Source organism: Pipistrellus kuhlii, unplaced genomic scaffold, assembly GCF_014108245.1.
Source record: "Pipistrellus kuhlii isolate mPipKuh1 unplaced genomic scaffold, mPipKuh1.p scaffold_m20_p_8, whole genome shotgun sequence".
Lineage (NCBI taxonomy): Eukaryota > Metazoa > Chordata > Mammalia > Chiroptera > Vespertilionidae > Pipistrellus > Pipistrellus kuhlii.
Genome location: NW_023425584.1, coordinates 51,782,241 through 51,852,808, shown reverse-complemented (window position 1 = coordinate 51,852,808; position 70,568 = coordinate 51,782,241). Strand labels below are relative to the sequence as shown.

Below are 70,568 nucleotides of genomic sequence, written 5' to 3'. Positions count from 1 at the left end.
AAAATGATAGAAAATGGAAAATGCATCATAATCCTGAGACTATAATAATGTTTTTAGTTAAAGAATTTTAAGAAAGCTCAGTGGGAAAAAAAATCTACCAATTAAGACATATAACATTGTTCAACCTCTAAAATGAAAATGACAGAGTAAAAAATATATAGAACTTATATGACAAAAGACTAAAGCTAAAATATATAAAGAGTTTATTTAATTTTTTTAAAAAGAACAGCTAGACCCTAACATAAATGGAGAAAACTATGACCAACTCTCACAATGGAAAATTCATTGAATAAGCATGTGACATCATAATAAAAATAGTTGCTTTTTATTGCATCAGGCTCTGTGTTAGATTCTTCAGAAACATTATCTCAAATCCTGACATCAATATACTACAAGGTTGGTGTTATTATCTCTATTTTATAGATAAATAAACTGAGGCCTGAAGATTATGGACAAAGCTTAGGGAATGAAATTTGAACCTAAGTCTGAGAAAATAATTATCATTGCAGGTAATGCTTTGCTTCTACTCTGTAGGACTAGGCATTGTGCTAGGATAGAAGATATAAAGAAGGACAAGATGCCTCACTTTTCTTTAGGGACCTGGAGACAGGGGAACAGGTAGTGAAATACCAACCAAAGGCTATAATAAGTTCTGTGATCAGAGCATCTAGAAAGAACCAAAGAAATACCTGTCAAAAGATGGAGGGATCTTCAGAGTGCCATGCTAAGTGACATAAGCCACACAGGAAAAGACCAGACTGGGTTATTTCATTCAAATACGGGATATAAAACAAAAGCAACACAACCAACAAAAAATAAAACAAGCTCATAGATACAGACAACAGAATGGTGGTTACCAGAGGGGAAGGGAATGGGGAAGGATAAGGAAGGTCATGTATGGTAATGGAAGGAGACTAGACTTGCCATGCTGTGGACAAGAGTGCACAGATGTTGTATTATGAAGATGTATACTTGGAATCTATATAATATTATTAACCAATGTTAGCTTAACAAATTTTAAAAAAGAAAGAAAAATCGTTTCATAAATTCTGATTCAAATTTGGGCTGATTTTCAGCACTAACATCCAATAGCAGTGTAGTACCAACTTTGGAAAAAGCAATTTTGCAATTCATGTCCTTTGACCCAATAATTCACTCCTGGGCATTTATCTTAATAAAATCATTCAACAGAAGAAGAGAACTATGACACTAGGTTTAGCATAGCATTTTTAAAATAACAACAGGAATCGAAGAGAAAGCAAGAGTCATTTTGAGACATCCTGAGACATGCATGCATGTCTCAGGGTAAATAGGAGCTGAGATGCAAGTTCAGCAGGGCTGATCAAACAGATCGTGACTGAACCTCTTGGGGCCCTGGTGCCCTGGACATGCCCATTGCCTCTGCCTCTGAGTCACAGATTTAGTCCCCACATGTATCTCTGTGGCCAGCTTGGTCCTGACCCTGTCTGTACACACAGCCAAGATGGGGAGTGTGTGTTCATAGAACATGGTGGATAAACACCATGAAATATCATTTAGCTGCTTGAAAAATTGAGGAAGTCTATGTCAAAATATGGAAAATTGTTTCATAGCAGAAACAGCCTAGATGGCCATAAGGGAAAAGATTTAATGGGCTGTGACAGGTTAACACAATGGAACATTATAGTAGCTATTTTTTTTTTAAAAAAGAATAATTATGAAGACCATGTAGGAACATGGAAAAAATGTTGGATATGATGATAAGTAAAAATAGCTAATACAGAAAATTAAATATGTGAACAGACTATATAAAAGGTTTCTCTATTTCTTATTTCTATAATGTTATATAATTTTTTATCATGAGAAAAGGGGATTGCATACAAATAGAAAGTAATATGCAAAATTTTTTTTAGTTATGGTAGGGTGAATCATTAAAACTTCATTTTTCATTAGCATTACCTTAGTGTTTTTACACCAAGATGAACAAAGCTTTTAAATGATACATTTCAAAATTAAGAGAACTAACTCTTCCAACCAGCAGAGGAAGAACTATTTCTTGACCATCTTCAAAAACATTGGTCTGGGTTCTGGTAGTGAAGGATGAAGGAGCCACACTGGGCACCTGCCTCAAGCTGTCCACACGATCTGTCTCCATCCTCATGGTAGATTGCCTGCAAAGATGACCCTCTCCTGTTCCTCCCCTCCTGTGCACGCTCCCCGCCATCAAGACACAGAGACGACTTTACCTCCCCTTAAGTCTGGGCTGGCCCTGTGACTTGCTTTGGCAATAGAATGTGGTCACACAATATGATTTCTGAGCTTGGGCCTGAAGAGCCTTCCTGCCCCTGTATTTTTTTGCCTTAATGGAAGCGTGCTGCCATGTAAACAAAGCCAACTGTCCTGCTCGAGAGAGGCCATGTGAGGAAAGAGGAGCTGGAGGAGAGAGGGTCAGCTAAGCCCGCCCCTGGCTGTTCCAGCTGCCCCAGCTGAGGTGCCAGACATGTGAGAGAACTATCCTGTAGCCTCCAGCTCTGACAGAGCCATCCAGCCAAGACTATGGGGAGCAGAGATGAACCCTCTACACTGAACCTGCTCAAATGGCAGAACTACACGCAAATGGATGCTTCTTCTTGTTTTCAATTACTAAGTTTTGGGGGGTGTTGCTACGTAGTAGTAGCTAACAAAAAACAACTCTAATCTTGACTAGACCGAAGGACTCTAGGATCGGGACTGGGTCACTTTCCATCCCCCTCCCAGGACAGAGCCTGGCTCTTCAGAAACATTGGATGGGTGGATTCAAGTGCGAGAGAGGAGAGAAGCAGAACCTATAGTGAGTACATTGTTAATTCCTTCTACACAATGACTCAGTTATCCCGCATCAACACAGTTAAGGAAATGTGGCACAGAGAAGATGGCTCTCAGCCAAGGTCACGCCCGGGGATACAGTTGGGTTTCCCATCCAGGCAGTCCAGAGCCCATGCACTCAACTGTTTTTACATGAACTCTCAGAATACTGTAATGATAAGGGGTCTAGATGCTGGCCCTCGACAAGCCTTTTCTGCGTAAGATAGGGAGAACCAGGACAGGATCTTCACCAAGCGAGTGGCTGTGGCTGAGGGATTCCTGTGCCAGGGGAGCCTGTGACCTGCTTTCAGTGAGCTGATTCCAAGGCAATTCTGCAGGCTGACTTCACCTGCACCTGCCGCCGCCCGAACACAGATTTCCCGCATTCCTAGAAATGGGGTTCTCAGAGGCTCACTCCTGTAGATGGACATAGAGGAAGTTACACAGAGAAACCAACTTCGCCTTGGTTTCAGTTTTTGTGGTCACTATGCTGGGAGATGGTGAATCTGGAGAAGCCAGAACCACGTGGCTCAGGGCTTGGCCAAGTATAGTTGGTGAATCACCCTATGCAGCTTGTTATAACTTTGTATGACTTGCAAGCTAACGCTGTTTTTTAATATACATGGTGTTTTTTTTTTTAATGACTATTTTCCAATATTTAACAGCTAAAACAAAAACCAAAATAATAATTCTATTTTGTGCCACACCGAGCGACAAGGCTGAGTGGAAAGATCTGATCAACCTGGTTGTCTGGTGAACTGAATTGATTATAACACAGCCGGTTCCCCAGAATCCTCTCAGCATCTCCGGGCAACTCCAAGTTAATGCATCTTCCAGAATGTGCTTGCCTTCACCACAAGGATTCCCATAGGAACAGGAGCAAAAAGAGAGGAAAGTGGTCTCATGAACATGGGGCATGGCCAGCTGCAGCCTGCCAGACCTGGGCACATCCCCACCTTGAACCTGATCAACACATTCAACCAAGCAGAACTGGATACAGCCAGTGGATTCTCCCCTACAAATCAAAGCTGCTCAGAAAGGCTCTTTATATTTGCCTCTCCTGGGGACTCAATTCCCATTTGTTTGCATGCAAATAAGCCCCTTTCCTAAGACAGGTGTCCTAGAAACGCGCTGTTTTCAGGAAGTGAGATGAACCACTTCCACTGCTGTTGTAACTCTCCTGGGTGGAAGGGGCCATAAGCAGCCAGGATTCCTGGGTTCAAAACCAGCTTCTGACACTTCAGCTGGGTAACGTGCCCATCTGTAGAACAGGGTTAATGTTTATCTAGCAACCACACGGGCTTAAATGAAATAAAGCGAGTAAAAGGTCCTGCAAACATACAGCATTTGTCTTTCAGATCATCTCTCTTAGGTTGTTCATTTGGCTCCTTGGGAAGTGAGAGATGGTAAGGAAAAGTAGGAAGGGAAGATATGGCTACCCATCTCCCAGTCCCTCCTAAATGACCCAAATTCAGAGCTCTGGTTAAGGTCCAGAAGCCCCTGACACCTCTCAGGGGCTTTAAGGGTGGGGAGCAGGGAGAGGAGGAGAGGCAGGGAATTGGTTGTTAACCTAAGTTCTACACTTATCTCATTGCCATAGTGGCTGCCAAATGCTGCCACCCACCCTCTCCTCCTCCGCTGGGTGTGCACTGTTATAAATCGGTTTCACGACTGTGAGGTGAACTCAGGGGCCCCCCCAGTAGAGTTGGGTGCTTTTGGAGGCGGGGTATCTGCAGCACAACAATTGGAGTCCCTCACCCCTCTGCCCTCCCATGTCCTGCTCTTCCCACTTATCTGCTAGACCCATCCTGAGGTAGGAATTAGGAAGTGACACTCCCTGGCTGTATGTGTGTGTTATTTTCAGCCACCATTTTCCATGGCGCCTGCCCCGGCCCCTTCCTCTAGCTCCCACTGGCCAAGGTCTCTGTCTGAAGCTGTGGACAGTGTAGATAATGGGGACCCCTACATGAAAAGGGAGCAGTTCGGGTGGCTAGGACACAGTGAAGGAGGCTGACCTCCCTCAGGACCCTGGGACTCCAGCCTCTGGAAACTCCTGTCTCAGACTGTCCTCGAGGCCTCTCTGAAAGGGGTCTGGCTCACACTGCTGTTATTGAAGTTAAGCCGGGCTGCTTCTCCTGCCCTCCCTCCCACCCCTCACCTCACCCCTCCTTGTGTTCCAGGACCCCAGCTCCACCATTCCCTACACCTCAGCATCACTTACAGTGTTTGAAAACAGCACTGGAGGGGGCCCCTGAGCCCTGAGGAGCACCTGGAGCATGCCAGGCCCAGGCCAGGCTCCATGCAGACGCCTCCTCTGGCTGCACACGGATGGAAAGGGAGCCACAGAGAGAAGGTCAGGGATGTGGGTGCCAAAACCCAGGACCTAAATCTCAGGTGGTGGTTTTGAAACAATACCTTCTTTTTCTAATGTAGTAGGTTTGATGAATCCAGACCAGACTCATAATAAGGACTGTTTCCCAGAGTGTGTTTCTATAAACACTGTCCCCAGGTGCCCAATGGAAGAACACAAGATGTGTCCTAAGGCCAAATTCAGAAATTTAATACATTTAATTTATAAATTTAATTTACATTAAAGGCTCTGAGAAAATCTGAAGTCAAGAAAATGGTCTAACCCAGGTGCATTCTTTTGCTTCCAAGTACACAAACTGGGCGGCTTCTGGAGGCCAGAAGTGGGAGAGCAGTGTCAGGGGTTGGCTCTTTCTGAGGGCCTGAGGGAGGATCTGGTCCAGGACGCTCCCCTAGCAACTGGTGTTTGGAGGGTTAGGACTTCCATGTGTGCATTGGGGAGGGATGTGTGCACAGTTCACGCCATACCACCAGGTTTCCCCACATTAACTCTGGCCTTGTTCGTTCTGGAAAGGACCAGGATGGATGGCATAGCTCAGAGAAGCGGAACAGACCTCCCAGGAAAAATCAGCCCCTACCTTTGACCTTCCCCAAACTCAGTGTCACTGGAGAATCTGTCAACCTCCCACTTTGCACCCCTGCTGAGAACAGATTGAGGTTTCTGGGGCTCCATGAGGGCAGCCCAAGGCCCAGCCCAGAGGAGGAACAGAATCATTCTTCTCAGGCTTGTCTCTCATCCCATCACTGGGCTTTTGCAGGAGTTCCTGCCCTCCACATTGAGGGAAGAAAGATCAGTTCTCTCTTGGCAATCAGCAGCCTCTGGGCAATCACAGTTGCCAGTATTCAAGCTCTGAGGCATGAACAAATGTGCCATTTGTTGGGGGGGGGGGGGGGTTTGACATGATTGAGGGGACTGAGCAGAAGTCACTGAGCAGTGACCCAGGCTGAGCATCTCAGCACAGCCTCCCTTCCTCTGCCCACGCACTCTGGGGGAAGGGTTCAAGGCTTTCTTGGGGAAGATCGGCCCGTCAGAGATCTCCATGCTGATTATCCCAAGGAACAGAGGAGGAGTAGAAAGCTTTTTATTAAAATTGTATGCCCAGCAGGCCCTCAACAAATCACCAAAGTTAACATGAGCATCTTATTAAATGTCACAGACACAAAATGTCACATTGAAGGACAGTAGATGGGTGGCACTAGATGAGCCCAGAGAATCAGCTAGGCCAGACAAAGAGGGAACCTCTGGTTTGGAAGATGAAAGTCTAAAAGCTTGAAACTTAAAGGATCATGGACATCTCAGGGGAGAACAGTTTAGAATACTTGAATGAGCAAACATGTCCTTGAAACCTAAAAAGCAGTTATAGGACAAATAAAAGAGATGACTGCTTTTAGAGTAAGTGCTAGACACAGGATTTATTAGCCCAAATATAATAGAGGCCGAGGATATTATAAGTAGGTGTGAAGAGTTTGCATCGATACACTCAATCATGGACTATAAGTTTAGCTACCTGAGGAATCTCTCTCCAAGGTGACCATTTGAATAAAAGGGGGTGGAGGGTGAGGGGAGAAGAAGTGTCCAGAGCAGGCCACCTCACTCATCTCTTCCAAAGCAGCCCCTTGAGAGGGCCACCAGCCTTTTAGGGCCCTGATGGCAGTGGGTTCACATTTGCTCTTTTAAATGCCAGAAGGAACCATGTTTTCTTATCCTAGGGAGTGACTGACCCTGCTTAGGGCAAGTCCTCTGGTGTCCCCTCAAGATGAAAGCTGAAAGAGTGACCACCTGGTCCAGTTTGCTGGGGACCGTCCTGTTTTGAGCATCAAAAGTTACACAACCCAGGAACCTCCTCAGTCCTAGGTCATCCTAAAGCTACTTCAGGGCCCCTCCAGATTTGAGGTTTTCTGTGGGCTCCTCTAGGCTCTGAGGGACATCTAGCTCTCATACTGAATCCACCTCCCAGGACTTATCCTGGCCCCTTCTCCATTTCAGAGATCTCCTGGGGACAGGTGCAAACCGCCCCCCCCCTCCCCCCCCCCCCCCCCCCCCCCGCCCTCCAGCCAGCCAGCTCTCTGTCATCCTGGCCTGGGGGCCTTCACTGCAGCTGTTATACACCAGACCACATATTATCTCACCTGCTCCTCCGACAGGCCTGCAGAGGTCAGCCGGTGAGGACAATGAGCAGCAAGCAGGTGGCGAATCTAAATGAAACCCAGGTCTGCAAACTCCAGAGCCCATTCTGAAAAATAAGAAATAGTGTGGGTTAGGGGGGTAGTGGCAAGTCATTAGATAGTTGGAAATTCAGTCCCGAGAATCTGCCTCTACTACTCCCCTCCACCCCCATGGAATTGGGGTAGTGGTGGAGGTGGCCCTGACAAGTCCCCAGGCCCATCGCCTCTGGAGGACCACAGGAAAGACCTGGCTCTTCAAACAGGAAGGGTGGGAAAAGATCATACTGAGCATTTACAAATGCATTTAAACCTCAAGATCTACAAATCCCCCTCAAGATCTACAAATCCCCCAGGAACATGGCACTAGCTCTTTTAGGGTTGCAACTCCTCATCTCATATCCCTCCTCCCTAGGGACAGCTGGCTGTGACCTTCTCAGAAGCATGATGCTGAGCTTTCCTTTAAGCACAGCTGGAAGGGGTCACCCTGAAAAACAAACCAAGTCAAGGCCCATAAGGAATCCCCATGAGCTTTTGAAAGTTGGAATAAAAGCCTTAGAATCCCCAACAAAGTGGTATTTTTCTCAGCCTCCTTGTGAAGATATCAACGCTTGACAGACACAGAGATTTTCAGGGGAGTTTGGGATACATTTACTACCAGCAAAGGCTGAGGACATTGCTAGATGGTTCAGGGTCTCAGGCCAAAGTTTCCCAAGAATATCTCAACCTCCTATAGCTACAAAACGAGCACCTCTCCAGTCCTTTCTAGAAATCCAGGAAATATTTCTTTAATGTTGAACTGTTTCTTTTAGTTGTCAAATGGAGAAGTTTCTAGTCATTTCTGTAATGCCTAGAAAGTACTTCCTCGGGCTATTGAGAAAAGAAAAAGGCAATCTCTACATGTCACTACCAACCCTCACCAGCCATTAGTTCCCATTGGGTCAGCTTTGGCCTCCAGACCCCAGGCCTTTACCTCTATAAGTGAACATGGTTCTTTTTACCTGCGAGGGGACTTCCATTTAAGTGTGTTTCTTGAGATCCATTCTTTTATGTGATATTTGATTCTTCTGGAAAGAGCGTCTGTCATGTGGTCAGCATTCAATCATAGTGCTTTATTATTGTACTTAACATGATTTCACTTCACTTTCATCATAAGCCTGAGATGGGTGTTTCTCTACCTAACAGGTGAGGCTCTGGAAGGTTCATTGACTCTCCAGGGCCACGCCACCAGAAAGTGACTCTGCAGGATCTGGCTCTCAGCCAGCACTTCTTCCACTATGACCCTTGTTTTCACAGGTGAGCAAATTTCTGCACACTGAGTGCCCATTGACCTAAGTACCAGGGACAAACAGAGGCACAAGGGACCTATAAAGGGATCGTCTAATCTCTGAGTAACAGCGAGCATGGAGGTGTGTTCTGCCACTGGGAGGGGCAGCACCAAAGGGCAAAGGAACCTTGAAATGGGTCCTAAAGGGTGACCTCTAAGCAACTGGGGAGATAGGGAGGCAGTTAGCCAGCCCAGACCAGGGCGGCTGGTTTGCCTGGAGACGGGGCTCATAGAGGTGGGAGTAGTTAATGATGGAAAGGAATGGTACTCTCTGCTTCAGTCACTCATTCTCCTGCAGGTATCTCTCCCTCACCAGCTTTAGGAAAAGGTTTTGCCAAATTTGCTACAAGTAGCACAAAGGTAAGACTGGGGTGCATGGGCAGAGCTTGAGGGCAGAATCAGGAGAGAACTGAATTTTCCAGCTTTTCATCATGTGTGACTTTGTCCTGGCATCCCAGGGCCCACCACCCATCCCTCTGAGATCCCTCCCACCTCTGGTCACAGGGTGAGTCTACAGACGGTTGAGGTATGTCCCTGGGACTACAGCCCTGAGCAGTACCGACCATTCATCCTCCCACAGAAACTAGGAAAAGACTGCAGGGGTGGCAGGAAGGAGGCCGGTGTGAGGAGGCCTGACCCTCTTGCAGGTCTCAGTCGAGCTCTGCGATGACAATCGCATCTGTTGGTACCGCTCATCCTCTCTCCCTGCCATCGGATTAGCCAACGGCTCTGGCCGGAAAGCAGAGACCAAGAAATGCAGGCCCGCGTGCATATCTGGCAGCTGGGAAGGTTTGGCTGAGCATTTGGAGCTCTGCCATTGGTGGGCCAGACAAATTCCCAAGATTCCTGGCCTGGCGGGAACATTTCAGCGGTTTGGAGGTCACTGCTTTCCCTTTCCCCCTTTCCCCATCTGCCCCTCCTTAGAATAACACAGAACGGGAAGTGTCACCCACGGCTGCTGAGCCAGAGCCCAGCTCTTTGTGGGTAGATATCTCTGATCCGGAATGTTCCTGCAACGGCACGCCCCAAGTTCAGAGCCTGAAGGTGGTGCTGTCTGGCACTTTCGACCTTTTTGTCTGTGTCAGCCCACTCCCAAGCGGCCTCTGGTTTTGGCCATTCCGGCTCCGGCAGAGGGAGAAGCCTCTCTCGCGTGAACTTGTGTGTCATGGGAGCAGGGATGTATGAGCCTTTGTCCGACTCACTTTCTTGCCCTGTGTGCCATTCACGGTTCCTCAGCCTGTTGCACTATGAATGAGCATGAGTCAGAACGGAGAGATTTCCAGGGAGCCCTCCTGTATTCCCCTAAAGCAAAGCCACTACCAAGGCTGTCTTCCCAGGTGTGTCCTTCCTGTCTGGCTGACATGGGAAAACCTGGGCATGGAAATCCTACCCTGTTGGAGTCCAAAACGCCCAGATCCCAGACCCCCAGGCACTGTGCACACTTTCTAAGTGACACGTGAACCTGTAAATGCAAAAAAAAAAATTAAAAAAAAAATGGTATGAGTCACTGCACTTTGAGGGAGGGAAGGAGAGAGATCCACTCCACACCTTCCTCCCACTCCTTCCTCCCACTCCTGGTTCTCAAGGGCCAACCTGGTCCTCTCTGCAGAGCAGGCTTTTCTTGGTGCCTGAACTCAGGTCCCCTCCTGGGCTGGTCCTGAGAGCACTCAGCAAACCAGTTGGCAATGGAGCCACGCCCTGGGGGACTTACTTGGTGGGGCTGGGATGTGACAAGTGGACTGGGAGCCTCTTCAGCCAGAGGGTGTGATCTCTGGTCCACTGGGGCCTCTAGCTTCCAAGGGCTGCCCTCCCCACGTGGCTCCGCTCTGCCCTGCCCCTGGTTTATGGCTGTGTGAACCCAGTGCTCTTCCACCCCCCTGGGCGCCCAGCAGAGGCCCAGAGGGCACAGAGCCACATTGAACTGGTACAGAACGTATTGGTTTCGGGGCTGGGTTCCTCTTCCTGCTGTTCCGTGTTCTCCAAAAATTTGGTCACTGTTTGATTAGGGATTTTTATCAATGATCTTCCCTCCTAGAGGCTGCAGCCACAGAAAAGGGACTCGGGGACTAGTCACAGAACATCATCTTGAGCCTTCTGTGTGCTTTCTGCGTGGCTAGAGGGAGACAGGGGCTGACCCGTCCTGCTGTCCTCGTGCAATAGAGGAGAGCAAAGTCCATGCCTTGTCCCATGAGCTTCTAAAAAACATAGCTGAATGCATTTATTTTTAAATTTAAAAAATGAGCTCCCAGTCACACAGAAGCTCCTGGCTGGACCGGGGCTGCTCCAAGCCCTCTGTCACCTTTTGTCAAGGCCCCGTCAGCCCTCCCTCTGGTATTTTCTGTATGGCAGTAGCTAGTGTCTAAAATACCTCCATATTTCCATGATGTCTCCTGTCTCTCCTCCACCTGCACACCCACCAGCTCATGAGTTCCTTGGAGCTTTGTTTCTCTTGTTTCTACCTCACCCCTGTGCCTGGACAGTGATGTGCAGTGGGACCTCGATGAACAGTTGTGGATGGACTGATGATCCCAGCGCGCAGGGCCCTTTCCATGCCTCTGATCTGCCTTTAGTAGCGTTTAAGGTGAAACCTCAACGGTGGGGAAAAAAAACATGGCTTGTCCTTACTAGACCCTTCACTGAAGCGGACTGGGCTGGTCGCACACTGGACCAGGCAGGAGAATAGGGTTGTGAATCACTCCCTTGGCTCCTGCTTTGGCACCAGTGAGGTGACCTCACCCACCGCAAGGCAGGAAGAGATCCTGGATGACTCACCTGGTGGAGCTCGGAACCAGCAGCAAGCCCTGCCTGAGTGTGCGTGCACCAGGCAGTGCCGCAGGGGCGGGGGATAGGGGGGAGGGAGGGGCAGAGGTGGAGGCAGAACAGTCTGCGGGACAGGACCCCGTGCACGATGCACACCTGCTCAGTCTGCATGCATGTGAGGGGGAAAAGGGCCCGAAACATACATGTTCCCATGGGCACTGTGAACAGTGGGTGCTCTGAGGAGGGGAGTGGCTTAGGGGTTGGTCATCAGGGAGGGCAACTCTGACTTTGTACTGCATATGTTTATATAGCATTACGTGTTTCAATAACTGCTATGAATAATTAAAAATAAGCACATTCCCCCTGAGAATCCAAAATAGCCAGGCTGTCTGTCACTTCCTCCCTCGCTCCTTCTCTTCTACCTGGGCTGTAGGCAGAACGAGAAAAACCTGGCCGAACCAGAGCAAAATAGTTGAATGCAAAGACACCAAAGAAAGCCTAGGCTTTAAATGTTTAGACCCCCGAGGAATGAGGTCAAAGATTTCATTGACCAATAGGGTCACATAGCTCGCTGGGTTCCATGGACACAAATTGCCCCTCCAACCCCAGGCAGCGGCCTCCTATTTTCCTACCCACTTTCCCAGGCCCGGAGACACCGGCTGAGATTTAACATCGAAATGACCCGGAACTCGCCTAGTGCAAACATCGCACTAAAAACATACGAAATGGCAGCACTCTCCACATGTTGGGCTGCACCGGATGCCCAGGGAACTTTGCTAGGACTTGCACCCTACTGCCACTTCCTGAGGTCTCCTTACAGCCCAGGTAGGGGAGGAAGTGGGAGAGAGGAGATGGTGAGGAAAGCGGTGGGCCAGCACAGCTGTTACAGGTTGAACTACTTTTCTTTTAAAAAAAACATACCTGAATGCATTTATTTTTTAATTTAAAAAATTAGCTCCCTGGTGATTCGACATCTCCCTAGGACAGTGGTCAGCAAACTCATTAGTCAATGGAGTCAAATATCAACAGTACAATGATTGGAATTTCTTTTGAGAGCCAAATTTTTTAAACTTAAACTTCTTCTATCATCATTTCTCCCAGGCTGTGGTATTTTGTGGAAGAGCCCAAATGCAATTACCATAAGGAGTGACTCAAGGGGCCAAAGAGCCTCATGTGGCTCGCCAGCCACAGTTTGTCGACCATGACTCTAACCAAGCTGGGCTGGAGCCTGTTCCCCGGTCTTATTTCCACTGAGACTGAGAAAGCTGGGGCTTCCTTTGAGGCGGGCGTGCAGGTGCTGGAGGCTGCAGGTGGGAGTGAGTGTCCCCAACATTGAAATGTCGTCTGCGGCCAACTTTCAGCACCAGGTCTAAGCGTCGGGAGCTCACTTCTGCCAGGAAGCTGGAAACAGCTGCGGGTCTTCCTGGTGGGACAGGGCTGTGCCGACAGCCTTCGGGGGGCCTGGCCAGGCATTGGCTATGGCTGCTGCTCCTGGCAGCTGAGGGCCGAGGGGAAGTTGGACAGCGGAGGTTTTCAACGTGGTCACCTGGCATGGGATCTGAGGACAGGGGACAAAGGAGAGATTCAAAAGGAAGAAACCCACTGGTCTGTTGTGGGGTGGGGAGAGGCTGGGAGGAGGAGCATAAAGACCTGACGGCGATGGTAACCCCCAAACACTTTCTCAGAGAGCGGCCGAGCCTGAAAGTCCAGTTGGGTAAATGGGTGGAGAGGAAATGAAAGTTTCTCCTGGGCAGAGCCAGCGTGGCAGTAAGCAGAAAGATAATGATTTCTCCCTCAGGGAAGGAGGCTTCCTCTGTGTGGTGTGGTCAGAATGGCCCTACGAACTCAAAGGCGGCTTTTTAGGTTTTTGTTTCGGGAACAAGGAAAGGAAAGGTCCCCCCATCGTGGCCTTCGAGCACAGGTGCAAAGCGAAGGCGCCCTGCCCAGGGCTGTGCCCGCGGCCCCTCCCTCCTGAGGATGGGGACAGCCTTTCCCAGGGTCTATGTGGGGCAGGTCCCTCATCTTCCAGTCCACGTCCTTCATCTTCTGGTCCAGTGGTCTTTCTCGCTTCTGGAAAACACCTTTGCCTATGGTTGTTTGCTTTCCAAAGCTGGAGGGCCCCTATTTTATAGGATGGGTGTCTGTCTGGTTCCCTTTCCACTGACCCCAGTGAGACCCCACCCGCTGGTTTCCAGCATCTCAGTATTTCTCTGGGTACCCAGGGCCATGACTCTACACCCATTGGCACACACGCCCCATCCTGTTCAGGCAGGCTGCTCCAGCCCTGCTGGCAGTTCTTTAATAATGCCTCAGCTCATGTGGCCCCTCTGCGCTGTACGCCATTTGTACCCCTTTGGTCTCCCCTGCAGCCTCACCTCCTTGCTCCCCAGATACGTTACCTCCGCCCAGCCTCAGACCTCACACTCCAGGAGCACACTCTCAGACCACGCTGTGTTGTTCTGACTCAGGCCGTTGTACTGGCTGCCCTGCTCAAACGCCCTTCACCCATTGCTTTCTTGATAAAATTCAATCTGAGCCATCACCTCCTCCATGCTGCCAGGGCTAATCGCCCACACTTTTCTGCCTCCGGCGTCCTGGGTGACAGCTTCCTCCTCTTTCGTTCTTTAAACTCACCTCTGTGCACTACAGTGGTCATTTCCATGTCCGCCTCCCCTACCGGACAGGGACGATGAGAGTTTCTCGGGCCAGGTCCTAACACAAGACCCCGCCATGGTGCTGCTCAGGGAGAGGGGAAGGAAGGGAGGAAAGGACGGAGGAAGGTGCTAGGTTAGATGCTGAACTCGAGGTCAAAAGCTTTCTAAGGCGAATGTTCCTGAGATGAGAGCAGGGTCTCGGATAAGGCCAGAGACTCTGACCTCAGGTTGTGCTGTGCAAGGCAGCCCCTGAGAGCGAGGCCTCGTTAAATGCCGGGCCCCAGCACCTTCCCTTCTCCACCTTAGTGCTGGCCCTGCGGAGGCTTTGTCCTGCTCCTCTCAGCCCAGGCTCACTCACTGATGGGTGACTCCAATGGCTGATGGCCGGGCACCCACCGGATCAGCTCTGTCTCAGGCCTGCAGCATAACACACTATGGGGGAGAGATGCCCCGGGCCTGTCCTTGGAGAGAAGGTATCAGATAATAAATCAAGTCACCTTTAATTAGAAACCATTGTGTAGCCTGTAGGGAGAGGATACGTGTCTCTCAGATTCTGAGCTGATCAATGAAAGATGTGCCTTCCCCAAAGAAAAGAATCTACAGCAGGCGCCAGACAACCTGGCAAACAACGTTCCTGTTCAGCAGGCCCTTCTCCAGGCCACGCCTTCCCCGCTGCCTCCCCCACCCCCACCCTTCCTCTCCCTACAGCAATCTGGCTGTACCTGGTGACCACAGTGACTATACATGCATTGGCTGTGGTGGCAGCTCCAGAGAAACTCTCTCTGCGGTCCTTAAGGGGGAGTGTGTGGGAATGTTCACTGTGGTGCCATGTGTGTGTCATGTATGACCAGCCTAGATGTCCATCAATAGGGGAATGGTTGTGAGCACTGTGGTAGCCACATACTAAGGAATGTTGTGCATCAGTGAGAATTCACAAGCTAGATGCACACAGAGAAACATGAGAGGATCATAAGATATAGTATAGAGTGAAGAAACTGAATGGGATTCATAGAATGCGGTCATTTATATAAATTAAAAAATACACTTTAAAACTAGGCTACATATCTTAAAAGAATATATATTTACATGTAGACACACGCATACCTAGAATAGTTATCAAATACGTTATGGTGGATGCCTACTGAGGACAGGGGGAGTAGAAATGGAGATTAGAGATGGGGGGGAGGGGGAATAAAATAATATCAGACCTGAAGGGGCTTCAGCCAGACTAATAATAATACTGTGACAAAAACTGGGCACCGTCAGCTTTCTTCTCTGCTCCTGTGGTCCAACACAGACAAGACAGTAAAATCCAACCCACCAGTAAAAACCCTGACTGAGGATGCTTCCCATGGGCACGGTGGTTTCATTCTGTTTTTTCAGGGGCCACCTGAGTTATTCCAACCCAACTCCCCACTTTACGGTCGAGAAGCCCAAGGCCCCGAGAGGGCATGTAAATGGCTCCAGCCGCACAGCTCCTTGGTGGCAAGGTGCCGGTTCTAGCCCCCAGCTGGTACTCTGTCATCCACTCTCTATCTGGTTCTATTTTTCGACGGCTCAACCCACCCACCTCCCGGTGTTTGCTTAAAGGGCTTGGCCATGTCTATGCTAGCACATGGGCGCCCAGTCTGAAACAATGCACTGACGTCAGCTGGCCTTTCCTTCACAGAGTTCAAGGCGAAAACCTCAGCACGAGCCAGCATGCTGAGGTACTACTTTCTTTGCTGTTCGGTGTTTTTTCTCTTTCCAGGACAACAGTCTCGAAGCTCTGATGAGCTCATCGACTCGCGTGGGTAGGTAAGTGCCAGGCCTGGACCCGGCTTTAATGGGAGCGAATCACATTTTGAGGAAGGACCGGAGGAGTGTCATCCCATGTGTTGATGTCAACAGTTTTGCCAGATCCCAAAGACATATAAAACTACGGTACTGCTGAAACCGGTTTGGCTCAGCGGTAGAGCGTCTGTCTGCGGACTGAAAGGTCCCAGGTTCGATTCCTGTCAAGGGCATGTACATTGGTTGCGGGCACATCCCCGGTAGGGGGTGTGCAAGAGGCAGCTGGTCAATGTTTCTCTCTCATCGACGTTTCTAGCTCTCTATCCCTCTCTCCTCCTCTCTGTAAAAAAATCAATAAAATATATTTTTTTTAAAAAAGTTCAATACTGTACACTTTGAAAAAAAAAAACCTACCGTACTGACAAGAAAGTTGAACAGGGCGTTAATGTGGGCGGTGGGTGGAGGTTTATGGCAGCAATGCTGAGACAGGGATGAACAATAAGCGTGAACCTCTTACAGGAGCAGCCTTAGAGATGGACTTACTTCACTAGTGCCCCTTATATCCCAAGCGGCCAGCTTTTAGTAGTACAGGACAACACACATGCACAGGGCAAACTGCCTATACCATAAGGATTCCACCTACCCATGCAAGCAATACCCCGAGCAAATGACAGAACATTCCCAGACCCCAGAAACCTTTTCGGGTCACTGACCTCCCTCCAAGGGTCACCACTGTGCTGACTTCTGACAGCACAGATGAATCGTGTCCCCCCTGTTCTAACCCCATAAGCTACTGGGTCCATAGTTGATAAAAACCTTTTTAAAATATGAGTTCCCTCGACCCCACTGTTTTTTAGTGGGGCGGGCAGGTGACAGGCAGTACTCCCGTCCTGGGGCTGCTGACGCACAAGGAAACCTAAGCGACTTGCATAGTCTCAGGGTCTCCCAGGGCCAACAGAGACCCGGCTGCTTGGCCATTTTGCCCTGAGCCACCTGCCATCCGTGGGCCTCGTGCCACCGGCTGCAGCTGTCTGCTGGGCCACCTGAGTCTTGCTGGGAAGGCACAGGCTTGAGCCATGATATAGGCGCCCGGGACAAGCTTCTGGTATTTCCCTGCAAGAGGCCTCAATGGTGAGCAATCCCAGCACCTCAATGATGTATTGGCTTGTGGGAAACAGTCAAACATTGTAGCCACACGTGAGATGCAATGATCGGGCATGCCTACATCGCTCTAGAATTTCTCTTTTAGAAATTCTTTTGGAGCCATCTGATAAGCCATAGTTCTTTTATCGTGTGGCTTGTCACCTGATGATCGCATGGTGATGAAAGGCAGGCATAAACCTGTTTGACTGCCCATCATGTTTCTCACGTGTGCTCATCAGAAACAGAGTCCCAACCGATTGTCACAGGGAACAGTCACAGAACAGACTTTCCTCACAAATCCAATTACCATTCGTTGAGCACCTTCTATGCACCCACGTATATCTCCCATTTTAATAACAATCCCCAAAGGTAGGCATAATTTCCCCCACTTTACAGATGAGAAACTGAGACTCAGATAAGGAGTGACTTCCCAAGGTGACCCAGTTAGCAGAGCTGGGGTTTGAAACAAGTCTGCCTGGCTCCAAAGCCCACCACTCCCCCACCAGTTGCTCAGAAAGACCCTGAAGGGCAGCCCTGAAGTCCAGTGACGGGCAGGCTCCTTGAGCCCCTTCTGAGGAAATAGGTGAGGCCACTGATGTATGATGTGAGCCAATGGAGCAGAAGGGGTGAACTACGATGTGGCCCTAATATCCCTACCAGGGGTCCTCAAACTTTTTAAAGTGGGGGCCAGATCACGGTCCCTCAGAGAGCTGGAGGGCCAGACTATATGAACTACTAATTCCTACTGTAACACCTCGGCTGCGCTCACTGCCCAAAAAACCTGGCGGGCCGGATCAGACTCCTCTGCTGGCCGCATGTGGCCCGCGGGCCATAGTTTGAAGACGCCTGCAGGCTAAGACTCTCACCAAGAACCCAAGAACTGTACTATTAGAATCAAACAACCTCAGCCATGACAGCAGCATGGAGGGCCTGAGCCCACCTCCTCCGGAGGAATGAGGAAGCCCACCTCCTCCGGAGAAATGAGGAAGCAGCTGGCCAGATGAGACGGTCTCTCCTCTCTGTTCTCAACATCTGGTGGCCTCCTTTTTTTCTGTCTTGCCTTCCTTGCAGCCAGGGTGACAGGTTTTCTGTGGGCAGAAGACACCCCCCTCAGGCGACCACAGTGAAGCAGGTGGTCGGTGGTCTCATGGGAGTCAGGAAGGATTCCACTGGGTTGTGGAGACAGAGCCTCCCTCTCATCTCCTCTTTTTTGTGTGAGGCTCTGTGGACCTTGAGGGAGACTCTAGGTACAGTGTGTTCCCCTGGCCTTTCCCTGAGCTAGCAGTCCGCTGTGTAGAGAGCACCTTCCCCTCATATACATGCTCGGCAAACATATTCCCAGAGAAGGGAGGTCAGGAGTCGGGATGAGAGGGAAGCCTTTGCAGACTTTGACCCTGAGGGTGAGATCATGGGACTTGGGAGCAAACGCATTTTATAGACCCAATAAAATTAGACGCAACCTGGCCATGTAGGTGCTGTCAGTTGTCATGGAGCCCAGGCTTATTTATGCCGCTGGAAGGGGAAGCAGAAACAGAGGCAAAGCTGGGTTCAGTGACTTTTCCAAGGTCACACAGCTAGAGAGGAACAGAGTCCAGGTGAAGATTCACTGCCCTGAGAAGATGTCAGGTGGAACTCTGACCCAGAAGAGTGGTAAACGGCAAATACTTACTACACTGTCTTAACATAGCACCTAACCCTCAGGACTGCTCACTGACACACAAGGCTATGATTCCCAAGCAGAGGCATGAAGCACCTTGCCCACAGATCACACAGCTAATAGGTGGCAAAGCAGGAAGTGGCTTAGCTGCCAGTGAGGTCAGGCACCCAGCCCATCCATTTCTCCAACACCCCCTGGGAATAGACCCAGTTGTCATTTCCCAGGTCCAGAGTCCTCCAAGGAGACAGACAAGCAGCTCTGGAGTGAACTCCTCCTGTCCCTGGTGATTTATGTCCATTTGGTTTGGACCAGCACAGAGTAAGGAGTAATCTCATCTCCAGGTTTTTATTGTCCTTTTACCCTTGAAACAACCCTGGCAGCCTCATCCGCACGCCTGGTGCGCAAGCGTTGGCTGTCCTGGCCGTTCTTCTCCATCATGCTCCAGCTCATCAAGGTTCATCCTGTAAGGTGTCCCAGGCAGAAGATTGGACAGAGGTGGACCGGCCAGCTGGCCTCACATTAGGTGCCGTGGCTCCATGACTATGGCCAAAATGGTACTTTGGGCAGCCACGGGAGACCACCCGCTCACACGCTTCCCTTTCGCCTCTCCCAGAATGAATGCCCCCAGTTGAAAAGTGGGAATGACAAGTTCTGGGCCACTAAGGTGGTGGGTGTGTGCTGAGTAACTGTCTGCAAAGCTGTGAGTTTTTTTGGGAGAAAATAGCTAGCCCGAGTTCAACCCATTATGAGCTGGTTGAGAAAAGCAGGGGCTTGGGAAGGAGCTGGGAGCACTGGGCATCTTGTCCAGGTGCTTATCTAGTGACTTACTTCCATTGTATTGGAGTCAAACCTGAACTTGGGAGTAGGAGGCCCTATGAGGGTGCAGAGGCCACTCTGCCATCTGTCTCTCATTGGCGGAAGAAGCCTGCCATGGGGGCAGCCCTCCTCTTCCCTCTCCTCCCTGGGATGAGTCAGCTGGTGGGAACCACCGGTGCCCTGGGAAAGAGGAAAATACCACTGACCAGGGAGGCTGACGTCTCCGTTCAGCCTCAGCTGAATGGAGACACTATTCTTCCTGCCGGGGTAACTTCCCGAGCTGAACCATCGTGTGAATCCAAATTCAGCTCAAACCCCTCTGTGGCACCTGCCCAACCCGGCAAGATGGCTGTCCCTAAAAGTGGTAAGACTGGTCCAGATTCTCTCAGCAACTTTTCTCTGTCTGATGCAGAGAGCAGTTTGCGGCCCAAAGTGGTGAGAGGTAGGTTAATCCGTGCTGACAGCTTTGGAAAGCACCAGGGCCCAGTCTTCCTTCCTGGACACACTCCCACCACACTCTCAGTGAGGGTCGGGGTAGGAGGGTCCTGCCAGCGTCCCTTCTTCTGCCCTTATTTTGAAGGCAGCACGTGAGCCTGCACGCTGCTCCCAGCCCGCACTGAGTCAGCACCCTGGAGAGCTGCGCCCCACCCCCTTCCTAACCGGTGAGGTCAGCACAGATGCTGGCCTGCCAGGCCCCAGGACACACAGGGAGAAGGAACCGCACTGCCTCCAGGCAAGGCTCCTGAGAACCGAGCTGAAGTCATGCTGTGGAAACGCAGGGAACAGGGCTCCTAAGAGCAGCTTTGCTGACATCTCACCGCCGACACGCAGATGGGTGTGACATTGTTCAGCACTTATTAGCAAATTGCCTCATAGATACTGAGCTGCAATCTCCCGAAAGGACAGCCGTGGCAAGTCTCATGAAGTGTCACTTCCTATTTCCAGCTGGTGCCATGGTTCTTAAGCTCGGATGCTACATCATTCAGAACCGCAGGCTCAGGGGAGTGGCCAAGCGTATACACTGGAGGCACTCCTGTTTTAAGATGCAAGTTAGACCACCTGCTCAGGGTCTGAGGAGGCAGCTCTCCCCCTGACCCGGCGCTGAGGTCAGAGCCAGTCTCTGCCTCGCTTGTCCAGGACACACTGGGTGGCCTGACAGGCTTGGAGGGGGGCTCAGGCCTGAGAACAGCTCACAGAATCCCACCTCAGAGCCCCAGCCTCTGGCCTTGCTCCAGCCCACTGGTTCTCAACAGCAGGGTGAAAAAGGAACCCCTGGGGAGTTACCTAAAATGCAAATTTGGGGGCCCTATCAGTTTCTGACTTGGTTTGGGTCTGGGATGGGGCTGGGAATCATCCACCTGAAATGTGGGTGATTCTGCTACACACAGGAGTCCACACCACTGTGGGAAATTGGGGGCTATTAGATGCTCCTATGCTGTCAGAAGTCAGGGGCACCTCGGGGAGAGTTTCCCACGGGCAGCCAACATCCAGCTCCCATTGAAGTGGTCCACTGACTCAGCTCCCAGCTGTCCTTGGCTCATGAAGCCATGGCCCTGGCTCCACAGACAGCCCCCCAACACACACACACACACACACACACACACACACACACACACACACACACACTGGCGCTCTTTCCCCTGATTATCTGGAAGCCAAGGGATTGTGGTTAGTCCCACCTCCCTCCTGGACAGTTGAAAGCAGAGGGGGTACGCCTTTCTGCTGGGCCGGTGGGTGTGCTCTGTGAGGAAGCACAGGCAGCAGGGAGTCTCTGGCAGAAACGTGGCCTGCATTCACTGGAGGTAGCCTAGGAGGTGGGAGCCCCTGTGTCTGACCTCCAGAGTGGCAAGGCCTTTTCTTATCTCACAGTGGACAGTGGACATTGCTGGTGCTCAGGCTGCAGTGCTGTAGCCTCTACCTCATGTCCAGAAGGAGGAGAGGAATGCTCCTGGCACTCTGGTGTTTTCCTGAGGGACTCGGCTACCAGTGAGCTTCACTCCTATGGAAACGGTGCCACAGTCCACCCACGGGCGGACAATAGGCTGTTGTGGAAACCTACCTGTAACGCATGACATCGTTGCTCTGGGAAAGTGACTGTGAGCTCATATCTGATTGCAAGCAAACTTGGGGAACATCATTTGCCTGTGAGTTAGGGAGTGCTTGGATGACTCAGCCCTTGAATGTCTCTGAGAAGTTTGGGGCAAAGCCCAGGCCCAGATTCCAAAGGCTGGGCATGAATGCACCCATAGGGACCTCAAGCAGCATCCTCATTAAGAGGCTCGGCCATCTCCGTACCACAGCCCAACGAGGAGGGTGTGCCAGGCTCTTGGGGGTTCTTAGTCAAGGGCCCATGAATGAGTAATTGTGAGGGCTGCTTGGCATCCTGACCTCTCTTGCAATGGGGCCCAGTTTTCCTACCTACCAACTCGGAAGCCAAAGGCCTCATCGCAGGGCTCTGGCCTGGAAGACAGAAAAGCCATTATCTCCCACAGCAGGCATTTTGCTTTTATCTTCACTGAGGGATCCAGGGAGCCTGGAGGACATTTTACTGGAAGATGTTTGCAGGTGAAAAACGCCCCAGGGGGAGGGTGCTCTGAGTTGTTTTCAACTCTGCCACAGAGTCATTCCCAGCTAAGCACTGCTAGCCCATCAACTCTGTTTGTGTTCAGGGCACAAATAAATGTTTTAAGTATTTATGAACCAAATGCAATGTTAAGTTTCACTAGAAAATTCTGTGAAATTGCAAAACATCATCATTGCCAGATGGGAGATGGGGGGATTCTGCACCCTTAGAGGCAAAAGTTGGTCATTTGCACACCTTGGAAGGTTGACTTAAGAATTCTACCAAACTGTCCGGGTGGTGTAACTCAGTGGTTGAGCGTCGACCTATGACCCAGGAGGTCACGTTTCAATCCCGGTAAGGGCCCATGCCTGGGCTGTGGGCTCGAACCCTGGTGTGGGATGTTCAAGGGGCAGCCAATCAATGATTCTCTCTCATCATTGATCTCTCTCTCTCTTTCTCTCTCTCTCTCTCTCTCTCTCTCTCTCCCTTCTTCTCTGAAACAATAAAAATATATTTTAGAAAAAAAGAGAGTTCTACCAAATTATTCCGGAGCACAATACATAAACCTTCAGAATCTGAAAAATAATTAGGAAACTGTGGTCCTTTTGAACTCAACACCTATCTTCAGGAGGAGGACTGCACCACAGCGTCCTTGTGACAGCCTCTAATAAGAGGGTAAAAAGAAAACTGCTTGAGACCCACTGCGGAAATAAAAGGCTCTAACAGGCAAAACCAGGTTCGAAATGTCACAGGGCCAGCAGCAACTCACAAAGACGTCATCTACGCTCTCACCCATGGGTGCCTGACACAGGCTACCCTTTAACCATTTCCAGATATAGGAGAGAAGCCAGGCCCAGCACCTGATATGAAACCCCATGGTCCCCTCCCCCACCTTTCCTTTCAAAGAAGCATCAACCTTGCATTTGAAATAAAACCCCGCCTTCCTCCCTCTCTGTTCATTCCTGAGGCAGCTCAGAAGTGAGCTGTGATTTCCCAATAGTGTCCTGAGCCAAAACACACGAGGACACACAGCAGCAGATCCAGACTTGCCGGCCCCGTGGAGATTACACAAAACTTGGCCCCAAACATGGAATAATGTGAACATGTACAAGGTGCTGAACATTCCACCGATGGCCTGCCTGTCAGCTGCATGCCTGCTTTCCCACAGGTCTGGTGCAAGGCCCTTGGTTAAATGCAGGTTCTGTGCTACTAAGGAAACACACCAACAGCCTAATTTTGGCTCTTGAACCGTTTGAGAACAAGACTTGTATTCCAACCCTCTCCTACCTCCTGCATCCTGCCTTCCTCTCCTGCCAGGATATCTCTCTCTCTCTCTCTCTCTCTCTCTCTCTCTCTCTCTCTCACACACACACACACACACACACACACACACACACACAAATTCACACGCGTGCGCGCAGATCAAGAAAAAACACAATTCCATAAACAGGAACTTTATTTAACTACTTGTTACATAAAAGAACATATAAATGGACCTTTAAATACATCTTAATTGTTCATCTTAAACAATTTCATGTAGAAACCTATTTACACTTCTCCATTATATACTTAAATTATTTTGTCGAAGCGTACTACCAATAAAAGGTAATAGAATGATCACCTGCTGGTACAGATGCAAACACAGAAGTTGTCCACAGGGCTAAGTAAAACAAAACACCACTTCTCAGGAAAGTGGCTTAGTGGGTTTCAAAGCAACGACTCATTCTGGAGGTGTTTTGAGCAGGCCTTTGCGGGAGGCCTCTGCTGAAGAGATGCAGGGGGTTGGTTCTGAAAAGCTGGTCCCAGGGCAGAGCTGGGTACCTGGTTGTTTATGACTCGAACTGCTGGAGCTATTGGATAGAAGGACCTCTGGAGACCATCATGGAGGCCATGCCCCCACTGCTGCAGACAGGGAAGCAGAGGCTTAGGGACAGGGAGTGGCCCAAGCTACGTAGAATCAGCGCTGGAACAGGGAGGGACTTGAACCCTGGTCCCTAGAGTCCCACCAGGAGTCCTGACCCCCTCTCTATTCACAAACTTTTGACCTCTTTCATCCATTTCCCATCCACCCATGGGCCCTATGTTTTGACCACTGTTGTCTGCATGCTTAATTAAATATATGAGTTCTCAGGTTTTTTGAGATGGTGAGAAACAGCTCAGGATTCCCATTAACCATCTCTGGAGCCCCAGAAATACCTACTGGCGGCTATTTCTGTAAGGTTTTGTGGTCAGGTGCCTAACTTCTTCTACCATAAAGTTTACCCTTTTAACTTAGCAGACTCATCGAAGTCAAGTTTCCAATTAATTTGGTTGGGAGGCAAAATTGTATGGGAGGGAGACTGTAACACATTTTATTTGCCTAAATCCGTCTACCTCCGAATCTGAAATGAGGTTTCACTAATAAGTGACCAAAAATGTGTGTGTGTGTGGGGGGGGGGGGGGGGGCGCAATTTTTTAAAAATAAAAGTTTCAAGAATTCCCCCATTTCCCAAGTATTCTCAGAGGGAAATAGTGAAGTGGGAACCGGGTACAAAAAAGTGCCCCCTCACACCCACCTTTCTTCTGAATGAAGGCCTTTATTCCAAATTCTCCCTGATGATCTAAATTTTTCTAACAGTTATTTTCTTTTTATTCTAATTTTAGAATCTTGATTTGGTTTTTCTCAGGATTTCAAAACCACTGTACCAAAGAATAGACGTTAACATTTAAAAATATCATTGTTGAGAGAGAGATAGAGATAGATATATAGAGAGATACTCCAGGCTCCAGGTCACACGAGCAAAGAAAGGCTGGGAGCAAAAAGAGGGATAAGAAAGACTGGGGGACAGAAAGGTTTGCCCTCACCTGTAACCAGAGCGAAACACAAGTCATAGCAGCCTTCACTCAGTTGTACAATAGAAACACAAACGCGAAAACATGGGATGGGAGAGGTGTGATCTTCTGAACAGCCCCCATAACTTCCCACGACAATATGGCACTTCTAAATCCTGGAAGACCCAGCATTCTCCCAGGGGCTGCCTGCCACCCATCTGTAGGGGGGCAGCCACTGGCCCCCAAAACGCCTGTCCTGCTGCCCACAGTGCGCACAGAGCCACAGGAGCACCGGTCTCCGCCCACCAGCCTCCCTCTCCCTCCTGCTCACTCGCAAACCCTCTTCCCAAGTCAGGCGGGGGGAGGGGAGCCAGGAAGAGTCTCAAGGATTCGGTGCAACCACAGGCCGCCCAGGGTTCATGGCGAAGCCCCGCTGCCAGCAACGGAGGGTGTGTGGGCAGGTGCAACCTGGGGCCATGGGACACAGGAAGATGAAAACATCTTCATACAAAGCAGTTCTTCTTCTGTCATTTTTTTTCTTTTTCTTTTCCATTCACTCTGCAAAAGGAACCAACTCAAAACACTGAATTTTCATATTGAAAAATAAGCCTCTGATTTCTAAAAACTGGCCAAAATTCCTTGCTTACTTGTTGCGTAAGGATGCCATCTCACACTCTTGAGTCTCTGTTTTTGGCGTAGAGGGTTTGCCTGTGCACTCTTTGGGGGAGGCTGCGGGAGGAGCCGGTCCAGGACACCGGTGCATGGGGACTCGCAGGTGGCAGCCCACAGGCCTCCCAGTGTGTGCCTTCAGCGACGGGGGCGATAGCAGGTGGCCCCGGCGATTCCCTGGAGGCAGAAGAGCCCTTGGGTGTTGGCCTTTCACAGCAGTTAGTCCGCATAGGAGTCCAGGAGGCGAGGCGGGCCAGGCACCCATCACTTCCACAAGGGATTGAGGATCTTCCCCAGGGTGCTCCGGCCGGAGTCCTTCTGCCTGAAGGAGGTCCTTTCCCCCGTCCCCCTGCCCTTCAGGAAGGGCTCCGTGTTGGCACCGGGACTCTCAGGTGACTCGGGACACTTTTGGGGGGCCCGGGAGCTGTTGGCCCTCCGCAGAGTGCGGCTGTCCTTGGGGGCCGCATCCTCAGAGCCACCCTTCACCCGCAGCTGCCGGTGGGAGACTGTCCGCGTGAGGCCGGGGGCCTTGGTCACGGGGAGAGAATCCGTTTTCATGAACCGAGATGAGGAGGCTACTGTGTTTCGCGCAAAGCCTGGGACCTGGGATGGGGCACGGGGGGCGGTGGGGGCTGGCGGAGGCGGCTTGGGCTCTTCTCCCGGGCTCTGCGGGTCCTGGGAGCTGGAGCGGCAGATCTTATTCTCCTCGGGTTTCTGTCTGGGGACGTTGCGGAGGGGCTTGGCGCTGGGCTTCTTGAAGGAGCCCCTGGGCTGCAGGGCGGGCTCCTTGGCCGGCCGGGTGCCGCAGGAGCCGAGCCTCCCTCGCTGCGGCCTCTGCTCCTCGGGCACCTCGGCGACCGGCACGGGCCCCTTCGAGGACCTCTTGGGCGACGTGTCCGAGGTGCCCTTCACCGAGTTCCGGCGTGACCATGACTCCTGGGTGCCGCCGGGGGGCTCCCGAGGAGGGGGCTGCTTCCAGCCGGCGGAGCCCCTGCTGGCCCTGGAGATGGGCACCACCTTGCGCATGCTCTCGCTCTCCGAGGAGGTCAAGGTCCGCACGGGCTTGGGCGCCGTGCCCTGGCCTCGCGGGGCGGTCCCAGGCTTGGGGGCCCCCGGGGATGCCTCTTTGAGGGAGTTTCTCTTTGGCGTGGTCGCGTCCTTCCCTTTGTAGGATCTGTCTCTGGAGAGGCCACCCCTGGAGCTGGGCCCGCTCCTCGCAGAAGCAGGAACAGGGGTCTCGTCTGGGGGGCTGGAGAGAGGGTTAGGGGACACTTGGCTGCCACCCGCCTCCCCTGCCCCAGAGGACACAGAGCCATCCCCTTGGCCGGCCTCCCCCAGCTCCCCACCGCCAGGCCTGGAGTTGGCTTCCTCCGAGCAGTCCAAGGTCAGCGAGCAGTCGGTGGTATCGGAGAAGTAGAACAGAGGCCCCGCGTCTTTGCTCTCAGGGTTGGGGCTGGGCTCATCGGGGGCCGCCCCGTCATCCTGCAAGGCTATGCTGAGACTCCCCTGGGTATCTGTACCCTCAGGCGTCAGGCTGTCATTGCCAGCACCAATGCCAGCACCAGTGCCAGCACCAGTGCCGGCTCCGAGGGGCTGCGGGCTCCCATCCCCCGGAGAAGCCGGCTCCTCTGAACTGGAGTTGATTGGGCTCCGCTGGGGCGTCTCCTCTGGGTCCTTGGGACCCTGGACGTCGAACTGGGCCAGCCCAGTCACCAGCTCGTGCTCCTTAATGCCCAGAGCCAGTGGCGAGAGTGGAGGGGACCAGGGAGACGCCAGGCCCACAGGCTCGCTGTTCCTTTTTTGGAGCGTGCTGAGCCCGCTACGTCGAGTTCGGAGCATAACAGGAGGCGAGTCTTCCATCTGGGGGGCGAGGAGCTGGCCGCAGGAAGCCGAGGGTGGGTCCGGGGCTCCCTCCTGGCCTGTGGAGGCCTGAGGTCTGTGTGTGTGGCCAGAGCCCTGGTCCCTCGGCTCCCCTGACTCCCTCCAAGCCGTCGTGGGCCGGGCCTGCCGAGGGCTGCTCCGGGGCAAGCTGTTAAACTTGTTGGCCTCCTCGGGGCTGCCCACGGAGTTCTCCAGGAAGGTCAGCAGCTCCCGGTCCGCGGTGGCGCCCAGGGACAGGCGGGAGCGGCGGGTGCTGGGGCGTCGGCAGGAGGGGCTGATGGGCCTGCGGTGCAGGAAGGGGGGCAGGTCCTCCGCACCCTTCCTGCCCAACTGCTGCACGTCGTTCTCACTGCTGCTCCGGCCGAATCCCACCAGCTCCCCGGTGGCCCAGGAACGCCGCTTTTGCTCCAGCTCCTGCAGCCGCCGCAGCTGCCTCAGCTCCTGTAGCTCCCGGTTGTGGTTGTCCTGAACGAGGGGTGGAGAGAAGCCCAAAAATGCATCAGACACGTGGGACCCGTGCCATTCCAGGGCCACCTACCCTGAGACCCCAGTGAGATACACATGGTGGAGGAGAGACTGGGCCCTGGGGATCGGGGGAAGACTGTGCATTTGCCCTTGTGTGTGGGGACTAGGTTCTTCAAAGCTATGTGGGGGTGACCAAAGAAGACACTACTTCTGGCCCCAAAAGTCCGTCTAAGGATCCCTGGGCCCAATTTCCAGCTTTCAGGTCAAGGCACTGTCCCCGCAATGTGGGCTATGACTCCACTTACACCTGTGACCTAAACTCCAAGGAAACCCAATTTGGTCCTTGCATGGGTGCGCACATGCACATGCACACACACACACACACTCCTGTGCAGCACATGCTACCCAGTGGGGTATGGATAAATAAATGATGGACACCCAAGGTATTAAGAGTGGCTTTTCAAATCTCTGTCATCGGACTGCTCCTTGATAGGACAAAAAAACAAAAACAAAAACCCACACAAAAACAAACACACACACACCAGAAATGCCAGGGTGGCTCGGTCCCTTATGCCCCATGCCCTTCCCACCACCAGAGAGAAGGATTTGCTTTACAAATCCGCCACCTTCCACCCTGCTCTGAGTGGCAGTCCTCTGGAACCAGAACAGCTGCACACAACCGAGCACACTTCACTGGCTGGCTGTGCACTTTGAATGTACTCCTGTCATGGAAATATGTTTAAATCACCACCCAAATCTGTTATCGGAGCACATTTTACTTGAAAGTCCATTTCCGCAAATTGTGGACGTTCCTGTCCAAGTTTCTGTGCGGCTCTGGCTCCGGCTGGCTGCCGGGGCCGGGGGAGGGGCCAGCTCTTGGCTCTCAGGGGTGGCTGGACTGAGAGCATCACACAGGTGGTGTTCTATAGGATTCCAACTGGGAGTGAGGGCCTCAGCAAGAGCCCATTTGGCACCTATCATTAACCACCGCTTCCTCTGCTGAGCTCACTGCTTGGACAAAGGAAAGTAAACGTGGCCAGAGGCTGACCCTCCTTCATTTAGTTGGACAGAGGCAGAAGGAACCGAGAAATCAAGAAACTCTTATGGCTGGAGAGAAATGGGACCAGTCCCTCAAAGAAACTCAGCTACGGGCAAATCTGCTTTTGAAATACAGAGAAGAGATGGTATACACGTATTAGGCTTCTCATCACCACCAGAAAGGAAGGGAGGAGATGTGCCTTGTTTTTCACTGAAATGAAAGATTTATTTGCAAAGCCAGGCAACCCAGAGAGTTTTCTGGCTTCTGCAATGAGTTCGGAGATAATTGGAATTGATGGCCACAGGGCAAGGTGGTCTCAGGCAGCAGAGCATGCTCCCTAGATGTCTGAGCGTTCCCACGTCGGCTCTGGCCAAGGGCAGCCTGGCTGCCATGGCTTTTAGGGCATTAAAGTGGGTCATGGTCTGTGCCTCAGAGTAGCAGATGCTGGCGTCTACCACTCACCACCGCTGTCCCCACATGCTGGACACCCAATGGTACGGAAGCGTTCAGGCCTGGGGTGGCAGAACCACTTCCCACTTATCCTGACCGAGAGCCTGGCGACACTGCCTGCGCCTGACCTTCCTCAACCCCTAGAAATGCTCAACCGTCTCCCTGCCGTGAGCAGAGGGGCTGGCTGGCTCTGGAAGGAGAAAAATAAAAGTCTGAACCACTCAGAAAATACAGAGATGCCATCTGCCGTACCTTAACCGCTTTGCTGAATTTGGTGCAAAAGTCTCGAAAGATCTGAAGGCATTCGTCCAGCTTCATTGTTTCTTTATCTTCGCAGAAAAAATCTATGAGGGTGTGGGCCTCGTCCTGCAGCTCCCGTTTCCAGTGTTCTAGTTCGCTCAGCTTTTCTACAGCAAACTGCGGGCAGACAGACAGGCAAACGCTGAGGCAAGCAGCCGGCGGGCAGGCCGGTGCCCAGGGGAGGGGTGCTCCTGGGTTCAGTGTCAGGTCTCCGAAAAGGGAAGGCTTATTGGGAGTCCAATGTGCTCAGAGCCAAAAGGACAACAATTCAACCCAAACAAAACCTTTGGGGAAGCAAGGTAAGCTCCTGGGGGAGGTCTGGGAGAGCAACGGAAGAGACAGAAGGGCCTTCACCTGTAGAATGCCACCAAGGAAACGTTCACCTTTAATGCCAGTGAAAAAGTGACATAGTTGTACACTCAATTTTATTAATATTCACATAAATATAATATCTATGTTCTGTATGTTCTTCCTCCTCTTAAAACTGGGTGTTATACTGGCCAAGTTCACTTTAGGGTCCTAAAAGTCACTGTTCTATTGATGAGTTGTCCTGTTGGTAGAAAGTTTCAACTTAATTCCAAATGAGCCACGTCAGGGTCAGGGTCACCCCTCAGGACTGAAGAACCTCGTGCCTGGACCAAGGTTCCAGCAAGGGCTTCCTAGCCAGGGTTGCTCATCTACATCAGCTGGTGTGCTGGGTCTACAGTCCATGCCTCTGTGTAGCTGTGGGGTGGACCCAGCCTGCGTATCTTATGAAAACTTCCCCCAGGAAATTGGGATAGGTAGCCACAGTTAGGAATTTCTGCCTGCACACATCCATCCTCTTTACTTCTTCACGGTCTCCAAATTCTTCTAGGACAAAATCTCCAGGGCCCCTACAGGTCCGGGTTACTGCCTCAACCAAGAAGTTGGGAGTGAAAGAAGCTTGCTTTCCTCCAATGAACTCCAACCAAACCTTTCAGGGAGGGACCCTCTGGGGCCAAGGGGCACAACCGCACTCCCTGATGCAGCTCAGGGACAGGCAAAGGTTGAGCTGAAATAAGGAAGCAGCGTGGTCCGAGGAGCCAGCCCCCTGGGCACTGAGTACCACCCATAAGTCTCATGCTGCTTTCTTTTCCATTGGGTTACAAGGCTTATATGAAGAAGGGACGCACAGAGTTATTACTTTATGAAATCACACGTATCATGTTTCCATGAAGACATCTTTGGAGACTTCTTTGCGGGGGGGGGGGGGGGGGGGGGCAGGCCTGGGAAATGGCGAAGACACAGGCTGCCCTCCCTTGAGGAGTCGGAGCGCTGCGTGGACCTGCTTGGAGCTACAGAACCTTGAGACAAGTTCTGAGAAGACGCATCCCCTCCCACTCACTCCCACACACTCTCCCCTTGAAAGCCCTCTTCCTACACCAAACACACTCAAGAGGATGCCATTTACTCAAAACTATTTAGGAGACCAAATACCAAAGAAAAGTAACCATCTGAGCCAATAGCCCAAGGCAGGGTGTGCATGCATGGGGTTATTTTTCTCTATGGAGAGAAGGGTATTAACGAAAGGACCTATCCCTGCCTGTCATTCTTCCACTGAAGGCAAGATGGATTCCAGCCAAGAACAGCTCAAATGCAGCAAAACAGGACTCTTGACAAGAATCTACACAGGCATGTACTCCACCTCCTAGGCCTCATCCTTGGAGTCTGAGGGGACTGAGAGGACATGGGGAAGGAGTGACGTCAGTGTACAGCAGTCACCCTCAGGACCTGGGAAAGTGAAATAGTCCAAATATGGGTCTGACGAGTCACCACGCTCAGAGTCATTATTTCCTGAACCCTGCCCACAGGATCGGGGCCAGGAACAAAAAGAGTCCAAAGCTACAGTGGCAAAGCGTGAATGACAACAGGTGAGCAGTGTAGCAAATCCAACTTTCCATCTCTAACTTGTCTGCTACGGATCCGAGTTCCAAACCAGTTCACTTGGTGTTTCACACCCGAAAGGTCAAGAGTCCTAAAGAGATGGTCCTGTCATTTTTTTTTTTGCTCCAAAATCTCCAGTGACTCCCCACGGCTTAGAGCACAAAAGGCCAAGGTTTTCAGACTGGCATTCCAAGGCCTTGCTGGCCTGACCCTCACCTATCCTCAAAAAATTGTATCCCCCTATTTAAAGAAATTGAATTAAATAAAAATAAATAGCTGGGTGGAACATTTTATTCTACAGAGCTAAAAATGACTACCAGGAAGAAGCGTTTAGAGTTAAAACCAGTTTGCCTTAAGACAGGTGCAGTTAAGAGAGAGCTGCTTCTCATGGAAGACCTTTCTGTCGGCTACCTGGCATCCGACACTCATGTTTACTCTAAGAACTGAGGAGTGAGGCAACCGGAATTCTCCTGCATCATGGGCCTTCTCCCTGACCTCTGGATCGGCTTCAGTTGTCTGAATGTGCTCACTGCTGAGTGTTTTCCTACCCACTGGTAGGTGTCTCTGTGCTGGTGTTTGCTGTGTTCTTATGCTTTGAGGAAAATCTGTGTACTTTCAAGGGGAAAATCAGAGCCTAGTTGTATTTCAAAGGAAACATAGAACCCATGTTTAATAATAAAGAATAAAATCCCAACCAAGCCCAACAAAATGAACTGTTTGCAGATGGAAGAAGCTGAGGCGCACCATAGTTGCAGCTTAATTACGAGTACGCGGGCGCAGGCTTCTTTTGGAACAAGCCTCTGGAGCACGGTGTTCCTTCCCAGTGCCAAGGGCAGCCCTGGCACCTGGATTCCACCCCACAGATCTCAAAGCACTGACATTTAAGGCAGCACACCACTTCCCTGAAGATTGAGAGCGTGAAAAGGTGCCACTCTTCCCTTTTAATGAGGAGGATAAAAGAAGTATGTCAGACTGTGTGATTAGTGAGTCACAGTGAGCTGTCACAAACAGGTCCACTCTGCTGTTTTCTTGTTGTTATTCTGGGCAGCTCCTGACACACCCTGCTGGGCTGATGAATTTCGGGTGGTGATAGGCACGGCGACCGTGTTCTCATCATAAAACATGCCAAAACGCAGCCTGGGTCTTTAGCAAACACAAGCGAAGAAACAACAGTCCAGGTTCTCAGGGATCTTTACGATTTCTGTGGAACCTTGGTTCTGTTGCTCACCGGTTTCATTGGGAGTCGAGAACCCCGAAACCAGGATTTTGGAACCACAACTTGAGTTGCCAGGGTAAGTAAACACCCTAACTGGATATCATCTCACATCGAGCAGTGATCCCTAACAATTACCTGAGGAAGTTTAGGCCGCATTCAGTATGTTCTGCTCAAAAACAATCCAGCCAAGAATGGGCACTAAACTAAGATGCTCCCTTTACTGACTGGGGTGTGTGTATGTGTGGCAGGGGGGTTGCGGGGGGAGGGGGCAGGAAGAATATGAATGGGAACCTGCTGCTCCCCTGAACACACCCAGGCACATGCAACCCGCCTCAGGGAGCTGCTGGACGATGAAACTAGAGGCACTGACTTGCTTCACTCACAGACCTGAAGGAACTCTTCCATCTGCTGACGGAGCTCATCATCCCGCCGGATGTTTTCCTTCAGCGCCCGCGTCCTGACGGACAGCGAGTGCAGTTCTGCCTCCGTGTTATCCAGAGACAATCTGGAAGAAGAAGGGGGACAGCGGGCAGTTGGCAACGGGGAATCATGTGCCACGTGGGCACATCAAACCAGTCTAACGGCTGGTCAATCTTAAAAGCCGAAGGGCAGACACACCAGAAACTAATACAAAACACGGAAGGTAAAGAAGAAAACACACACAAACTGATGATCACATATCCATTTGAATGCAGAAACAGTTATAAGGGCCCAACTATGTTCTACTAAGTGAAGACATTAAAGAAAGTTGTAAAAAACACACAAACCAAATTGAAGGGGAGGGAGCCATTGCGAATACATTAAACCAGTGGTCAGCAAACTGCAGCTCTTTGGTCCCTTGAGTGTGGCTCTTCCACAAAATACCTCGTGCGGGCATGCATGTACAGTGCGATTGAAACTTCGTGGCCCATGCGCAGAAGTCGGTTTTTGGCTCTCAAAAGAAATTTCAATCGTTGTACTGTTGATATTTGGCTCTGTTGACTAATGAGTTTGCCGACCACTGCATTAACCTATTCCTGTATTTAGACTTTCTTCCAATGTTTTTTTTACTGATTCATTACTTAATTTTTATTGTTGACACTCTTAGAGATGTCCCCATCTCCCCCTCCCTCTGCCCCCTGGTTTGCCTACCTCCACCCAGTCCCCCCCTCTGGCCATCATCACACTGTTGTCTGTGTCTATGGGGTGTGCGTATATGTTCTTTGGCTAACCCCTTCACCTTTCATCCAGGCCCCCCACTCCCCTGCCTTCTGACAGCTGTCAGTTTGCTTATGTTGTTGCTTATGTTGTTTTTAGAGAGGAGATTCTTTTCTAAAGACACACACTGGTTCAAAGAGAACAGACTGTAATGTACACAACTGTGTTCTTGCCGGTGAGCTAATCAAAACCATGGGACTTATCTGAACACCTTTAGGCAATAAGCATTGAAAAACTAAAAGCTAGCAGGACTCAGATGCACTTTCCTCTGGCCACTGAACACAAATACAGAAGTTCTAACTCATAAAAAGCAGGGAAGCGTGTGCTGATAACCCTGACATGAAGGGAAATATGGAGATACTGAGCGGACATCACGTGGCTGGCCATTGACAGCCAGAGAAAGCGCTCTGTTTTGCTGAAAACTAACCATCATTCAAATGCTTTTGCTATTTATATCAAATCCAGGTTGGTCGAGCATAAATGATGTTTTTGTCACCCAGTAAAGTGAACACAGGTGACCCTTAAAATCCTGGGGTAGTTCAATTAGCAAATCCATATATTTGGATATTTTCATGCTGCTATTGTCAGTTCTAACTTTTTTTCCCCCCCGCAATAAAGTCCTTTGCCTTTAATGGTCATTGATACCCATCTCTGATCTGTTTGTACTTCATCTTCCACTTCAAATAAACAGACCTCACTGAATAGGTTTTTCCTAAGACAATATCTAGCTAAACTTCCCCATATAACTCTGACCAGAAATATCAGTTTAAAACTGTACTGGTTGCCCTTGCTGGGTAGCTCAATTGGTTGGCATATCATCCCACACACCAAAAGGCTGTGGGTTCAATTCCTGGTCAGGGAACATCCCTAGGTTGTAGGTTCAATCCCCAGTCAGGGCACATATGGGAGGCAACCGATCGGTGTTTCTCTCGCCCAATCCCTTCCTCTCTCAAAAATCAATTAAAAAACAACAACATATCCTTGGGTGAAGATTTTAAAAAAAGTAATGGTTATTTCTCTATTTCCCTCTCTTAGTAACACTGCTATACTAGATGTAGGAATAAATATTCCCAATTCCTTTTAGTAATTCAAAACGAAAACAGTTTATATCTTATAAGAAAGATGCTCATTCTTTTGGGGGAATAATCTGTCTATCTGTAAACATGAACTACGAACTGCTCACACCTTTGGACTGACTGACCATCCCACTTTGGGAAAGATGTCATCTGTGGTTAGGTGTTCACAGTCATCACAGAGACACTGGCCAACGACAGGGCTTGGCCTGCAGAGCTATGGTTCATGTGCTTATGCATGTGGTTTGCATCCTAACTGGATATAGTCACTCGGATAATGAGTAGATGCAATAAAGACTATTGCAAATAAACCCTGGACGAGGCAGATGAAGAGGTGGGCTAAAGCCAGATCACAAGGGGTGACATGGGAACAAGCATCTCTTCCCAACTGTGCTTTAGTAACGACATTGGTAGCTTGGGAATCAGCTATGATAGTAGTGCTTACACCATGGAAATCAAAAAATAGTACAAATCAGACCCTTTTCCTCCCCTGAAAAGCTAGTTTTTGAACACTTACTGCTGTGATGCAGGGATGTGTATTATAAATTTGAAAACATAGAACTCGAGCTAGCGTGTAGACACAGATTAGAGCTACATTAAAACACACAGCTCTATTAGGACCAGAAACAAGTTAAAGTGTTAGAAATGGAGCTCCATGGTAGATACTTTCTCTGTAAAGCCGACTGACTAATTTAAGACAAAATCCTTTCACAGCCCTTGGTATGGTTCCAACTTCTAATGTAATAGAAAATAAGTGTACCATGTTAGATCCTACAGGGGAAACTGATGGATGGCCCTGCCAGTGTGACTGACAATATACCAGCTCCCAGGGTAATAGGCTGTGTTGTTTGAGCTCTATCTTTTGGGTGTGGAGGGAATTGAAGTTCTTAATCCCTGTTTTTTTTACACTGATGATATTATTCATTAGAATAGATGGCAACAGGTCTTTTTTAGATTAAAAAACTAAGGATTAATTTTTCAAAACCCCCAAATTCCAAAGGTGTACACACGCACACACCTCTGTAAGCAAATGAAAAGAAGGTCTGAAAGTTCAACAAGACAAAACTTTTAAAAGTTCACACCTGAATCGAGAAGTTATAAAACAGTCATCAGTTTTCATAAGAAGGGCTGTGTGTGTTTTTTCATAGTTGAAAAAACACAAACCCTTAAATCTTCACAATTCTCTTTCAGTCTTTCTTGCTTACCTAGCAGCCTCCTGAACATGATGTAACTTTTCAGAAAAGTTTAGAAGAATGGCATCGTTCTTTTGGGCTTCCTGAAACAAAACCAGAATTTTTTTCTCACTATATAGATGGCACTGGAAGGAAATAATTTGCTCAGGCTTTAAGGAACCTTAAAATCACTGTTTTCATTTTTACCCTTGATGCATTCAAAGCCCTTCACTGAGGCAGGAGCTCCAATGTTCTTAGTAAGATCTACAGAATGCCAGGACTCTCACTGTACATGTAACCTCCCAGAGCAACTGATGCTGGCATGAACCATAGCTAATGTGCCTGAAAACTCAGGGGAAGGAGGTGGCAGCTTAGCAGGGCCCATTGTCTCCCAGAGAATCCAATATGTCCCACTTAAATACCACCCATACCGATGAGTGTGCCTTTGGATGACCGAGATACCTTCAGCGGTTAAACCAGTTTGCAACCTGAGTTTAATCAGAAGGTGCCCAAGCCATGGAGACTCTGGATTCTTCATCTGTTCACAGAGTACGAGGAAGGCAGGTATAAAGGCACCAATTAACAACTTGGGAAACTTCCCCACATGGGCAGGGACACAGGACACACCTGGATACACGGATCTAAAAGGGCTGCCAGAGAGTCCCTCCCAGCAAGACATGTGGGAGGAGGAACCCATTTTCTGGTTTTAATGTCCTTCGAATTAGCTTTTATATTAGTCCTAAGGTCAACATGGCCTCCAGCTGCAAGACTATAGTCATAATTGCGAGCTTACTATACGGAATTACCTCTGTGAGCCTCTCGGTTACCTGGTTTTGAGGTATCTCTATGCCTGTCATTGGATGAAGAGATCCAGGGTCTCAGGTTTAAATAACTAAGTGGTTCTAAGTGGCTGGGCATCCATCTGTGAATCAGGAGGTCAAGGTTTGATTCCTGGTCACATGTCTGCGTTGCAGGCTCAATCCCCAGTGTAGTGTGTTTCTCTCTCAACATTGATGTTTCTCTCTCAATCTTCCCCTCTCTTTGTCTGTCTCTCTCTCTCTCTCTCTCTCTCTCTCTCTCTCTCTCTCTCCCTTCCTCTCTGAAATCAATAAAAAAATATATTTTTATAAATAACTTGTCTGAGGGATTACAAGTCATAAATGACAATTCAACTTCTCTCAGTTCTGCCAACTCTCTCAGTTCTGCCCTGTCTGAAGCTCACACTTGAAATAATCACATGCCAGGGCTTCCTCCCCAGGCTAAAGCTACGTCGCTGTATTTGCTGTCAAAACAACAAGGCCTTGCAAGAAGGAAAGACAAACCAAGACAAACCGGAACAATTCGTTACTTGAGATAATTTAACAACAAAGAGATAATTGTGCTGGGCTGATTTTTCACTTTGGAACTAGCTCCTTTGGCATCACAGAGACCAGTCAAAAATGGAAGTGATGGCTCAGTTGGTTGGAGCGTCCTCCCCTGCACCTGGGGGTTCGATTCCCCTCAGGGCACATACCCAGGTTGCAGGTTCAATCTCCGGTCAGGGTGTGTGCAGGAGGCAACCGATCCATGTTTCTCCCTGACATCCAGTGTTTCTCCTTCTTTCTCCCTTCCTCTCTCTAAGCCAATATTTTTTTAAATGGAAGTGATGGGCAGGGTTCTGAGTCTAATCCCTGGGCTCACGGCAAGGCATGCTAGCCCATGCTTCACAAAGGAAAAGGATGGAAGTGATCTTTGTAATTGCTCTGACTCTCTCACAGTTTACACATAACTGGTCAAAAATCTAGTTCACTCAACATCAGCAATGTTTCCACACCCATCCCCGTGGCCATCACTCTGACTCTCAATTCTTCCAAACAATCATTAGTGCCAAGTGCTACCAAGAGGTACCCCTCGTTCTAGCTCTCTCTCCATTCCAACCCATTCGCCACAATTTCCCTAAAACAAAACAAAAGGCCACGCTGCACACGCACCTCAATCTGCTCCCCACTGCTAAAGCAAGGAATCCACATTCCTCAGCTTTAAGATCCAATCCTTCATTATCTGCCTTCATCCACCCTTCGCCCCACTCCTCAAACCCCTACTCTCCCCTCCAGTCCGAGGACTGTGGGCACAGCTCACTTCACGCACTTGCAGACAGTGCTTCTGCACAGAGAATCTTCTTGGGACCCACCATGCCCTTTCCTGAATCTGATGCCACCTTAGACCTGGGGAAAACATCGCAGCCAGCATGGGGATCCATCGCGTCCTTGCTCCATATCAACCACTTCCATACCTGCGCAACAAAGTGCAGAAGGTTCATCCCAGGTTTGTTTGCTTTTGTGTCTGCCAATTTGAGCAATGAAGACAGCTTAAATCCTACTGCATTGCCGGCATACCCTCCCTAAAGAAGACAGATCAAAAGAAAAAAACAAATATTTAGACCATTCAATATACAGTTGGAATACAACATTTTAATTTTTTTAAAATTTTACTTACTGCATTCATGATATTTCCTGCCTGTAGCACCAAGTGTAATATGGAATGCAGCTCCTCACATGACATCAGCTCTGTCAAGAAGAACACACATAGTGACTTAGAGAAGCCTCCAGTGTAAATGTAGAAGAGACAGCTACTAGCTACCACATTCAAGTTCAAGGATACTTGGAGCAAGCTCTGACCCTGAAATGCATACAAGACTGTGAAATTAAAGCAAGCTGCACATCCTATGGTGCATCTAATGCGGCATTTGCTACTGGCAACCCACAGCCTAGTGTTGAACTGGAAATCAAATGTAAGCAATTCTTAAACATCATAAAAACAGTTCAATGGCTTCTTTTTTTCATTTCTATCCACTAGCCTTTGAGGATATATTGATGAAATATAGTGAGACCTAATAGCAAGCAACGTTTTGCTTAGTCCATGAGCTATGAGGAGATAAAAAAGTAAACAAGCCGGTGTGACATGTAAATAAGGTGCAAAGCACCAACTCTTAGGGGCCAGCCACCCCGAGAATCTTCCTATTTTATTCAAAGCTAGACATTTCATGTGGCTTGGCTGGGGTCTTAAAAAGAAATTTATCGTTGGAATATATTGGTAAACTAGATCTTTAACCACAGACTCTATTGTACACACACCTACACACACACACAAAACAAACAAACAAACAAAAAAAACCCACCATTCAAAATCGTTGATGTATTGGGGAGGCTAAAAAAGTTTGATGATTGAAATGACAGAATACATGGAAAATAAAATGTCACCTATGATATTTTTAGGTTAATATTCTTCATTAAGTCTGGTATTACTTCCCCAAAATTACAGTTGGATCACTGCCTACACTGTGTTATCTAAGGAGGCCAGTTTCTGAAGGGGAACCAGATAAACGTTTGCGCCGTGCCCACAAATTTGCCTGCTCAATACGAAAACATGTTCTCCCATCTCCCTTGGAACAGGAGCAACAACCCTGTTGGAGTTGCTGCAATAGCCTTGGGATAGGAAGAAATTTTAAAAGGACTCTAGGCTGAAAGAAGAAAAAAAAAAATCTTCATTCTTAATCCCCTCTCTAAAATGAAGAAACTGAGATAGGCTGAAGAGCAAACGTTATCTCAAACCCAGGTCGAAGCAACTAAACGGGAAAACCAAACAGGAATAAACAGTTCTGCACAATAATGAAATCCAGAAAATAGCGAGAGGGAGCGGGGAAGGGGGGCACTGATGGTGCTGGAAAATGTGAGGGTCAGGGAGGGCCCGGGATTGCCCAGCGATGAGAAGGAGGCAAACGCCAATGGGCTGGGCCTGCGCTCCCAGGGTCAGCCAAGGCCAACGCCACGCTCCCATGCTCCCACCCATATGGAACAGACACCAGAGCAGCTCCGAGGAGGAGTCTAGCCAAGCTGGGTAAGCAAGAATGAAGCAAGTTGTTCAAAGACATGGAAATGGCCCACTGGCCCCTCTCAAACTAGTTAGCCAACCAACCAGTTGTTGGGTCTGGAGGGAGTGGAGGCAGTGAGGGCAGTGACACCAGGAACCCTGACAAAAGAGCTGCGTGGCCATGTCTGGGAGGAGTCAGGAGGAAAGGGGGACTGCTTCCGGAAAGCAGGGTCCTAGGCACCAACAGAGAGGGCAGAGAATGGGAGGAGAGATGGGCTGGGCTGGCCCAGGGCTTGCACCTTCTGATTAAACTCAGTTTGCAAACTGGTTTAACAACTGAAGGTATCTCAGTCACTTAAAGGCACACACACACACCACTGACACACAGAAAACAAACCTACAAGAGGAACAAGAGTGAGCTGCAAGCAGCAAGGTTGACTCCAAAGCGGGGAGATGAAAGAAAGCTTCTCTTACGGAGGATAATGTGCTAATTAAGTAATCAATTGATTAGTCATTTCATTAATTAATTAGGGGAGAAAGTAACTGTGGATAAACCTTCAGTGCCATCCCTGGTAACACTGATTCCCCTGTTTAAGGTGTATCAGAAATGGGACTTTGCATTTCTAATTTCAGTTGAATCATTTTTTTTTTAAAACAAACTGCTACCCACATAAATAAAAACTCATTACACAAAGCATCCTGCATTCACTCACCTGTTATAGCCATTCTTAGAATTCTTATATCCGTGTACAGAGAAGAGCAAGAAGGCAAAAACTCCTTCTTTAGCACCATGGCTTCAATCCGAAGCGAATAGCTGGAAAGCAAAAAAGTCAAACGGTAGTTCTGAGGCCCCGGGTTTAAAAACCTTCCTCTGTAAAGAACAAAGATCGGAGGTCCTTACTTTGGCACCTGAATTAAGCAGTGCAGAAAGGAGTCTGCCAGGGACAGCTTGGACACATCGTCACTAAATGTTTTTAATCTCTTTACCTAAAAGACAAACGGGGCGGGAAGGGGGTGGGTAGAGAAAAACACAACTTGTGATTAAAATGCAACATGATTTTAAACTGCATCTTAGAAGCCCTGCAAGCAAATAGAAATTTCGGCACTGCCTTCTCACTAGTAAAAGCGGGGAGCTGAGAAAAGACAGAAAGGGAAATCACCACATCTACAACTTTGTCCTTTTGAAATCGGAAACACCAAGCAAACAGCACACGTTAGAAAGAGAAGAGCTGGGTCATTTCTGTGGGTGTAAACAATCCCATTCAAGCCAGGGAGCTGGAATCCTCAGGAAAGCGACCAAAAGGAGCGGACAAGGGGCCGTTCTGAGGGTGACATTTTCCTGTAAGTGATAGCCCGGGAGGGAGATCAATGCTTGGGAGAAGAAAAAAGAGACGGAGTATTCCTTATAATACACTCCTTAAGTCGCAGGTGAAAATCACCTTACTACTTTTGAGACTTTTGGATATAACATAGTTAGACTGGGTAAGGTCTAAGGCAGAACTTTCTGTGGTCAAGTCCCCTTCACATATATGTTAGGTGAGTGCACTCTTACTCTCCGGCAGAAAGAAATAAAGGAAAGTGGCTTAACAGAAAGATCAATGTCAAGACATCCCTCTATGAAAGAATCAGGTAATAAAAGCATATGCACAATGGGATCCCTTTCCTATAATTTTTTTTTAAAGCACTGACTAACCCCTGACTTTCCATGCACAGACTACAATAAACAGGAAAAGGTTCCTCTACACTAGGTGACAGGATGCCAGTGGTTATATTTTCTTCTGGAGCTTATTTTCATTTTCTAAATTGTCTACAATGAACATGCATTTCCTTATAAAAAATTAAACTACGCCCGGCTGGCAGGGCTCAGTGGTTGAGCATCAACCAACCTATGAATCAGGAGGTCACGGTTCAATTCCTGGTCAGGGCACATGCCCAGTTTGTGGGCTCAATCCCCAGTGTGGGGCATGCCAATCCATGATTCTCTCTCATCATTGATGTTTTCTATCTCTTTCTCTCTCTCCTTTTCTCTCTTGGAAATCAATAAAAATATATTTTTTTAATTAAGCTGGAAGTTATTAAACACACAATTATTCTTTCAAATGTCAGTTTGGACGCAGGAATGTAGCCAAACAGCTTGGCAAGTGGGGATGGAGGGAAAAGAAAGTTCTCCTGTACACCAGCGCGCATCGTGCCTTCCCCACACAGAAAACTGGATCAACCCAGCGGCAACAGCGCTCTCCTTCCACCAAGTCTTCCAACAAAAACACCTTCCGGTAAGTAGGGCCGTCAGCCTGTCCGTGCCACTAATGGCAGCCAGGGAGCACTCCCCGCTTTTTATTAGTCTTCATAAAGCTTTCTCTCTTCCACCTCCTGGGCTATGTTGGCTGCCCATAAAAATAACATGACCCTTAAGCCTCTTTAAAAATTAGGGAATGATGTGCAAAAACACAGAGGGAGTATTTGCAAAGATCCACACACTGAAATACCTACACCAATTCCCCGAAGATAACAAAATGTGAAAGTATAGACTCACATCCTAGAATCGAGTCTGGTCCTTAAGACCACATCTTTTTCTTCCAGTGGACAGAGAAATCGCCATGTTTAGTGCACTATTTCCCCTGCCCTTCAGGCCCCAATGGTGATTTTTGCCTCTTTTTTTTTTTTTTTTTTTTGCCTTATTAAATGAAAAGGCAGATGGAATCTCTGGCTTAGCTAAGCCCAAATCAGAGGTTTGTTTCTGACCTGAGAAAGCTATGGGATGAATTCTGATCCCTTCCAAACTGGTCTCACAACTCACTATATATGGGCAGGGCAGAGTGAGACTCATGGCAGCACGTGCAAAACGGCTGGAAATAACAGCAGTTTTCTGTCTAAAGCCTCCGAACAGGTCATGTTAAGTAATCTTGGTCGATATTTCTATGAGACATGTGCTAAACTGTAACTGAACAAAGGCTAATCTCCCTCACTTATGTAACGAGCTAGCAATGTTTAGATTTCAAGAGAATGGTGATGAAAAGATAGTATTTGATTTAAATGTCCTGTATACAGTTCTTAACTCCATTCCAAAACGGGATTTATGTTCATTAAGAGGGATTACGGTACCTTCACAGTGGTAGGGAGGTGAAAAAAAAAAAAAAAAAGAGAGAGAGAGAGGTGAACCAACCCTATAATTATTATGCATTCTCATCATCATCAAAAAGCATTTATCAAACATTGTTAGGCATGATGCTGTTGGCTGAGCCAAGTGACTCTCATTTTGACCGGGTTACTCGGTGCTGTCCTCCTAGCAAACAGAATGCTCCTTAAGGCTCACACATTCCCGGGGGCAGGCCTCCTTCATCCCATCTAATTCCACTCAAGTGGCCTTCAAAGAGCAGGATTTCCCACCCACGGATCAACAGAAGGTTCTGGAGCTCCCCCACTGGCATGTCCCTCCCAGGGGCAGAGTCAACAAAAAAGGTAGAAATGAGGTGATCAAGTGTCAGAGGAGTCTGCACCCAGAGAGGACAGAACATTTCTATCGCATCCCCAGCCCTGAGGGGATGATGGGGACCCAGCCCCATCGGAGGGAGGGGCTTGCCAGCTGGGTAGGGTCCTTCCTCCGCCCACCTGGCTCCGACTCCAGCCTCCTCTCAGGAGGAGGGACACCTCACAGAGAGCACAGCCCTCCAGTTCTTTCACTTCTCCGTTTACCTCTTCCTCTGCAAGTTGTAACCACGAGTCTCAGGCCAGATGAACAAACATGCCAGACAAAAGATTTGTGGCAAAGGGCAGAGGAATCCTGTACACGGATTAACCTTGGGCTGGCTTGTCAGCTGAGAATGCAGAGGAGAAAAAGAGCTCTTCCCGTCCCTATTTTTCCGCCTGCTGATAAGATCGCGGTATTATCTGGGTGACACTCACGCCAGGGCTGTGTGACAGCGGCGGTGATGAAAAGGCTGGGAGGCCTCTGAGAACCTTCTGAGTGTGTTGAGAACCTCTGCCCTTCCTTCCTTCCTCCAAGTGCAGCCCAAGGAACTGCTCTGGGGTCAGACCCATCAGGGGTTCAAGTCCACCTTCCTCTGGGGCCTGTCCATCATGTGGCACTGGACACGTTCTACCCAGCCTACCGAAGCCCCCGTTTCTCACGTGTAACATGAGGACTAGCTTACATCGCTGTGAGGATTAAGTGAAAAATATACACTAAATCATTACAGCCATGATTTATTGACTATCCATGTGCCAGACACGGGGCCACGCACTTGACGTGCAGGATCTTGCTTGGTTGAATTCTGCCCTGTCCAGTGCCTGGAACACAGTGGCCCTCAACAAACATGTAATCCCTTCTTGTGCTAAGAATGAGCACAGAACGTTATGCCACGGGCGGGCTCGGCAACATGCGGTTACTCGTGCACTTATGCACTTATTAGCATATTTCTGCCACATTCCTAAACCTCTCTCACTTGGCCCCGTCTCCTCCTTGGCCTCATCTCCATCCTCCACCCTCCTCCAAAGACTCTAGGGTCGGCCCTGGGTCTGGGTGGTGCCAGAGGCCACACAGCACTCACAACTAAAGCTGATCTGACCTTGCAGCGGGCATGGGTCACGAGGTGGCTCTGGCTTTCACCGGGCCTAACCTCTGCCAGCACAGATCCCCCGGAGTGCGTTGGGGAGGGATGCCAAGGGCCCTGGGGACTGTCAGGGTGTTCCTACAGAAGGAAGCTCCCAGTTGAGTTTGCAGGGTGTGGTGAGCTGAAGCCAAGAGCCGGTAATGTAAACAAGGAGGAGGGTGACCAAGCTTGTCAGATATTCAGAGGGAGGATGACCCTGGTGCAGGACGGTGGTGGGAGAAACAGCTGGGCCCGGCTCAGGGGCTGGGGAGGCAGGATCCCACCGCCAGGCCAGAGGTTAGCTAACAGTCTGAGGGTGAGAGAGTGCCTGGGGGCTCAGGGGAGCCTTGGGTGGGTTTTATTCATCTTGCCCTTGACTTTCCTCCCTTTCAATTATATCCCACACACAACTCAAAAAAACCAGAGCTTTTTAAAACATAAGCAGTTTGACAGCTAAGTTGCTTCTTTGAAAAATCCCTTAGTCTTCCACAGCCTTTGCATTCCCGAATCACCTTTGATTTTTGAATTAGAAGTAAAGATATTAAGAAAGCCATATTTAATCTCCCACATCTTCGTGGCAAGAAGCCAGCAGCCTCCCTCGTGCGTGACTTCTGTTTAGTGAAAAATTTAGAGCTTTTCAGAGCACTTTCACTTGTGCCATCAAATCTGACCCTCACTTAAAAGCGGAAAAGGTCAGTTAGGAGTGGGTACCACAGCAGTGCTCAGGAGGCATGGGAAAAGCCCTCGAAGGATTAAGATATTGAGAAAAAGAAAATCTTCTTTAAAACCCAGATTAATTCAACCATATTCATCCTAATTTTAAAATTTGAGAACTCCCATTTTCCACATAAAAGAAAAACTAGAGTGTTCAGTAAATAAGATTTAATCTTCCTTTTTCTCAATACTTTAAGACCCTTTTATTAACATTGATAAATCCTATCAATTAATCTTAGCTAAGATAAATTACACTTAACTTTAAAACAGAAAACCCAAGATAGAGAGGGGCTGAGATGATTAGATGTATCTAGAATGCCTAGGTACTCAGTAAGACTCTCGATTTGGCATTGTGAGCTTATCACTAATGTGAAAAGTATGAATACATTTATCTTACTGTTATTAATGGTTCTAAAGTCAAGTTCCACCTATCCTGTGTGGGAAGAGGAGTGGGTTGGGAGAGGGAGGAACTGCAGTATGTGTAAAAGGCTAACATACTTTTACTTTATAAGATTATGATTATTCAAACGTTTACGAGCACAGATATTCAGGTATTTCTATTAGAATTTTTTTCCCAAAGGTCACTTCTTCAGAAATAAAAGACAATATTAAAATTTTGGGAGGTTTTACAAAATTATTTTTCTGTTTTCTTTTCTATCAAGCTCCTAACCATTCAAAATGTCACTTAAATCAGTCAAAAAAATAAATAAATCAGTAACTATATTGCGATACTGCATTGCTATCACACCAATCTCCAACTTTCAGTCAGTTATATAGACAACATTCATTAACAATTTACTTACCTTCCCAAATTTTAGAGCATCTTTATCCTGAAGCGGTTTACTTTTTTAAAAAGTATATACATTATAAAACAATCCACATACACCATAGGCAAAGATCATCCACCCGATGGAAAATGCAATTAAAATGTATTGAGCCTCCATGGGCCAAGTACCATGTCAGATGCATAACTACAGTTTAATTATCTTGACTATCCATTGAGGTAAGCATCACAGCCTCACTTTACAGGTGAGAGAACTAAAGTTCATGAGAGTTAAGAAGCTTGCCCAAGTTTCTCAATTAAGGTTAAAGCTCTAATTCAAACCTAGGTTCTCTAATCCCATAACCCATGCACTTTCTACTGGGTCACGTCTTAATTTTACGTGAGAAAACTGGCTCTGGGTAGGAGAGTTCCCTTCCCATTTGATTTCTGACATTCCTACAAATATTAAGCTTTTATCATCACTCCTCTAAAACTCACACGCCAAATTCCTTACCTCCTCTGACTCTGGCAAAAGTTTAAGAAATTCTCGCAATGTCTCTGATCCATAATGCTCACTCTTCCCTTGATGAATATCTTCTACAATGGACTGAGGAGACCTTGAAAAGACAATCGATCAGGTTCCATCTCAGGTTTGCTCGCGTGCCAGAGACACACAAGCCCGTGGACATTAAAGCTAATCGCCTCCACCCTCCTTTCCATCCCGCCTTCTTCCCATTCTCAGCAGCAGTGGTGTGTCAGTGATCACCACAGACCCACTGCCAGGTAAAGTGGAGATCCTGAAACACCACTCAGCGGCCGTTTCACCTGGGAAATCATCCCCCTTTCCTCCCAACCCCGGGCACCCCTGAAAAAGTCAAAGTGGCAACGGCCACTGGAGCCTTCTTCTGGGAGAAGGAAAACCATCCCCTTCAGTCTCATGAAACTCCAGGAGAGCCCTTTGCACCCTGGAACGCCTGAACGTCACCCGTTTGACTCCCCAGCCCAACCTGCACTCAAGGGGCCACACTGCAGATGAATTTATAAACCCCCTGACATCCAGGGCTTGAATGGACATCCTGGGGTCATTCTCCCTATTTCAAGCCACTACGTTGGGTTTTCATGAGGAAAACAGCAGAAAGTGCTGGACTCATCAAAGCCATGTGCCTGAGAAGGATGTGGAGGTCTGAGGAATGATTTTCCCTCATATTAGAATCTGAATTTCAGCTCACACCCACACACTCTGATGCTCAAGTTTCAAGTATGCACAAAAATCTTACTTCTTAAATTGCTTAAGAAATATCCCAATGTTCATGCTCCGTTTTGCATCCAAGATAGTAATCTGAAAAAGAAAAAAAAAAAGAGAGAGAGAAACACATAAGATCATTCAAGTACAAATAATAATAGTTGGAGGAATGAAGAGGATGAAAACCTATCAAAATTTAATTCCAATTTATAAGAGAATAATTCCAAGTGCGTAAATCTGGTGATTAATTGATATACCTAATATAGTTTTACAAATAGTAAAATATCATGTCTCCAAACTTTCTGCAAATGATCTGTTTCTTTAACTGTAATAATTACACATGATATTATATAATTCTTGATAAATTATATATTTTTAAATTTAGCAGCTTCCTTTTAAAATAATATAGTCCACATTTAAAAGTCTTAACTTGGAAAAAAAAAAAAAAGTCTTAGTATAGCAAGAATCACATGAGCTTTGAACTGGGAAAGTAAAAAATAACTCTGAAGTGATTTCAAAGTGAGTCCCAACGCTGATTTAGGGATAGAAAAAAATATTTAGTAAAATTCCTAATTTTTTTCTAAAAGAGAAATTTCTTTTCACTGAAAAATAATATATATATCCAACAGCCCTTTTAAGAGGAGGTAAGAAAGTGCCCTACATTTTATTTACTCATAATTTTAAAAGGATAACTCTTGTGATGTATTTCATCAAGTCGAAGACATTTTTTTTTTTTTTTTTTTGCATTTTAACATCTCTAGAATCATCTTTAATTTAATGAAATATGTTGGCTATTCCAATGTACCTTCAAAACCCAGATTTTGGCTGCAATAGGTTTTAGTTGTTCAAATGAATGATTTGCAAGAGTTTTGTTAGATTACAAATTAAACTTTTTTTGGCAGGGGATAAAATAACAAAGCCATTTCTTTCTCTGGAAGTGAACGTCCAGGATGTGTGGAGGAAGGAGAACCTTAAAACTGCTGCACTTTTCCCCATTTGTTTCTTGGTAGAGGGAGACTCGCTAAAACAGGAATGTTGTTGTAATGCTCTTCCTTTCCAAATGTATGTGATTCATGGCGAACAAAAGAGAATCGGGTTTCAAATTAAATTCCTGATCCCTGGGCCTGCTTCTAAGTGTATAGGAAACGGCAAGACTAACAAGACTGTTAACCAAAGTCAATGGCACTTCCTGGCTACAAGGTTAAATTTTTACAAGAGTATGGTTACCTTCATTTGAACACTAATCTTCAACAATCACATTATTTACTATCCTAGGGGTTTATTTCATGTTAACACAATCACTTGCCAACCATAAAATAAACTCCCAAGTTAAAAGGGCCTGCTCCTTATTGGAATCCTATCCCAGGGTTGCAGTTCAAGTTCAGGGTGAAGGAAGGGAAGGGGGTGAAGAAAGAGTGGTGAGAGAAAAAAACACACAGACAACAACTGTCAAAGTTATCACCCTTTAAGGAGGAAAGCTTATACCAAAAAGTTATTACGACAGACAACTATGCATTTATTATAAACCCTAAATTAACAAGTAAGAACATGTATATTGATTGATATCCAAAAAACTTTCTCTGTACTCACTTCCACCCAGAATGGGGAAATACCTTTATTTTTTTTTTTCTCTCATTAAATTACCCACTCCTGCTGTAATTAACCTGTGATGGTGGCAGCCTCCTGGGTCCCCAATACCCCAAATCCACCTCATCATCTTCACCCTTCAGCCCTCTGGGGCTCTGCACACTTGGCTGAGATCCACAGCTATTGTTGCTGAAAAAGTGATGGAGACATTAGTCTTATTACTCCTATTTACCATATAAGGAAGCAGAGCCTCGGAGCTGTCATTTTTTATAACTTCCCCAAAGCAATACTAGAACTGAAATGTTTGTCTGGGTGTATGGGCTTCCTTTTCACTCTAGTTCTGGCGAGTTTTAATATCACTGAGACACAGGAGTGAAGAGAATTGGCAAATATCCCCCCTCCAGTCTGGTTTTCACATTGGACTATTTCTCCAGAAGTGGGGTCAGATCTGAAGAAGGCCATCCAAGGGGTTGGCCAAGTCCCCCGATGACCCCAGTTGCATGTGTGGGATGATGGGTAGAAAGGTCACCAGCTAAAACAGCCTGCAGAGGCTTCCTTAGGCTCAATGCAGGGGCAGCCCGCCTGGAACAGCAGCTCTCTCTGCAGTCTGAAGCCAGGCTTCAGAAACTGGCCCCTAAGAGAATTCAGCAGTATTCCTAAGGAAAAACCTGGGTTGGTCCTGACTGACTGCACCCACCAGGGAAAACAGCCCAGCGCCTCATCAAAAAAAACAGGAAAACAAGACAACTGATAACGCTCCAGGGCCCGCCCTCGGTATCCTCAGATTTGCTGGATGCACAAGCAGTCTCTTTACCACTGGTTATCTCCCTGGATCCTTCCAAAGCAGTGTTATAAAAGTGTTTGTTCAAGTCCTTCAATGAGGGTTATCACTCTACATGTAAATTAGCTTATCTTACTTCCCAAATGCTTGCCAGCTCAAAAAGCTGGGCCATTCAGAAATGAATGTGTGTGGGACTGCTGGGGTGTTGGAATCATTCAGAGCTGTGGACTCTACCCAGGGGGCCCCCGTGAGACTCTCAGGCTCCACAGGTCAGACCAGCTGCTCCAAGAAAAGGGAAGAACCGACGGGTCCCTCCCTCGCCCCACCAGTTCCAGTCAATCGGATCTACTTTTCTGGACGCCGCAGAGCGTGGAGGCAGGACTCCGCTCAAGTCAACAGCAGGTACAGCCAGTGAGCTTCCTTAAGGAGTTACGCCAATCCTGGCCATAAGCTAATGTGCTCGGCTCATTTCCTCTGGAGGATGATCCACCAGGATGTGAGGGGATTTGCTATTATCTCCCCACATTTGACCAAGGTGGCTGGGGTTGTCCAAACACCCTCAGAGACACTGAAACCAGGGTACATACTGGGTACTCCACAAATGATGTGCATGGCCACCACCACCCCTTTTTCGCCCTGTTAACACCTCTGGGTAAGCTCTCCTAGATTCTTCTACTGCAATGCATGAACTTTCACCTTAGGGTAATGTCACTACAAAATCTGCCTCCCATATTCTCAAAAGGAAGAGGAAACGTTTGCTTTCTAGTGGCAGTGAAATACACATAGCATTATTTACCATCTTAACCACTTTCACGTGTACAGTTCAGTGGCATGCAGTACATTCACATTCACACTGTTGTGCAACCATCATCACCCATCCATCTATCCATCCATCCATCCATCCATCCATCCATCCATAGAACTCCTCAACTTGCAGAACTGAAACTCTGGACCCATTAAACCCTAACTCCCCATATACCCTCCCCTCCCCTTCTCCTAGCAACCACTCTTCCACTTTCTGTCCCTAGGATGTTGACCATTCTGGGTACCCCATGTAAATGGAATCATATCCTATTATTTGTCCCTGTGTGATTGGCTTATTTCACTTACTATAATGTCTTCAGGCTGAAGAAGAAAATTTCAAGTCATTTTTGGTTATTTCAACCCTATGTGAAATTCTGAAAAGAAAATTTAAAAATCTTCCTGAATGCTCCGATACGTACTTAGCTTTGGGTTTTAATGTGTGTTTTTTTTCATTTTTGGTTGGCTGTCAAGTGGGAAATGTTCCCCCCAAACTTTTCGGGGGAGGGAAATGAAATCGCAGTTGAAGCTTTGCTTTTGGTCCCTTTCAATATAGTTCTGGACTGAGCATGTCCCAGAATCCTACAATATACTGGGATCGTAACAAAAGTCGAGAAAGAATGACTAAAACCTGGTTACAGTGTGGGAGACTAAAACATGACTTCTCATGAATTTGAAATACCAATCTTCCATCTTATTTTCTCCCTTGCCATTCCTCTTTTACCAATTCGAGATTTTAGTAGGATTCCCCAACCTAGCAAATGAACACACCCACCACCTCACATATTTATCTTTTTCTCTTTGTTTGGTGAGAACATTTAGCAAATTTCAGTTTTTACAATACAATGTTCTCAACTATAGTCACCATGTTTTACATGAGATCCTCAGACTTTATTTATCTTATGTGGTTTCTTTGTGACTCCCAGTTTTGATCAACATACTGTGGAGGGTGCTCTCCAATCCACACAGACAGTGAGAACTGTGACTGCCAACCCTGGGCTTCACCTACTACAGAGTGAACTGGAAATTTTATTCCTGGTCCTGGTTAGACTACCACTCTGTTGAGTTGTAGCTGCTTTAGAAGAAAATCTAATGAGGGAAGAAAATCACATGTCCTGTGTTTTTTACTGGAGGGAAAAAAAAAGGTACATAAGACATACCTAGCCATGTTTGAGACAGCATGGAAAATTGAAAATAATTCTGGATAACCCTGTTCTGTGACCATATTATGCAATATGCACTTATCCATCCATCTACTAAACTACTCACCCTACCTGAGTACTGAAGAACTGAAGAATTAGGCTGTTTGCTTACACATTTATGGTGATTTAACTTTTCTTTCTAGAATGTTGTCTCTCAGATTAGGACCCATAAGTGTTAAAAGTAAAGCTATTTCATAACAGCATTATACACAATAGCCAAAAGGTGGAAGCAACCCAGTGTCCCTGGACGGATAACTGGGTAAACAATGGAATATTATCCAGCCTTACAACGCTGACATGCTACCATGTGGAGGAACTTCGAGGACATTATGCAAAGTGAAATGATCCAGTCACAAGAAGACTGTGCAATTACACTTATATAAAGTACCCACAGCAGTCAAATTCATAGAGAAAGGAGAAGGGTGGTTGCCAGGGACTGGGAGTTTCAGTTTGCAAGATGAGGTTTCTGTGGATGGATGGTGAGATTGGTTACACAACTGTGTGGATGTCCCAGTGCCACTGCGCTGTACACCTGCAGATCGTTAAGATGGTCAATGTATATTTTACCACAATTAAAAAGTTGATTATTCACAGATAGACAATAGTATGGTGATTACCAGAGGGAAGGGGGAGGAGAGATAGGAGAAGGTAAAGGGAGGATAAATGGTGATGGAAGGAGACTTGACTTAGGGTAACGAACACACAATACAATGTACAGATGGAGTATTATAGAATTGTACACCTGAAACCTGTATCATTTTATTAACCAATAAATTCAATAAAATATAAATAAACATAACTAACTAGCTAGCTAAATAATTATTCACTTTCAGGTTTGTTTGTTTTTTAAGTTAAAGGAAAAAAAGTAAAGATGTACCTCAGATACAGAGGTGAAGGGGGTGAGGAGAAAGATTCGCCCCCGCCCTGAATTTTAGATCTGGCCTAGAAATGGACATTTCTGCTTCTGCCACAGTTGGGAAAAGACCCCACACTTCCTGCCTCTCTTCTATTCACAAACATAAAGCAGCAAGAACCTCATAGCAATTGGCAAAATAAATGTCCCCAATTTACAAGGGTCAGCCGCCTTCCCAGAAACATGCTGAGCCAGACCTCCTTCTGTTTCCAAAGGTGCTTTTCGGAGACATCACCTTTTCTCCACATGCACCCACCCACTCTTTCCTTTAAAATTCTTGAAATTCAGTAAGTGGAGCTCAGAAGCAGTGGTGAGAAATGACCTGCTGTACATTCAGAACCTCCGCTGGCAGAGGGGGGCGAAGGCCAGGGTACGTAGGAATGACTTCCTGCTTCTCCCAGGATTGAAAGGGTCTGCTACGAAGGGAAAGGACTGTGCATAGAGCAAAGAGCGGGGGGAAACCCATGCTTCCCACTCAGGGTTTTCCCAAAGACTGCCTCTCAAATGTATGTCACGGATTAAACTCAAATCCCAGCGTTCTCCACATTTTATAATAAATAGACTCCTGGCCGTTTCAACAGGGCACCATGCCACCAGCCTCAAGGGCCCCCAAGGGAATTCGTGGACAGAAGTTAACATGCTCCTGAGCCAGAGAGAAAAGAGGTCAATATTGTCGGCTTGAGAATTCAATAATGCAGGGAGCTGCTACTTTATTCCAGAGCCCTGCCTACCCTTATCGCACACCTCCATCTCTGACCTATTTTCTCAGCTCCCTTACAGCAGATTAAAAAATGATGCATTTCTGTTTCTTTTTTTTTTTTTTTTTTTTTGGTGGGCAACATTCTTTCCTTTTAATCCCTGGTTTCCTAATTATATCCTCTTGAAAGTAGAAGCTTTTACATGTTTATTCGTGTTTCTACAGAGAGTATGCACAAACACTACTCTGGACTCAGTTTCTGTAATGTATAGTGGCCTGTACCCTGAAGGCCACATGCTTCCAGTGAACTTCTTATAACTTGCTAGCTTTATTTTCTTCTCAAAGTTAACACACCGAGTGTAAACTGGAAGTATGCCTCCTAGAAAGTCTATCTGAAAACAGCTTGACGCTTTGGCTCTCTGGAAATCTCTGGTCCACAATGGCCATCATTCAATTGAGACCGGAGGAGTGAAGGCCTTCACTGAACACTGTGCGAGGAAAATGGGAGGAAACACTAAGGATAAAACCCTCAGGAGGTGCATTACTTAATGATGCTATTTAACAAAAGGCATGTTGTCTCAGAAAGCTCCAGCTGATCGAAGATGCCTGGGCTCAGGAACTTGGGCTTTGTGTTTGTCTCACTGTAGAGGAGTAATCCTGGGCTCCAGCAGGAGTGCTCCACCAGGGGAAGCCGCAGATGTGCAGAGTCAGGGCAGCGCTGAGAAGCCAAGGATGATGGCCCCACAGAGCATGTTCTCGGCATGAGGTCATAATCCACCGAGATGCCTGGGAGGGTCCGGCATGCAGGCTCCTTCCACTTTACTACTCAGCTCGAGCTCAGCATGTAAGGAAGGCCCTTCCTGTCATTCCCAGAGCACAACATTCCCTGGCCTTACGTTCTTTCCTTCTTAAAAAAATTATATATTTTTGTTAACTTCAGAGAGGAAGAGAGAAGGAGACAGAAACGTCAAAGATGACAGAGAACCATTGATTGGCTGCCTCCTGCTCACCCCACACTGCGGATCGAGCCCACCACCCAGGCGTGTGCCCTGACCAGGAATCGAACCATGACCTCCTGGTTCATAGGTCGATGCTCAACCACGGAGCCACGCCCGCGGGGCCTTATGTTATTCCTTAGTGATTCTAGTAAGTTTTCAAAAGTTATTCAGAGCAATAAAAGGGACTAATACTTTTCTAAAACGTGAGCCTAATTTTACTACCCGGAAATGTCAAAACAACGCCCCTTTCCTACCTCCTCTCTGGCTTCCTTGAAGGACGAATTTAAAGACCCTCCTCTCCTGGAGAGGGAAGGCTTGGCGGCCTCCTCCTGCTGCCCGAAGAGCTCCTCGATGGTCTTCGTGTCGATCTGGTACTGATGCTGCTGCCTGGCTGCCAAGGTCCAGATGTTGGTTTTGCCTCGGACTTGCTCCTCCGGAATGGTTTTCCAAAAAAAGCTCCTCATCCGCTTTTTCTTACCCAGGTGGCTGTAGCCATTCCAGTGAGATGCTGGGGGCAGTTCCGGAGGGGGAGGAGGGACCGGAGGCCCCCCGGGGAGTGCATGTGGTGGGGGAGGGGGGAGAGAGGAAGCGAACCCTTCCTCTGGATATGGACATGGTGGAGGCGGAGGGGGTGGAGGAGGAGGCGGCGGCGGGGGCTGCGTTTCCTCAATCATGAATCCAGCTGCTGTGGCGATAGTCCCATTTTCTTTATCACTGGCCAAGGAGACACAATTCATAACATGCATAGTATTATTGCCTTCCAAGGAGATAATTTCTTGACCTTGGCGAAGCAGACACAAACCTCAGACTTGTGTCATACTTTTTCACGCGCCAGTCTGCCACCAGGGAAAAAGGCACCTGCGCTGTGTGTCATCCTCCAAAACCTACAAAGATAAAACGAGTTTAAAGTCGGTGAAGGGAAACATTCCAATCCAAGCTACTCCCGTCCGAGGCTTGTGCCAGCCCTCCTAGAGAAACGGGATATGAAAATAATGAGGGGCAATACATCCCCGAGAGCAATAAAAGGGACTAATACTTGTCTAAAACGTGAGCCAAATTTTACTACCCGGAAATGTTGCCAAAACAGCAACAATAAATCCAACTTGGAAAACTTCTGTTCATCAGTTAAACACATTTGCCGAGGACCCACTATAGGTTCGGCAAGCATTGCTCACTTTATGAATAAACTACTTGTTCATGACCTGGCCCAGGGTCTGGGACAATGGATACCCAACCCCTAGGGAAATCACGCACATGACAGAAGCGTTAGGCACTGGTGACCTGCCCTTCTTCGGTGTGGCTAGGTCCCCTACCAAGCACATAACAGGCAGGTGTGTGCAGATGAAAAAATAATGGCTGGAGTCAGGGCCACCACGTTCCTGCTCCATCTATGTCACTGGGTGACATGGCTTCCCAGAAAATACAGCAAACACTAGACACACCGATTAAAGGGTCCAGCTCTAAATCAAGCTTTGTTGCTTACCGTTTTTAGACAAGTCACTTCACCTCACTAGACTTTAGTTTCTCGTCTGTAAAATTAGGAGGTTGGGATACATTACATGACCCCTGCTATCGCTTCCGATGCTATCACTGTGGATTCCAGTTAAGCCGCTCTCTGGAAGCCACCAGAACGTCTCCCCTGTCTCTCTGCTTCTTCCGTGACACTACCAGCAAAGACACAGACACACAAGGAAATGCTGCCGTGTCACACCTGCCGCACATGGATGCCTTATTTTATTTAGTGCCTTGTATTTTTACCGATCTTCACATGTTTGTTTTGGGGTTGGGTTATGGACCTGATGTGAAAACAGGGGTCAAAACAACTACCTTTCTTCAGATGTAAGAGAGGTAAGAAGGAATGTGGAAGAAGGGAGCCCATGCAGGATACGGAGTGAGCACCTGACGGGTGGGTAGAGGAGGGAAGGGGGGGTGTCAGATTCCACCCTCTCACCTCCGAGGTCCCAGGCTTCAGAGTGAGTGTATGAAAGGGGGCTGCTTCCTCCAGGTCATAAAGGGCCAAATGGAGGGGCTTTTTAGACTGAACTTCTGAGTGTAATTGTCCTTGAATAGCATCACTGTCAAAGCTCACACTCTTACACATTGGTCAAACCATGCTGGGCTACGCAGGAGTAAATTGTCTGATTGGACTAATTCAAATATTGTTAATTTTTTTTTACTCAGAACCACATGCAAGCCAAAACCGGTTTGGCTCAGTGGATAGAGCATAGGCCTACAGACTGAAAGGTCCCAGGTTGGATTCCGGTCAAGGGCACGTGCCTTGGTTGCGGGCACATCCCCAATGGGGAGTGTGCAGGAGGCAGCTGATCAATGTTTCTCTCTCATTGATGTTTCTAACACTCTATCCCTCTCCCTTCCTCTCTGTAAAAAATCAATAAAATATATATATTTTTTAAAAAGAACCACATACAAGAGGCAGGATTGCCGCCTGGCCTGTGTGGCTCCGTTGGTTGGGCATCATCCCATGTGCTGAAGGTTGTCAGTTTGATTCTTGGTCAGAGCACATGCCTGGGTTATGAGCTCCCTCTCACATCAATGTTTCTCTTTCCCTCTCCCTCTCCCTTCCTCTCTCCCTTCCTCTCTTTCTTCCCTTCTCTCTAGCTTATCACCATTCAATTTTAAAATCTTAAAAAAAAAATTTTTCTTAAAGCAAGTTTGCCTTGGAAATAAGAGTGGAGATTCCAGAAATAGGCTGCTTTTCCTCAGATCCTTAGATGTGCAAACTAGAGAGAGGCAGGTTATTTATCCTACATTTCAACATCCTCTTCTATAATATCAATATAAGAATATACTGTTTTACTGGCTTGTATAAGAATATATGAACTAATACATGTACAGTCCTTACCAAGATACCTGTATATAATTAACTATTATTAACAACTGGTGTCACACGTACATATGATTTCTCTTTACTTCCCCAGGCATTACATTTGCTTTAAAATATGTATTGAGTTCATACATAAAATGCTCCGGCTGCTAGAAACCTTTAATATGTCCATTCTCTGCTTTCTTAGTTACTAGGTTTCTGATATTTGTCTTTTTTTTTTTTTAATAGTCAGTAATTGTATATTAAATTATCTCTACCAAGAATGGAAGTTTTCCTGAAATGTTTGAATGTTTAGTTTCTGGAAATTACATATGGCTAGAAAATAGCACTTACAACTATTAACTGGATGATTCCTTTTAACCACTTTTACCATTTTTACATTAAGTTCATCCACAGTGTTGAGTAGTCATCACCCCTGGATAACATTTTAGAAAGTAAAACTGAAAATATTTATCCAAGCCAACTTGCAGCTCCCTTGAGGGGCAACTGGCTTTTAAAAGGAGTTTTCATAATTATCATTAGGGGCATAACCAGGCTGTTTTCATAGTTGGCACCCCTAAAGCAAATGACTCATTGTCAATTACAGTTTATAGTTATATTTGAACTCTTCTTTTTTCAAGACTGCACAGGTAATCTTGGCAGTTTATCCTTACATATTTTAAAATACTTCTGTACATGAAATATCTCATGTATAGAAGAGCTCTAATCCTCCAATTCACTAATTACGTATAGAAGAATGGCTAACCCTTCAATCCCAGATCTGCTGACTTGTTGATAGATTATCCCTGCTAAGAATGATGATAAGCTAAAAAAAGTCTCTATCCTAGAAAGCAATAACTCATCCAGTGCTGAGTAAATATATGCACAGATGTGCCATTAAATCTCACAGAGCAAATGTAAAGATACTAATAAAGAGTGAGAAAGACTATCTACCGGCAGTTATGCAACAGCACTATCTTCCAATACCAAAGCTCCAGAGAACCGATGTCTTTTCGAGTATTACGAGCTACACAGGGGAAGTACCGGATAAAAGCTTGTCAAAGTAATACATAAGTTAGCGATGCATTGGCCTGATTCTAACCACTGCCCCATCTTGAGAAAGTTAATGCCGCCTGAAAAAAGCTAAAAGAACAAAAGAAAACTTACCCACATTGTTCCTGGTACATTGTCTGGCTAATTTTCCCCCAAGGTAACATACAAGAATCTTAGGCCCCCCAACGGCTTCTAATGAATACGTTGTCCAGCAATGATTAGCCAAGATGCTAAGGTTTTTACAACTGGCATCAATAGGGCTTCCTCCCTGGCCCAGATTTCACATGTCAGACAGAGGAAGGGAAAAGGGAGTGCAGACAGACATTCTAACCCTTTCCACAGTCTCAGGAGACATGAGACCGGGAGGATACAGAAAGAACATTTAACTCACTAGGTCCTGCTACCTACAGTAAAGATGCAAACATACCCTCTCTAAGTCCGCCAGGAGAACACAGGTGAGCTAAAGACGCTGGCTGTTTATCACGGCTGTGAATGGCCAAGTAGGGGCAATAGAAATAATGGCCTCAGCTCTGTCTGGGAAATGTCAAGTATCCATCCATCTCCCCTGGGCACACGGACGGCTTGTATTTGACATCTCATCTCCAGGCTGGAGACTGTAGCAGCAGCGAGGGTGGCTGATCAGGCTGAAGATGGCCCTCTCAGTCCCCGGAGTGCTAGTCATGACCCAGCACAGGTGTGTCTGAGTGATAGGTGCTCCTGGGGAGGCTGTATCTTTTTTTACCATGTGAATTTTTAATAAGGGGACACCGTCACCATGGTCTTGGCCTTTGGTTGATCAGCAAGCCAAAAGTCTTAGAACGAGGATGTTCATGGGGTCTCCAAAGGAGCCCTCTGGCCCCTTCCTAACCTCTCCTGTCCAAACATTAGCATTCCTTTGCTCTTGGTGCCAAAGCTCCATTCCCTTGACGGGAGTGGGTGAGAGAGATGAAGACAGGGTAGGTATGCTTCATTTCGGCATATTTCGTGGGAAAACAGGCTCCTGAAAGTCGGTTCAGAGCTCGGAGCTTTCCTGAGAGAGGGGTTAGGGGGGCTTGTTGCTCTATTGGTCATTCACCCCCCAGGTCAACCATCATCACAAGGAAAGCCCACACCAGAAAGCCTTCCCGCCAGATTCCAGACATGTGTCGCAGACGAGGTGGGAGCAGGAAGGGCTGGCCCATACCCTTCTGATGACAAATGGGGGGGCCGAACATGCCAGGCTTGGCCAGGAGAGGCACAGAAACTCACAGCCCTATTTTATCTGGGGGAAAAGAAAGGCCAGGCCTGGGAGAGCACAGTCAATTCTAAAAGACATGGAATTTCTGCTCCCCACGAACTCCTGGGGAAAAGGCTCCTCCCCCACGCCCGTCTTCCAATACCTTGACTAAACACAGAATGTCAGCCACTCAGTCCAACCGGGTCTGGCCTGGAAGCCCGTTTCCAGCCAGCCTGTTTAATCTGCAGCACAACATAAACATCTCACCGATGCCTGGGAGCGCAGCGCCCTGGGCGCGGGGAGAGAACGCCTGGTTTCGAATCTGCATTTGCAGTTTCTCTGAATGCCCCCAAACCAAGGGAAAAAAGAAAAATATTAAAAAAAAAAAAAAAAAAAAAAAAAAAGGCAAACGTGCGCCAAAGGATGGAGAGAAGTGAAGTGAGGGCTAGTCATTGGGGCAGACAACTGGAGGGAGAGAAGAGAGGGTGTCCCAGACGACCCAGCAGTGTCTGCGCAAACAGCTGCTGGAAACTGATTAGGTCCTGAAGAAACTCCACGCGGGGAACCCCGGGGGCCTGTTTTCCTCCCCACAATCTGGATACAGAGTAGTTTCCTAAGTCTTTGCATGGGCGAGCGGTCTACCGCGTCCTTCCGCCCCCAAAACCCCCGCCCTCCCGCTCCCGCCACTCACCAAAACGCCCGGGCTGCGCCGCACCAAAGGCTCCGCGGGCCCCAAGCCCCCGGCCCGCACGGCCACCCGCCGCGTCCGCCGGGATCCCCAGGAGCCCCGGGAGTGGGAGGGCCCCGCGAGCGGCACGCGAGCCCCGGCGGTGTCCTTATCTGGACGCGGCGGCCGGGGGGCGGGGCGGGGCGGGGGCGGGGGCGCGGGCGGCCGCCTCCACGCGCAGCGCGGCTCTGCGGGTCGCGGGGACGGGCGAGGGCGCGCGCTGCCCGGGGCCGCCGCCTGCGGTGCGGGGACAGCCGGGGGGACCCTGCGGGCGCCCGGGGAGGGCCGGGTCTCCCTCTGCCTCCGCCTCCGGGAGCGCGGGTCTTATCTCGGGCAGAACCCCCTGGAGCAGCCACGCACGCCTCGCCCCTCCCGGCGTCCCTACCGCGGGCGGGTCTAGGTGGGAACGGGGGTCGCCCGCCCCCGCCGACCCTCCCCGGCCCACCCCCTCCGCTGTACCAAGCTCCCAGCAGCGGGGCAGGGGGCCACCGCAGGAGGTGTCTGCTTGAACCAAAGTGGAGGTCTCCCGGCCGGTGCACTGGGGTCTCCTCGCACCCCCGCGGCGGCCCCCCCTCCCCACGTCCGCGGCCAGGGTCCCGGGCGCAGGGGGGAAGCCTCCGCGCCGCACTGCGGCTCAGCTCGAGGCCGCGGGGAGAGCCGGCGAGCAGGCGGGGAGGGAGACTCCTGGTGTTCGCTGGGAGGATTGAACCCGGAGTCCGCGGTCCCGGGCTGGGGCGCCGCAGCCGCTGGAGGTGACCCGCCAGCCCCCCAGCTCCCCTCCCCGGACTTCCACCAGCGCTGGACGCACCTTCCAACCCCAACTTGGCGCGGCCAGAGCAAGTGTGCGCGGGCGAGAGCCCCCTCGTCCTCGGTCCCCGTCAGCCCCGCGCCCACTGTCAGGAGGGGCGAGGCCAGGGTCCCCGTGACCAGGAGCCCAGCGCGGCGCCCCCAGATGCGCGCTCCCTGGGCGGGCGGGGGGCGGGCATCTAGCGGGGGCGCAGTGTATCCATGAGTCTCAGAGTTAAATCAGCCGACCCGGCCCAACACGGCGGTGGCCCGTGACCTAGCCCGTTCTCCGGACAGGGGTCCCGACCCCCGTCCTCCGCGGCCAGGGCAGTGCAGCCGCCAAAGTCACCCGGGTGGGTGCGGAGGGCGCCCAAACGTCCCAGCCTTCCTAGGGAGGCTCCGAGGCAGCCAAGACCCAGCACCCCAGCCTGGGGTCCTGGCCGATCGCGCCCCCCGACCCTTCCGAGCCGGGAGTCGCGGCCGGTCCCGGTGACCCCCGAAGCAGGGACCGCCCGGACCTCGGCCGGACGGCTCACACTCACCCGCGGCCGGCTCGCCCTCCAGCGCCTGGCGCCGCCGCCTCTCCTCGGGCCAGTGCGCCCGGCAGCCCCGGGCCGCGAGGGGGAGGCAGGACGACGCGGGGCGGGGCGCAGCCTCCGCCGCTGCCGCCGCCGCAGGTAACAATGCTGCGGCCCAGGCTGCTCCCGGCGCCCGCCCGCCGCGAGGCCAGCACGCCCCTTCCTGCTCGGCCCCTTCCCCTCCCTTCTCCTCCTCTCCCCTCCCCCTGCCCCCTTCCCCCTCCCCCTGCCCACGCCGCCGTCCCTCCGCCGCCGCGCGCACCTCCACCTGCGCGGGGCCCCGGGGGCCTGGGCGCCGCCGCCCAGCAGGCTGCTCCCGCCCCCGGAGGCTGTCCCGGAGCCGGGTGGACGGGCTCCGGGGGAAGCAGGGCGGCGGCGGGGGACGGGGATGTGCGGGACAGGGATGTGCGGGCCGTGCCGAAGGGCCAGGTGTCCGCGGGGAACCGGCGGAGGAGAGGCGCCCTGCTGGCTTCTGGGCCGGCGGGAGCCTTCCACAAAGGAGCGCTGCGGCGGCTCGCGGGCACCCTCCCCTTTGCACCCGCGCGCACACTCCCCCCCCCCCCCCAATGTGCACCATCCTCTGCCCACACGTGTTCCTCCCGGGAGCACTAGAAAATGCTCCGGGGGAGGGTCCCAGCCCGCGAAGGAGCTTCCAAAGGTCAGCTCCTCTCTGGGCTCGGGCCTGCCAACCTGTAAGTTTACTTTTTTTTTTTTTTTAATTCTCACGGGTGACTGTCACAGGAACCTTGTCGTTATATGAACAGACTGTGTCTGGGAAAGGCTCCGCACGGGAGGAAACGGGAGAACAGTTTAATCGCCTATTTTTCCAAGTGACTGGTGATGCCCGGCAATGGGAAAGGAGAAGTCCAAGAAAACCCATCCGGGCCGCCGACAGGCTGATGGGAAGTGAGCTGCAGGGCTGGGGTGGCGCCCTCCGTGAGGGTGAGGATGAAGTCATCGCTACCTTTGCCTAGGTGAGCCCAGATAACGCTTTTTCAGCAGCCGATGGCCTCACATCTCCACCCTGGTTCTGTGCCCCTGAACTCCAGGACAGAATAGATGGCCTACGTGTGGATAGAAAGGAGAATCTATTAGGGTAGAAAAAAAAAAACACACACACACAAAAAAAACACACACACAAAACATCCCCAAAACAAAATCCATTCCAGCCAACAGCCCCTTTCTTAGCTGTTAACCAGGCTTACACTAACCTTGAAGAGAAATTGACCCAACTAAGACCACAGAAAATCTCCAGGAGTAGGAAATGTAATAAAACAGAAAGACAGCTCCATGCTCAGGGGGTTAATATTAATCTGTAAGAAAAAGTCAAAAAGTCTTTCATGTCAGCCTCCTCAGATGAGGCACCCACTCCTCAAGCCCCTCTCCAACTTGAGCCTCCCTCCTCCCCAACCCCACACTGAGTGTGTGCTAAAATCAGTCACTTTTTAAAGAGGTCAAGTCCACTGACCCATCCTCAGCCAGCGTTCCTTTGATCTCTCTGCAGCCCCCTGGCCTGCGGGCCTCATCTCTGCCTCTCTGGCCTCCTCTGCTGACCCGTCTCATCCTTTGAGGACAGTAACTGGATCCTTCCAACCCTTTCTCTCCCATTACCCCATGGCATTGCTTCTGACTTCAACCTGGCTGGGTCCAGGTTTTGTGGGGCCTGAAGCTTGTGTAACTCTTGAGGGGACTTTTTAAAGGAAAACAAATTAAAAAAAAAAAAAAGCTTACCAATTCAACACTAGATTAGATATGTGACCAGGGAAAGTGAGGGGCATGAAAACTTGAGCCCCGAGGCAAGTCCACTTCTGATTTCGCCTCTATGGCAGGGACTCTTGGATCTGTTGTCCCTATAATATTAATATCTCAAACCCAAATTCAGAGTCAAAAACCAACTCATTTTTCTCTCAAAACTAGAACTCTTCCTGCCTGATTTTTGAAATTAAAAAACCTAGCTTTCCGCTGGTTCTTTTTCTCTTCTAAATTCCTGATATTTGCCAAAGTTGTGCTCTTTCTCAAGTAATACCTCCTACATTTATACTTTATGGCCTCTGCCACCATACCAGCCCCATTAGAAAAAGGGGAAACTGATATTTACTTGCTTTTGGCCCTTGTTCAGGCATCACCTTTGTTTCTCACAACAATCCTAGAATCCCCACAAGTCTGTTTTTTAGCTTAGGGAAATTGAGCTGCAGCCACTACTCCTACATCCATTACTTCAGCTTTCTTTCTCCTGTTCTCCCTGACTCTGCTGTCAGATCAGTGTTTTCATTCCATTACCTACTTGTTCAAAACCTTTTATAGGCTCACATGTGTGCCCTCAGGAGAAAGAGGCATTCTTCAGTCAGACACTCAGGCAGCATCCTACCTTTATCTCCATTTCACCCAAACAGCATGTCTACCAACCCTGAATGTGTCATTTAAAAAAAGAATCTATAATAATAAAAGCCTAATATGCCAATTAGACTGGACAGCCGAACAACCTTCTGCCCGTCCTATTAGGTGACCTTCCAGATGAAGCCGGGGCTGCGGGGGCCAAGGCAAACTGCCACAGCTGCAAAGGCCAAGCCCCTTGCATGAATTTTGTGCATTGGGCCTCTAGTAGAGTAATAAGTAAGTTGTGCACCAATTATCCTATATAATAAAAGGTTAATATGCAAATCAACCAAGCAGCAGAACGACTGATCACTGTGACATGCACTGATCACCAGGGCGCAGACCCTCAATGCAGGAGCTGCCCCCTGGTGGTCAGTGCACCCTGAGCTGGGCACATGGTTAGTGAGTGTAGCAGCAGCAGTGGCACAAGACACAGCAGCGCTAAGGATGTCCTAAGCCTCCAGTCAGACATCCCCTGAGGGCTCCCAGACTGCTAGAGGGCACAGGCCGGGCTGAGGGACATTTCTCCGCCCCCCCCCCCCCCCCCCCCGCAGTGCACAAATTTCATGTACCAGGCCCCAGGCTTCTAGTATATATATATATTGATTTCAGAGAGGAAGGGAAAGGGAGAGGGAGATAGGAACATCAATGATGAAAAAAAAGTCATTGATTGGCTGCCTCTTGTACACCACATACTGGGGATTGAGCCTGCAACCTGAGCATGTGCCTTGACTGGAATTGAACCCGGGACCCTTCAATCGGCAGGTGAGTGCTCTATCCACTGAACCATACCAGCTAGGGCTATGTCATGCTTATTTTTGACTCTTATTTTCTATGCTGTGGCCGATTAGGTGGCCAAGAAGTACTTGGCAGAGTAGAGCAGAGCACAACCCTCACACAGACTTAGTGTCTCGATGGATTGATCTAAGGCTACAAATCTAGAGAGCAACTTGCTCTTTGTCTATTAATGCGGGGATTGTTAACCACGCCCTTAATCCACCCAAGTTCATGCTTGGGAGTTCAGATCAGCTGTTGCTCTGCTCCCCAGAAATGTGCTAGCCACTCTGTCTGGGAGGAAGGGTCGAAAGACTTCTCCTCCTCCTCCTCCTCCTCCTCCTCCTCCTCCTCCTCCTCCTCCTCCTCCTCCTTCTTCTTCTTCTTCTTCTTCTTCTTCTTCTTTTTAAAAAAATATATTTTATTGATATTTTACAGAGAGGAAGGGAGAGAGATAGAGAGCTAGAAACATCGATGAGAGAGAAACATCGACCAGCTGCCTCCTACACACTCCCCGCCGGGGACATGCCCGCAACCAATGTACATGCCCTGGACCAGAATCAAACCTGGGACCTCTCAGTCCGCAGACCGACGCTCTACCACTGAGCCAAACCAGTTTCGGCTAGAAAGACTTCTGAGGTCAAACGTGCCGAAAGTCAGCCCGGCCCTTGGAATCTGTGGCTTTTTAGATGGCTGCTGCTGCTGCTGCAGGGCTCTTGAGCAGCGGTCAGTGTGGCCAGCTTGCCCTTTTCTAAGCCAGCCAAACACGTGTGAGTAGCTTCATGTGGCCTAGGCAACAGGCCTAAGCAGGTGCCAGCCCCAAGCCCAGTAGAAGAATTCTGCCTGCAGCCTGCTCTTCCCCTCCCAGGCTGTCTGTTACAGATGGCTCCCTTTCTTTCTTCTAGCTTCATCTCCTCAGTCCTGAGAAGCTCTCTGTTTCCTACATCAAATATTTTGAGTCTGTCATTAGGAGCCACTAAACAAAGCCTCAAACAAAAATGAGTAAATTTGAGGATCCATCCAAAGAATAACAGGCTTATCGTGTTGAAATGGGCTTATTTGCTTAGGAGTAAGTCTAATTCATGAGCTGGCTGCATGGGCCCGCTCGGGAACCACAGTGGACACACCAAAACGAGTCCCTCTGGCACAGGATTGAGGCATCAAACTGGTCTTTAAATCTCTCTCTACCTCTCTCAGTTGGACTGAGATTTGCTTCATCTTTAATCTTTATTCTTATTAAATATATGTATCTGATGAGACCAGTTGTTCAGATTTAGATTATAGGCTATATCTTGGCTCTTAAAATTGGAAACACCAAAAAACAAAACAAACTACCAACTCTATAGTTAAACAGACTTGCAAAGACTCACCAGACCTTCTAGAAACAATCATTTCTAAGAGGAATTGCTAGACCTTATTTCCTTCAAAAAGTGGAAACTGTAGAATAGTCAGTAGAATCATTACTGTCACAATGAATGCAAAATTTAAAACATAGTTATATTCATTCCAATACTATAATTTTTATTTACTTTAAAATATATTTTTATTGATTTCAGAGAGGAAGGAGAGGGAGAGAGATAGAAACATTGATGATGAGAGAATCATTGATTGGCTGCCTCCTGAATGCCCCACACTGGGGATTGAGCCTGTAACTGGGAATCAAATCCCGGTTCATAGGTCGACACTCAACCACTGAGCCACGCTGGCTGGGCACAACGAATGCAAATTTGCATCAAATATCTCATGGGAGAAGTTCAGACACTATATTACATAATTTTCCAAACAACTTGGAACTGATAAAATGATGTCTTATTTTTGCAGGCTAAGAAATTTAAATAGTAAGTTGCCTTTAAATATAGTAACAAAACAAAACAAAAAGACTAGGCTGTGATCATTTAGAGGTAGAAACCTTTGGATGCTAAGTAGTGATTTCTGAAAGTTTTAAATAGAAAATGCTTTCCATGCGTGATGCTAATATCCATGGTGGTGTCAATGCATTGTCCTTGCCAGATGTACATACAGGTGCTTCGTCAATAATAGCTTCTGATTTGTTTTGAGGGTAGGAGGGATTACAGACAACCCTTACTCAACATACAGGAATGAGTTAAGTAGATGTCTTATGGCCCCTGTTCCTGCCTGTTTTCCATAGAGCAAATTGCCCATTTTCTCTCTTTTAAAGTGTGTGTGTGTGTGTGTGTGTGCACACTCGCGTGTGCGCTGAAGGTAGAGATAGAAGAGGAGATCAAGGAATGAGAAATAGTTGACCCTTGAACAATGCAGGGGTTAGGAGTGCTGATTCCCACACAGCCTACTGTTGACCAGACGCCTTACCAATAAAATGTTATTATGAAAATCATAGGGAAGAGAAAATACATTTGTAGAATTTACTGGGTAGGGGGGAGGAGGGCGGGGGAGGACCTGCATGTTAAGTGAACCCACACAGTTCAATCCCATGTCCCATATATCACTGACTTTTCACCAAGAAAGCCTTCCCAGTTAGGCCTTTTTGAAGTTTACAATTGGTATAGCCCTTGGAAAACTGACTGGTGTTCATTATCAATGTAGGGTCTGACTATTATTCAAATTTTGAGGAGAAAAATAGCTTGAAAATTTAATATAAAAGTGTATGAGTTTCAATAAAAGGAATTAAGTTAAAGAGTATGTCTGATGCCAACTTCTTTTGTTACTGGTTTTAACTGTTGTCAAATTGTTTACCCTTCTAAGTTAGAAAAGCAAACAATTATTTGAAATCTTAATACATGTAATATAGGCAGTCTGCAAACAGAAACCCAGTGAATCAACAATATTGGTATGTGGTGTAGTGTGTGTGTGTGTGTGTGTGTGTGTGTGTGTGTGTGTGTGTGTTTCCCTGGGGAAATACTATGTACAAGTCCTGTGCAAGACTTTATAGGACACATAGAGAGAGGTAAAAGGGCATGTTGGTGACTTAGCAATTTGTAAAGCCCTTTGTACTTCCCATAGGAAATTGAGTTTGCACTTAGTTTAGTTATGAACAACCCCTTTGCATTAAGCTATTTTTAGTAAGATGGTAAGTACTTTGGATATGACAGCAAATAATAAAATGAGTCCATAAAAAATAGCATCTTAATATTTCCCAAGCCCAATTTGTGGCAAAAATTAAAATGAACATTTGCAGTTTAAAATGGATGGAAAACTTTCCCCTTGGCATATCTAATTTCCTTTTACCTCGCATTTTTGTGCCTATGATCATCTTTGTGTGATAAATGGTGTATCAGGTCCTAAAAGAGATTAAGATGAAGCCATACATAGTGTCTTCCTATTGGCGAGGATTTCTCAGGACTAAGCTAAAGAAAAGAGCAAATGTCTACTTCAAATTTTCCTTGAAAAGTTGCTGGTTTGCTTAAGTAAAACCCTGGCTGGCTCCCTCGCACACCTACTTGTGGGAGGCACAGGTTAAGGAACTTCGGAATTGCTGAGTCTCACCTTGTGTCCTGGTGCTTCCTGTGAGGTGACTGGTGGGCAGTTCCCTCTGGGTGTCTATTTTATACCGGGAAGGAGTGGAAGCAGGCCCACACAGTTAACCTCAGAACTCTAATGTACACTGGATTATTATTATTGTTTTTTGTGTGTACAATGGAATTATATCTTATATGGCTTAAAAAAAAAAAAAGTCAACCTCTCTTCCCAGGGAAATTAAATACCTCTCACTGTGGATTCCTGTTTACTCTAAGCAAGTTTGGGGTCACAAAGTCACTTCACATTTGTAATTTAAGAGGAGTATAAATAAGGAGAAGCTGAGAAAATTCCCCTATTTTCACTGCCTCCTGTCCCCCATCCCCCATTCTCAAAGATTTGAAGCTATTTTTTAGATTTGCATTCTTGCCTGGATGAGCATGTGGTCTTTACAGTTTATCTCAGTAAGAAGACTAATTTGCAAGGGCGCCTGCTTGCCTGCTGGGCATAATCAGGTTAAACCTTGTGGAGGGGAGGGGAGCAGAGGAAGGAATTCTACTTCACCAGCCCCACTGCACAGGAACCTCATAAAAAAGGGGGCCCCTTGTGATCCTTGTGCTCACTGTTCAGGGTCTACAGAATCACCTGATGGTTCCAAGACCTTTGTCCTGTGTAACAGACTGGGTAGAGGCACCGTAAAGAAATCAGAGGGGCTAATTCCGAAGGCTGGAGCAGGAGCAGGGTCATAGGGGGCACAGGGGGAGTCATGGAGATTATGAGTCACCCTCCTCCCCCCATTTTTATTAACATCCAGATTTTTAACAGAAGTCACATGTTATTCTACTTTAAGATTCTTGTGATAACAAACAAAGACTTTTTTTTTTTCATGGAGCATCTTCCCTGTCAGAATAAGCTGATTTCCACAGGCTACAATGATCAAAACAGCAATAAGAGACTTTACAGGAATTGTTCTCAAATTCCAGAAAGCCAATTTGCAGATTCCAAGGCTCCCCAGGTGACCTGACCATGCACTCGCTCCCTGAGTGCCCAGGTATAGCCCACACAGGTGAGCAGCTAGGTGACTGGTGAGTCATTTCTTTTCCTTCTCAAAAATGGGAGCACCCAGGGGAAACCAAGGTCAGATATTAAACTGCTAAATCTTCTGACCAGTGATTCTCCTCTGATGACTTAGAAGCCATAGACAAATTCTGCCTCTTTGTACAACTAGCTAGTGCTACTAGGTAAAAAGGAATCAAACATTCTGTTAGATTGCTGGCAAGAAAAAGAAGGACAAATTAAGATCCAAAGCCTACAAAGAAATAATATTGTATTATACTGTATTTAAGATTTGGTTTATGTGAGATTGTTTGACAACATGGATAGGACCATTTGCATAGGCCGAAATGCCATGGTAAGATGGTAAGTGCAGCCTCCTGTTCCTGCCCCCTTTACCCCCTATACACACACACGCACGCACGCACGCACGCACGCACGCACGCACGCACAAGACATTCCAGTTTGGAGCCTAAGGCTGGCTGCCTCCATACTCAACCACTAAGAGCATGTCTGAGTACTCCCCTCCCCTCCACTATCCATTCCAGGATTTGCATAGCCTACATCAAACCAAATGTCTGAGGGCAGCGCTGTCTTACTCATCTTCATGTCTCAGTAGTGTCTACTCCTGGAGCTCTGACCATGGTTAATCATGGTGTCTACCAAGCTTAACTTGGTCCTCATCACCAGCGAGGGATACCAGTGGGCCTCTATTTCTTCAGAGCTCGAGGCTTCAGCAATGATGATCATCATCGTTGACATAACTGAAAGTCTTTATACATAAGGCACAGGAAGGGCTACCGAAATGTCAAGACATTTCTGCCCTCAGGAGGTTTCTGTGGTCCAGAAGGGAACCTGTCGGGGGAGAGTCAAGCTCTTGGAAGCAGGCCCTAAGAGCACGTGACAACAGCCGCACGGCATAACATTTCTGGTGAACGGAAGACACGTAGGCGTGCACAGGCCAGTTGAGTGAAGCATTTCAGAAGACATGCCAAAGCTCAACCCACAGCAATGCAGTCTGGTGCTGGCCTGAAAAACACCTCCAGCTGTCACACACGTTGGGAGGAAGAGTGGTTGCTATTGAAGCTTCTCTTCTGGAATTCGATCCAGAGGACTGAGAAGCGAAGCATGTAGACCCTCTACTTTTAAGCCTCCCCCAAAGGAGTGGATTCCTGATCTCAGAAAGTAAGCACGCCCTTGGTCAGTCATCTGGCTCTCTCACTGCTTGGGTAAATTGCTTCCGTAGACCAGGCAGACAAGATGCCAAAGAGGCTACTATAAGGACAAAAGATACTGAAGTAATGAAAAGTCAGCACACTGGAAATTAAATGAATCATGAATAAGGTTTTCTTAATTAGGTGGTCTCAGTTCACTGCTAGTGAACA

The 70,568-nt window shown here is 48.4% G+C and overlaps 2 protein-coding genes and 1 long non-coding RNA gene across 5 annotated transcripts; 1 reads left to right on the top strand and 2 right to left on the bottom strand.

Annotated features, from left to right (window-relative positions):
* Positions 1-23,486: 23,486 nt before the first annotated feature.
* On the bottom strand, positions 23,487-55,242 carry FHDC1 (FH2 domain containing 1). Of its 3 annotated transcripts, none has more exons than XM_036423554.1 (11): positions 54,616-55,242; positions 47,417-47,478; positions 46,654-46,756; positions 40,975-41,060; positions 40,787-40,887; positions 38,700-38,812; positions 38,497-38,604; positions 36,258-36,328; positions 33,170-33,287; positions 29,614-29,778; positions 23,487-27,872 (listed from the first exon to the last, which is right to left on the bottom strand). In XM_036423554.1, the coding sequence occupies exons 1-11, from the start codon at positions 55,105-55,107 to the stop codon at positions 25,791-25,793; spliced, it is 3,501 nt and encodes a 1,166-aa protein (XP_036279447.1). In that variant the 5' UTR covers positions 55,108-55,242; the 3' UTR covers positions 23,487-25,790. The 3 variants fall into 3 exon arrangements, with proteins under 3 accessions (XP_036279447.1, XP_036279448.1, XP_036279449.1); XM_036423555.1 differs by having other exon boundaries at positions 38,700-38,770; XM_036423556.1 differs by lacking the exon at positions 29,614-29,778.
* On the top strand, positions 32,645-33,567 carry LOC118710828. Its single transcript, XR_004985552.2, has 2 exons — positions 32,645-33,015; positions 33,059-33,567. It is a non-coding gene; the product is annotated as an uncharacterized LOC118710828 (long non-coding RNA).
* A 601-nt stretch (positions 55,243-55,843) lies between the features above and the next one.
* LOC123651788 (translation initiation factor IF-2-like) lies at positions 55,844-69,936 on the bottom strand. The gene is made up of 3 exons (XM_045576697.1): positions 69,884-69,936; positions 60,146-61,048; positions 55,844-56,025 (listed from the first exon to the last, which is right to left on the bottom strand). Exons 1-3 carry the CDS (start codon positions 69,934-69,936, stop codon positions 55,965-55,967), a joined length of 1,017 nt encoding a protein of 338 aa, XP_045432653.1. The 3' UTR covers positions 55,844-55,964.
* Between the last annotated feature and the right edge of the window lie 632 nt (positions 69,937-70,568).

What these genes read in the sequence shown, in the direction of transcription:
- LOC123651788 (XM_045576697.1), bottom strand. Translation starts at nt 69,936, where the DNA reads ATGATGATCATCATTGCTGAAGCCTCGAGCTCTGAAGAAATAGAGGCC. An exon ending in GAAGAAATAGAGGCCCACTG is followed by an intron (nt 61,049 to 69,883) that starts GTATCCCTCGCT and finishes ACGGGGACCGAG; the next exon opens with GACGAGGGGGCTCTCGCCCG. An exon ending in GGCGCAGCCCGGGCGTTTTG is followed by an intron (nt 56,026 to 60,145) that starts GTGAGTGGCGGG and finishes CTTTGCTGGTAG; the next exon opens with TGTCACGGAAGAAGCAGAGA.
- FHDC1 (XM_036423554.1), bottom strand. Translation starts at nt 55,107, where the DNA reads ATGCATGTTATGAATTGTGTCTCCTTGGCCAGTGATAAAGAAAATGGG. An exon ending in CATGTTCAGGAGGCTGCTAG is followed by an intron (nt 33,288 to 36,257) that starts GTAAGCAAGAAA and finishes TTCTTCTTCCAG; the next exon opens with ATTGTCTCTGGATAACACGG. An exon ending in AGATGGAAGAGTTCCTTCAG is followed by an intron (nt 29,779 to 33,169) that starts GTCTGTGAGTGA and finishes GTCTGCCCGCAG; the next exon opens with TTTGCTGTAGAAAAGCTGAG.